Source organism: Callionymus lyra, chromosome 6 (genome assembly GCF_982586985.1).
Source record: "Callionymus lyra chromosome 6, fCalLyr1.hap1.1, whole genome shotgun sequence".
NCBI lineage: Eukaryota > Metazoa > Chordata > Actinopteri > Syngnathiformes > Callionymidae > Callionymus > Callionymus lyra.
In genome coordinates this window covers 10,467,593-10,539,681 of record NC_141823.1, presented here as the reverse complement: position 1 = coordinate 10,539,681, position 72,089 = coordinate 10,467,593, and the positions used below count along the sequence as shown (strand labels likewise).

The 72,089-nt window shown below is 39.1% G+C and overlaps 3 protein-coding genes across 4 annotated transcripts in view; all 3 read left to right on the top strand.

Annotated features, from left to right (window-relative positions):
* The window catches only part of nkd1 (NKD inhibitor of WNT signaling pathway 1), a 44,783-nt gene extending 40,083 nt beyond the window's left edge, over positions 1-4,700 (top strand). Inside the window, exons 8-10 of the mRNA XM_087793894.1 lie at positions 328-409; positions 1,390-1,517; positions 3,396-4,700. Coding sequence (XP_087650020.1) covers positions 328-409; positions 1,390-1,517; positions 3,396-3,943 — 758 coding nt within the window. The 3' untranslated portion in view covers positions 3,944-4,700. The remainder of the gene's footprint in view (positions 1-327; positions 410-1,389; positions 1,518-3,395) is intronic.
* Positions 4,701-20,647: 15,947 nt separating this feature from the next.
* On the top strand, positions 20,648-32,066 carry nod2 (nucleotide-binding oligomerization domain containing 2). The gene is made up of 11 exons (XM_087793532.1): positions 20,648-20,834; positions 20,905-21,434; positions 22,488-22,608; positions 23,429-25,187; positions 26,123-26,206; positions 26,274-26,357; positions 29,095-29,178; positions 29,251-29,334; positions 30,323-30,406; positions 31,462-31,545; positions 31,709-32,066. Exons 1-11 carry the CDS (start codon positions 20,795-20,797, stop codon positions 31,779-31,781), a joined length of 3,027 nt encoding a protein of 1,008 aa, XP_087649658.1. The 5' UTR covers positions 20,648-20,794; the 3' UTR covers positions 31,782-32,066.
* Positions 32,067-33,947: 1,881 nt separating this feature from the next.
* Positions 33,948-54,647, top strand: cyld (cylindromatosis (turban tumor syndrome)). Of its 2 annotated transcripts, XM_087793533.1 has the most exons (17): positions 33,948-34,252; positions 36,703-37,238; positions 39,012-39,320; positions 40,873-40,978; positions 42,371-42,469; positions 43,076-43,192; positions 46,126-46,514; positions 46,583-46,748; positions 46,830-46,971; positions 48,444-48,566; positions 48,636-48,727; positions 49,036-49,102; positions 50,681-50,813; positions 51,402-51,510; positions 52,033-52,151; positions 52,447-52,663; positions 54,104-54,647. In XM_087793533.1, the coding sequence occupies exons 2-17, from the start codon at positions 36,747-36,749 to the stop codon at positions 54,286-54,288; spliced, it is 2,865 nt and encodes a 954-aa protein (XP_087649659.1). In that variant the 5' UTR covers positions 33,948-34,252; positions 36,703-36,746; the 3' UTR covers positions 54,289-54,647. The 2 variants fall into 2 exon arrangements, with proteins under 2 accessions (XP_087649659.1, XP_087649661.1); XM_087793535.1 differs by lacking the exon at positions 43,076-43,192.
* The last annotated feature ends 17,442 nt before the right edge of the window (positions 54,648-72,089 follow it).

Here is a 72,089-nt window from a genome sequence, read left to right as displayed (position 1 = left end):
ACGCAGCCGGCCTTGGAAGCGTGGCTGCTTCTGCCTTCATGCTAATTTCAAACCGCATCAGATCTCGCGTCCCTAATAAACCGTTTCTGAAGTCTTCATGTTTTTTTTTCCTTCCCCATTTCATGTCTTTTACGAGTCTCTGAGTTGAAAATAGAATAAATGAAGCATTGTTGTTGTTTTTTTGTTTTTTTTCTTCCCCTCTGTAGATCTTCAAAGTGTAACTCCAAAACAAAGGTTGCTTTCTTCTTAGGCTTGTGTGAATATTGTGTGTGTGTGTGCGGATGCTTTGTGTAGCTCTCTTTGATAATGGCCTCCTGTCTCTTCCAGACGTGTCTCATCCCAGAGAGAGACACGACAAGAGCTTGGACGACACCAAGATGATGGACAAGAAAAGTCGAGCACTCATAAGGTAAATTCACTGGGTTTTTTTTGGTTCAGTCTCATCCTGTACTTGTACTGTACAGAGTATTTGTACGTTTCTTAACGGATATCCAACAATCTGGCAATTGTAATCAAGCAATTTTAATTTGTAATTTAACTGTTTTCAACTGAAAATCACACAATTTTCAACTATAAATCAAACGATTTTCAACTGTGATGAAAGAATTTTCAACTGAAATCAAAGAATTTTCAACTGAAATCAAACAATTTTCAACTGTAATCAAACAATTTTCAACTATAATCAAATAATTTTTAACTGAAATCAAACAATTTTCAACTGAAATCAAACAATTTTTAACTGTTATCAAACAATTTTGACAATAATAAAACAATTTTCCACTATAATCCAACTACTTTCAACTGAAATCAAACAATTTTCAACTGAAATCAAACAATTTTTAACTGTAATCAACAATTTTGACAATAATAAAACAATTTTCCACTATAATCCAACTACTTTCAACTGAAATCAAACAATTTTCAACTGTAATCAAACAATTTTCAACTGAAATCAAACAATTTTCAACTATAATCAAACAATTTTCAACTGAAATCAAACAATTTTCAACTATAATCAAACAATTTTCAACTGAAATCAAACAATTTTCAGCTATAATCAAACAATTTCAACCGTAAATAAAATATGTCTTGACTGTAATCTAACAGTTTTTAACTGTAATCAAACAGTTTTTAACTGTTATCCACTGTATCCTCTCATCCTCAGCCTTCTTGCAAGATTCTATTGTTCCTTGAGTGCAGAAGATGTATAGACTGCTAGCATCTACTATTTAATTCACTTTAAACACACTTTAAAAAGAGGCTCCGAGGGCGAGTCTTGTGTAAAGGCTAACAAAGCCGTCGGTCGGACTGTCACAAATGTTGACGGCGCAGCATGTTATATTTCATAAATCACTCTGGCACTAATGACAGGTGCCGTCGTGTCCGCAGGCGCCACCACAGCGACCACCACGCCCAGCCGGGCTGCCAGCGCCACTGTGTGGATGAGAACCTGGAACGCAGGAACCACTACTTGGACCTGGCAGGCATCGAGAACTACACGTCTCGCTTCGGCACTGGTGAGTGGACGCCGGCCAGCGGTTGTCGAGCACAGTGGCCCTTTGAAGCCGCATCCAGGGCCCCTCATTAGGCCGGCACCTGCTCCGAGACTTTTTTCCGGCCCTAAAAAGAGCGGGACGGGGGCCGGGTCCAAATATCTGGGCGAGCACAATACGTGAAGTGTTCCGAAGCCCGGAGCTGATCAGCTGCTGCAGAGAGAAATATTGGGTTGTTGTGCAGCGAAGCCTTGATCTGATGCCGGGCGATGACACGCCGTCATGTTCGTGCTCAGCAGCCGAGTTCAGAACCGTCAGGAGTCTTTCAAGTTTATCAGATCTCATGGTGACGTGACGAACTGTCGTCCAGATATGAAAGTATCCAAGAATCAAACGCATGGAAGTGTCAATACGGACGTATATGATCCTTATTATTGTCATTGTTTTCTGATTTAATGTCTTTATTTTGAGTATCAATTGTTTGTTGGATTAACCAATAACATGTCAAAATAGGTATTTGACCATTTTTACAATTTAGAAGTGGGATCATCACTTTTTGTTTCTAAATTCATTTAAAAAATGTTGAGATACTTTTGGAAGAGTTAAATAATGACCAGTAATGACTTGGATTTTTTCATTGTTAACTTCTTACTTAACAATATTTTTCTTGTTTCTTGTTGAATTAAAGAAAAATGACAAAGATCGAAAGAAAACATCTTAGTAAGAACATAAGAAAGTGTTATCCTGCCATGATGTTATGAAAATAATAATAATAATTTCAATTTACACTATTAAATTCGTTTTATATATCGTATTTAGATACAAATAAGCACAAATTAGTCAAAATAAATAAATCCATTTTTTTCTGGGACGTAATTGTTAATGGATTTCTAATACCAATCTGAAAAATGTGGCCCCTGACTTGATATAATGGGCCCCTTCAATTACTGACTAGGTTTATACAAGTGCAGTAAAAGACTCAATGGTTAAGGAATAAAGATCATCTCAACAAATATTTTTATTTATAACACTTTCATTATATTGTTGTTAGTTAAAGAGATTAAGAAAATACAATCAGAAAATAATGGCCTTATTTCAAGTTTAAACCAAAACCCGCAAAAACATTAAGAACTAAATATCAGTCAAATTTGTCATTTAGGAAAAAAACTGCTGAAAGACCCCCCCCCCCCCCCAGTCTGTGAGCCAGTTTAAAATAAGGAACTTAAAATTCAATATGTAGAATTGAAGTAATAAACAATAAAAACTCAAATTAATCAATGAGTCCCATGATTAACCTTTATTAGTCAAAATAGGACAAAATAAGTGTTCATTTGAACAAAAACACATTTTGACACATTTAAATCTCTTACAATGTCACGTGTCTCCATTGTTTGAATACTTTTATGAGCAGTTCATCATTAGTTTAATATCCCAGGTCTGTCAAATTCAATCAGGAGCCCAAAATGTTTTAGCACTCTTGGTCGTTTTCAAAAGGTTATCTTAGAGTTCAAGGAAGACGTTTCACCTCTTATCGGAGGAGCTTCTTCAGTTCCAGGTGAGCTGGGGCAGGAGCCAGTATATCATTTTGGAACTGAAGAAACTCCTCCAATGATAGATGGAACTAGAACTCTACACAGTCCAGTTGATTTGCAATCAAAATTGATCTACTCTGATTTTGAGAAAACCATTTAGCGGGCCACATAAAAGGACTCGGCAGGACCAGATTTGGCCCCCGAACCATGTGCACATGTACACACGTGGTCTAATGGATCCGATATAAGTTGTCGCTAAAGTCCTCTGTTCATAACGATGGTGTCTTTAAGTAAAAAAGACAAAGTTCTGTTTTGATATTCTTGCTTTTTCGTTCCCCGTTGTAATGCCTCGCCTTCTTGCTCCTCGCAGCTCCCGCCACGGAACCGACGAAGGCGGAGACTCAGACCCGGGCCTCCAACCAGACCCGCTCTCGCTCCCATGAACCCGAGAACGGCCACTCCCACCCTCACCACCACCACCACCAACACCACCGGCGCCTGCAGGCGGTCCTGGACTCCGCGGAGATCCCGCAGCCGGCCCGGCCGCGCGGCCAGGACTCGGGCAAACACGGTCTGCGTTCCCCCAAGAACCACAGCCGCACGCCCCCGGCCCAGATCGGCAGCCGGGTCATGAGGAGCCGAGGTGCCCCGCCGCCCCCGGCGCTGCCCAGCCAGACCCCTCCTCACCAGTCCACGGCACCCTACCGCAAGCACAAGCAGAGGTCCAAGGACGGTCAGGGCTACAGGGCTCTGGGGTCGCTGACGGTTCCTCCGGGGACCCTGGTGGAGAAGGAGCACGTGAGGGACCTGCCCGGGGTGCTGTTGTACGAGGGGGGTCTGGCGCAGATGGTGCAGCGGCACGAGCATCACCACCACCACGAACACCATCACCACTACCACCACTTCTACCAGTCGTGAAGACCTCATCCCCTGAACCCCATAGACTGCAACCATGACCCCCCGACCCACACCAGGAGCCAGATTGAATCAGTGTTCAGGCAGGTGGACCCACTAGACCGGACGTTGGAACAGAGAGAGACTGTGATGTAAAGACGTAAAACTCATGAAGGAAAACGTAGACGTTAGAAAAGCATGTGTGTGTGTGTGTGTGCGTGTGCGAGTGTAAGTATCACTGGTGTCTGTTGAAAACCACTTGAAGTGCACCCTCGGGTGCTCCAGTATTTAAAGCCTGTGGTTGGCAGGTTTTCTGAAGATGAAAAATGAAGATGAAACCCCTTTTTTTTTTTTTTTTTTTTACAGGACAGATCCTAAATCCGCTGCTACCTCTAATCGTATCCTCTCTGTTGTAATTGTGACTGAGGCATATTTTCGAATGACTTTCTGAAACGACACGATCTTGTAGTGCTAAGGTGTCGACAAGCTTACTTTTACTAACGTACTCCCTGTAAATAAGGTATATATTGTTATAAATTTTATATGCTTTATTGATAATGTGACATCTTTGTATTCACTATTTGAAGCCGTTTTTTTGTTTGTATGTTCTTTACAACTGCGTTTTTATATGACCGTGCTTAATTTTATAATATACAGCAAGTCAAAGTGTACCAACTCGACACTCCCGTCTCCTGTCCGTGCTACTCTCAAGAGTTTGTGTCTTTATTTATAAAGTTTTAACCAAGAAAAAAACACTTTCTAACCTGTGACCATTGACAGTGGTGTTGCCTTGATTTTTCTAGGTCAAGGCGCATTTTGAGCTGAAGTTTTTGGGGATTGTTTAGTCCCTATACTTGACAAGGTGAAAGGTCAGATTTTTCAAAATGGCTGCCATACATTTTTTTTTTTTTTTCAAGGATGGAATCTTTAATTCTACTTCATGCATGCACTGCCCTTTACTGGTCACACCAACATCCCAAAGAAACCGTATCGGAACCAGTGTAGGTATGTAAAGTGTCCGACATGCGCAAGTATCCGACGTACTGAAAGTTCCCGACATGCACAAGTATCCGACGTACGGAAAGTTTCCGAGATGCGCAAGTATCCAAAGTACGGAAAGTGTCCGACATGCGCAAGTGTCCGACGTAGGGAAATGGTCCGACATGCGCAAGTATCGGACGTACGGAAAGTTCCCGACATGCACAAGTATCCGACGTACGGAAAGTTTCCGACATGCGCAAGTATCCGACGTACAGAAAGTGTCCGACATGTGCAAATGTCCGACGAAGGGAAATGGTCCGACATGCGCAGGTGTCCGATGTAGGGAAATGGTCCGACTTGCGCAAGTATCTGACGTACGGAAAGTGTCCGACATGCACAAGTGTCCGACGTAAGGAAATGGTCCGACGTGCGGAAAGTGTCTGACATGCGCAAGTGTCCGACGTACGGAAATTGTCCGACATGCGCAAGTGTCCTACGTAGGGAAATGGTCCGACGTGCGGAAAGTGTCCGACATGAGCAAGCGTCCGACGTGCGGAAAGTGTCCGACATGAGCAAGTGTCCGACGTACGGAAAGTGTCCGACATGCGCAAGTGTCCGACATAGGGAAATGGTCCGACATGCGCAAGTATCAGACGTACGGATAGTTCCCGACATGCGCAAGTATCCAAAGTACGGAAAGTGTCCAACATACGCAAATGTCCGACGTAGGGAAATGGTCCGACATGCGCAAGTATCCGACGTACAGAAAGTGTCCAACATGTGCAAATGTCCGACGAAGGGAAATGGTCCGACATGCGCAGGTGTCCGATGTAGGGAAATGGTCAGACGTGCGGAAAGTGTCCAACATGCGCAAGTGTCCTACGTAGGGAAAGTTCCCAACATGCACAAGTGTCCGACGTAGGGAAATGGTCCGACATGCGCAAGTATCCGACGTACAGAAAGTGTCCGACATGTGCAAATGTCCGACGAAGGGAAATGGTCCGACATGTGCAGGTGTCCGATGTAGGGAAATGGTCCGACTTGCGCAAGTATCTGACGTACGGAAAGTGTCCGACATGCACAAGTGTCCGACGTAAGGAAATGGTCCGACGTGCGGAAAGTGTCTGACATGCGCAAGTGTCCGACGTACGGAAATTGTCCGACATGCGCAAGTGTCCGACGTAGGGAAATGGTCCGACGTGCGGAAAGTGTCCGACATGAGCAAGCGTCCGACGTGCGGAAAGTGTCCGACATGAGCAAGAGTCCGACGTACGGAAAGTGTCCGACATGCGCAAGTGTCCGACGTAGGGAAATGGTCCGACATGCGCAAGTATCAGACGTACGGAAAGTTCCCGACATGCGCAAGTATCCAAAGTACGAAAAGTGTCCAAGATACGCAAATGTCCGACGTAGGGAAATGGTCCGACATGCGCAAGTATCAGACGTACGGAAAGTTCCCGACATGCGCAAGTATCCAAAGTACGAAAAGTGTCCAAGATACGCAAATGTCCGACGTAGGGAAATGGTCCGACATGCGCAAGTATCCGACGTACAGAAAGAGTCCGACATGTGCAAATGTCCGACGAAGGGAAATGGTCCGACATGCGCAGGTGTCCGATGTAGGGAAATGGTCAGACGTGCGGAAAGTGTCCGACATGCGCAAGTGTCCTACGTAGGGAAAGTTCCCGACATGCACAAGTGTCCGACGTAGGGAAATGGTCCGACATGCGCAAGTATCCGACGTACAGAAAGTGTCCGACATGTGCAAATGTCCGACGAAGGGAAATGGTCCGACATGCGCAGGTGTCCGATGTAGGGAAATGGTCCGACTTGCGCAAGTATCTGAAAGTGTCCGACGTAGGGAAATGGTCCGACGTGCGGAAAGTGTCCGAAGTACGGAAAGTGTCCGACATGCGCAAGTGTCCGACGTAGGGAAATGGTCCGACTTGCAATAGTATCTGACGTACGGAAAGTGTCCGACATGCGGAAAGTGTCCGGGCTTCCAGACATTTCCTACATTATGATGTCACATCCTGTGGAACAGATTTTCCAAAGCTTTTTAATTAGTGAAAAAAACTTTTAATGAATGATTTAAGGTGAACTTTGAACCACACATGAAACATTTATATCGACAAAAAGATGATCTTTGTGGATCCATTTTCCACGATTCTGTCCGTTTTGTCACTTCCTGTTCTGACTACGCTTCATGATGCATATAGACGTGTACACAACAGAAGATATTGTATTAACGTCGTCTCTGAAGGATGTGAGGTCATCACATCACTCGAGACACTTTCGATAAGTTGGACACTTCGTGTGTGTGCCCTCGGAGCACAGAGCAAGCATTTGTAGAACTGTGGTTACAATAGTAACTGTGGGTTGATCACAATTACTATTGTAACCACAAGGTTAATCCAAACTTTAAAACTCATTTAAATGAATATCAAGGCAGTAATTCTGCTTTCTTAAAGGTAAATAAATGTACCCTGAAAAGCTACACAAGGGAAAGCAAAAAGTAAATAATTAAAAATGTTGGTATTTTGTGCTATTGAGTATTTTTGCGCAACCTAAGTAAGGGTCTTTTTTAGGTTCTGCAAAAAACACAAAAAGGGTCAATATAAAACGTGTTGCCAATGAAATGTAAATCTTGTAATGGATAGGATTCGGGTGTACAAGTAGCTACCAGACGTCAACCTAAACAATGTTGGGTAAAAGACGAACCAGTACTTTACAATATACCGAAAACTAAATGAAGTGTGGATCCCACTTGTGACGCCGTGAGCAGCGCCAAAACCACACGTTAGCATGTAGCTACCTCATTAGCCATTAGCTCACCACTTATCTTTTCCTTTCTAATGTTTACTGATTCACGTCACATAACCAGAACACAAAACGTATCTGGTGGACTAAATAAAGGAAGTAGAAAATCGACCTTATTTTTCCGACATCATGTCCTTTTCAGCAGAAAAAAAAGACATTGACATCCCTTGAGAAAACATTTTGAGAGCGTTCGAGTGCAGCTATCTTTACGATTTCACCCACCGTTCCGAAATTGCAGCGTTCACGACTGAAGCAGAATGTTTTCCCGTCTGTCCCTCAGATGTCATCCGAAGCTGACGCTTTTTTCATTTTTTGTGCCGTGTTAGCTTTTTTTCCCCTGCGTTAGTCAAACAGCAATTAACCTTCAACACGTATTGGGTGTCGCGCACCCGTCGCTCCCACCTGACAGCCGTGGCGCCGAACATGGCTTCTGCATAAATTTTCAACTCCAAATCCCAGATGTGCTCAATGCGTTCATTAATCAGCCGCAAAACACTTTTATTGCGGAAAGTGCTGAGCGTGCATGTCATTTTTCACTTCCCCTCGCGCTCACCTGGGAGTTGCTCGACGCCTCCCTTTTTCTTTTTTTTTTTTTTAGAGCCGCTACATCCAGCGTTCGTCTTCCCGCCGCAGCATCTTCCTGTCCCCCAGCTGTCTGCAGGCCTTTCAGCGCGCCGCCATCTGGCTCCGTCGCTGCCAAACAAGGGTTTGTTTGTGGCGATGGCGTGCTGAGGGTTCGCTCAGCTGTCTCGCTCCTCGGGTGCCGGATGACATGAAGGCCCGGCCCATGGGGGGCTTCCACTGGACTCCGAGGATTCATCATCTTTTTAACGCGTCGAGGTACGAACAGGTGTTTTCCATCCTGACTCCTCCGTGACCAATCGAGCGCCGGAGCCAGATGGTTTTTGTGGGTTTGATCCCATGGAGGGTTTGATTTGAGAACTGTTGTTTGAGCTCCTGTCAGAAAGAAGGAAGTCAAGTGCCTGATTTAATCAGGTCTAAACATCTCTCTGGCTTGTCCTTGGTGTGTCCCGGGTCTTCCCCCTTCCCTCAGTTGACTTCGATAGGTACCATTAGGGGAGTTATCGTCTTGATATTGGTGCAAATTATTCCTGAGATGAATATTAGAGTTAAAAAAAAGGTCCAATATTTTTGCCAGACTCAGAATTCAGAAGTTATCTTGGAAGCCTGGTGTCCAGACAATATAATCCAGAAGACTTTTCTTTAAATTCTATCATCAATTCATACAGATTTTACTTTGGCCCAGACATCAACAATCAAAACTTCAATGGGGCTAGAGATTTACTGCCCTTTAAAAATTTTCAAAAATATGTTGATGCTGAAATAATGGTAATCATTCTATTGAATTTGTATAAAATATAGTAGAACTTCATGTTGGTCTTCTGCCCCCTTTACGCCCCCATGAAATATCTAAACAAAAAGGGTTGTGAAATTCTGGAAAACCTCTCTTACTTAGGTATTAAATATGATTTAAATTGAATCAAAATCAAATATTGGACGTATTTGAAATGTCATGGGGGTCTTCTATATCCTATAGCCCCATTTCCCTTGAAAGACATTGAGATCCAACACACACACACACACACAAACTATTTTATATAATTTCTTATATATATTATGTTTATATAAAGATAATGATAAAGAAAGAAATCATGCAGTTAAACATAAATTTCAAGCAAAAGTCATCTTTGTGTGACAAGATGCATTAAAAGTGATCTAGTTTTTAGTCTCCATTTTGGATTTAACTGTTTGTGTTTGAAGCTCCTGCAGGTAATATGAAGGGACTTAGCGATTAACATCAGAAAAACACTCAATTTTACTGAAATATACTTAAGAAAGTGGCCACTAAAACTGTCATGCCAAAGGCAGTTCTTGTCTATTTTTTAGGATGGACTGAACCCCACTCTGGTCAGGGAATCTCTCTCAAGAGTAGTAGATCCAGAGTATTATCTAATAGTATCTTACTGTAATAAAAGAGTCCACGTGGAATTGAACCTTGCTCACGATATGGACCATTTTATACCAGGATAACAATATAGTTTTTCAATAACTAACTTGAAAACATACTTTCCAACATACCATGGAAATTGATAACTTATTCCCAAGGGATCAATCAAGTTTTATATATTTATTTTGGAAGTTTGTCATAATGATATACATATTTAATAGTATTTTTTTTGTCACATTGATAACTTTTATATACCATGATAACAAAAACAACCATCTATTTATGAAAACTAAAAACTTTATAAAGTAACAACATCATTAACAGAAATAATTCAATAGATATTTTTCTATTGTCCCTACGATATATCGTCCATTACTAAATGACTCAGTTTAGTACTAGTCGACTCATCAGCTAAACTTTCGCCTCCAAGTACCGACCATAGCTTTATTTTTCCTCAGATAAACTTCATTTCTTTTACATCTTGTCTTCGTCAGGTGTTCATAATCTTCCATGAGAGTCCAAAACAAACAGCTAAACGTGTTGAGCCGCTCATAATGTTACTATTGTATTTCTGGGGTCGTGGGAGGGTGATTCACGCGGGTGTCGTTGGGCGTGTGAAGTTATTATCCTCTTCACTTCATCTTGACCGCGGTGTCACAGCGAGCTCCCAAATCTGTCCGACCGCAGCTGCCGGCCGCGCCGCGCTCGCGACACGCACGCTTTCATCGGCGGCTTAGCGGCTTATCTCCGGCCGCGGCTCCCGCGGGGCGTCCGGCCTCTTCGGCAACGCGATACGCCGCCGCCTCGCCAGCGCGGCTATTTGTGTGAGCGTGGCCGTCTAACCGCGACATTTGGAGCGTCGCTACAAACGGTTTCCGTTTTAACACGGGGGCATTACCGGTGTTCGGTCGCCCTTCGTGTATTTGGCACTTTTTCACCTCGACTATCAAGTTCAGGTGAATTTCCAAGACAAACATCATGATATAAATACTTTTTCACCTCGACTATCAAGTTCAGGTGAATTTCCAAGACGAACATGATGATATAAATACTTTTTCACCTCGACTATCAAGTTCAGGTGAATTTCCAAGACAAACATGATGATATAAATACTTTTTCACCTCGACTATCAAGTTCAGGTGAACTTCCAAGACAAACATGATGATATAAATACTTTTTCACCTCGACTATCAAGTTCAGGTGAATTTCCAAGACAAACATGATGATATAAATACTTTTTCACCTCGACTATCAAGTTCAGGTGAATTTCCAAGACAAACATGATGATATAAATACTTTTTCACCTCGACTATCAAGTTCAGGTGAATTTCCAAGACAAACATGATGATATAAATACTTTTTCACCTCGACTATCAAGTTCAGGTGAATTTCCAAGACAAACATGATGATATAAATACTTCTTCACCTCGACTATCAAGTTCAGGTGAATTTCCAAGACAAACATGATGATATAAATACTTTTTCACCTCGACTATCAAGTTCAGGTGAATTTCCAAGACAAACATGATGATATAAATACTTTTTCACCTCGACTATCAAGTTCAGGTGAATTTCCAAGACAAACATGATGATATAAATACTTGTTCACCTCGACTATCAAGTTCAGGTGAATTTCCAAGACAAACATGATGATATAAATACTTTTTCACCTCGACTATCAAGTTCAGGTGACTTTCCAAGACAAACATGATGATATAAATACTTTTTCACCTCGACTATCAAGTTCAGGTGAATTTCCAAGACAAACATGATGATATAAATACTTTTTCACCTCGACTATCAAGTTCAGGTGAATTTCCAAGACAAACATGATGATATAAATACTTTTTCACCGCGACTATCAAGTTCAGGTGAATTTCCAAGACAAACATGATGATATAAATACTTTTTCACCTCGACTATCAAGTTCAGGTGAATTTCCAAGACAAACATCATGATATAAATACTTTTTCACCTCGACTATCAAGTTCAGGTGAATTTCCAAGACAAACATCATGATATAAATACTTTTTCACGACCTTGTTTCATCCAGTTTATGGCTCGCAAACCTTCGAGGGTGGAAACCATTTAGTCCGGACATAGGCAGAGTGTGGCCCTTTCAATCTATTTTAAGGGTATTTTAAGAGTAGAGCTGACTAACTGCTTACATATTTAATTTTGATTTACTATTGTATTATCTTTAAATACTTATGTACCACATAGTGTGGCCAGTAAAGGGCAGAGCATGCATGAAGTAGAATTAAATCTTCTATCCTCCTCCTGGTCAAGTATAGGGACTAAACAATTCCTAAAAACTCTTTCTCTTGTTTCTCTTTGTCCTTTTGGGCAATATTTATTGTGCCTCAAAGTAATTTGAGTAAATATTGACATCATAATTAGAATGAAAAGTTATATAATATCTGTTTATTGCAGTGTTATAAATACTTAATTTGCCTACTACGGGTATGTTGTTTTTTAAGGCTTTTTGGAATTGTATTTAAGTCTTTGCATCGTATTTTGGCTCTGAGCTCCTGTCTTCCGGCTTGATGGCCCCTCACAACAGTATATCATTTGGCCCCTGAGGAAATGCAAAAGCCCTGCCTTGCTTTATTCCAATACTGCAGAGAACAGTCCGCTGTCATTTTAATCCATCCACATCACCCATTCATGCTGCTCTAGTAGAAGAACTCACATTTCCCCGATCCTTAAAACTCTTCACTGGCTGCCAGTTTCTTTCAGGATCAACAAAATTCTGGTTCTTACTTTCAGATCTATTCATGGTCAGACTTACATCAGTGATCTGATCCAGCCTTACACCCCAGCTCGGGCTCTGACTCGCTGAGGCTTTGTGACCCTGGTCTAGAACGGCGCTATACAAATAACCCTTACTTACTTACTTACTTACTTACTTCTTTAAGTTCATCTTAATTATTTTTGTGTTTGCTCTCCTTCAACAAACCAATTCCGGTTTTACTTGTGAACATTCATCTACTTTGATTTTGAGCCAACCATTAGGCAGGCCAAATTAAATGACTTGGTAAACTGGATTTGGGCCATTGGTTTAATATGTCATCTAGAACGTTCTTACTTCCTTGGTTCTTCCTCTCAAAGTAAGCAGAAACATTCCCATTGTGACTTTGTCAGGACGCGGCTTTGTCGAGATGCCCTGATGAACTTATAGGTACTGTAGGTTCCTACTGGCACAGATGAACTGGTGATATGAACCATCAAGAGAAGTCATTAAATGGATGGATTAGAGCAGTAGCCATTGACTGAAGGACCTACCTTTGAACACAGCACACAGTGTTTAGACACCCAGGTTACCCACATCACCCTGGTTTTCTCTGCCCCAGGGTCGGAACATGGTGTTTGTATCATATAGTTTTATATCATTATAAAATGGTGTCATCAGAATATTGAATGGTTGAATTCAACATTTCCATTTTTATTAAAATGATTTCCTTCTTTAGTCATTGGATTATTTTCTTTTACTAATTAATTAAATATTTTTGATATTAAATGATTGAATTTGTTTATATTGAATTATTGGATTCAGTAGTTTCTGTATTGAAATGTTAACTTTTTCTTTTTTAATAATTGAATTTAAAACAGAATATTTCCAAAGTGAATTATTTTTCTTACAAATAGAGTTTGATATTCTGATTCAAATAATAAATTAAAAAATAAATGTTCTAAATCCAATATTTTATCATTCATAGCCTTTTTATTTCAATACAAAAACTTCAAACTCCTACTTTCAAATGTATTCATGTGGAAAATATGCCATTTCTTTAGTCAATCAATAAAAAGAAAAATCTTCCTCAAAAATCAATCAAATTAAGTAAGACTTTATGAAATAAATTATTTAAAAATAAATAATTCAATGATTAAAAATACTTGACTGATAAAGAGCCAAAAGCTAAATCTCTGAAGTGAAGTTGGCCCCAAACCCAGGATTTTCAACAGCTAAAGTCCACATTCTCCTCAAGGTAGTCCTCAACCATCTTTCATATATAGGTGGACCAGGATGATGCGGACCAGGTCATGGGACCCGACTCAAGGTGACCTCTAACAGGATCACAGTGAGCATCATCCAATCTTTAACCCTCAAATATTTCCCCTCAGAGTCGCAGCAACTTGACCCAAATGTGGGCAACAAGGGTAAACGCGAGGCCGCCATTAGATGTTCTGTCCTTTGTTTGCCTGCAGATCCTCCGAGAGCTTTGAAGTATGGATCCACGCAGCGGGACGCCAGCTTCAGTAACGGCGAGATGCAAAACTGAGGAGGACACGAGCGGGTCTTCTACCAACACGGGAGCGCCGAGACAAAAAAAAAAAAAAAAAAAAAAAAGGCAACCGATAATGTACATCTGTTCCAGTGCGTTTATGAGCTTTGAACTGTTTTTCATGTGGGATAAGTGGATCCTTTTTTTCTTACAGAATCTCAGCTTCAAAGGAGATCGGCTTTGGATAATGCAAATGATGGAAATATGCTGGTTGGTGCTTACTCAAGTGCATGAAACGAGCGCGGAGAAGAGGGGTGACGGGGGGGTTGAATTAATGCTAATTGGCATGACGGTCTTTTATGTGTCGGGGAGCGAAAATAAAACTCTTCAATTATTGTCAACTTGATTCAATTAGGAAACAAGGAGTCGCATGTTAAAGCTCCTGTTTGCTCTTTGCCCCGACTCTTCTATGTAATTACATAATTGTTTTGTTTTTACATTTTTGATTTAATGTCGTTAATGGATTCAAATGGATCCATTTCATCTCCAGGTTGAATCAGCGGAACCTATAGCACGGTTTTTCAGCAGCATAACATAAAAGCTGCAAAATTCGTGCAGGCTTTTCCCAGACTTTCTGGGACACCTGTGTTTTCCTCAGTGTTATCTTGATCTTTTTAGTATATATTTTGAGTTTTTTTTAAATTTTTTTTATTGTTTAAGCGCTTTGTGACCCTGGTCTAAAAAAGCACTCTATAAATATAAATGACTTACTTACTTACTTACTTACTTACCGTAGTCCGTGAGTAACAAGGGAAAGAGTTCAGGGGGCGGCGAGTGTGGCTGCAAGTCGCGAGACCCACTGGGGAAGATGTTCACCAAAGAGAACAAAAGACTCTGATGAAAAACTGGTCAGGAATACTATCAAAATGAGTTTGAGGCAGGAGCGGGACTTCGGGATATCAAGGGCAAAGTGCTTCAGACCGAGTCAGAGAGAAATCTCGGCTTTAAACCCGGCTGTTAGATTGCTCATCGTCTGCAGCTGTGGTTCTCGCGGAGCATCGCACTCGCCGACCGTCAAGAGATCGAGAGAGAGAGCAGGGCAGGAGCAGGAAGCAACCATACAAAATAAAAGCCCCTGGAAAAGAGATGTGAAAACCCTTCAACAACAAAACATAAATAAAGCATCAAATTATAAGTGAAGGCAATGTCTCTATTAACCCACCCATCCCTTCAACTCATAGGTAAGAATAAACCTCCAGAAAGTAGGGGGAGCCACTTAGGGTACCAGATAAGAATGGACTCGCCCGGTATATGTAAGAGTCATTTATCAACTGGGAAAAAAAGGATGATGTTACCTATGAGCCAATGGATGTATTCCCCAGTTAATTAAAACATCCCGGGATAGTTAGCACGCTTAAAGGGACAAAAAACCCAGTATGTGTTTGATCCCTTTTCTACTTGTCAAAGGTGCCCAAACTTATCACGGAATGTCGACATTTAACGACAGGAAGTCCTTCAGTGACTTCCTGACAGAACAGTCAGCTCTACTCCTGATGAAAGAATAACTTGTATTTCGTGACAACAGGCAGCAGAACGCCTGCACGGAGCACTTGACACTCGGAATGACACCAAAAGTGTGTCGGCCCCAAGGACCTCGCTACCAGACCCACCCTGGTCAGCTCACTGGGATTAAAACACTTTATAACTTTTTACTCCTAAGTAATTATTGCCATTTAACTGAGTTAACCACCTTCTTGGGAACCCTTATTTCAACCCTAGCGAACAGGGTAACAAATCTCAGACCTGTTGTAACACTTGGACCCAGAACCAAGTCATAAAAAAGTAATGCCTCCAATGGGCCTTTTCCACTGGCCCTGGACTGGACTCTCCCCTTTTTTTTGTTGCATTTCCACCAGAATGTTACGCCAAAGCAGATACTAGTTTTAGTACCTGCTCCTCTGTGGTTTTAAGCATGCCGAGCTGGTACTCAAAAGGGGACGTCCATGGACTACCGGCCAATCGTTGGTCAGAGAGTGAAGTCACCAGAGAGTCTTCAGTGCTAATTCCAACTCAAGAAAAAGAAGGCCTTGTTTTAACTCTTATGATATCTTAGAAGTTCGAAAACAAATGTATTGGTGGCTGAGGCTGGCTTCCATAAATACATGCAGTGGTGGAGATCTTTCACCTTAACCCAGACAAAACACAAGGGATACCCTACACACATTTGTTTTCAGGCCTTCGAGTTACCTTGACCCAGAGATAGCACAAGGGGTTATGTGTAAAGTAGTATGGTTGTTCTTGTAGTCCATGGACGAGGTCCAGACCTCCGTTGTGTCCGGTAAGTTCACCACGGCCTCAAAGTATGGCAACGGTATGTCATGATGTCAAAATGAGTAGGGAGTAGTATCGGTGAAAACATAAGAGTAAACTCGTGTCAAGACGAGCAGGGGGTGGAACTGTGTAGTGAGGGGCTATTTTTTGGGTTCATCAGTGTGTTGTGTAGTTGCTGAGATGACCCTAGAGTGTGTGTTCAGAAAAGACAGATGGTGTTGTGTCTGGAGAAAGAGAGTTAAGTACATATTGTGAAGCACAGACCCAGCGTTGTGTCTAATGTTCCAGAGGTTTTTGTTTCCTCTCGCTCTCTTCTCAGATCACATCCGTATCCGCCGTCTATTAAGTATCTCAGACACTGGTGTCTATTCTGGAAGACGCTCATTAAAATGATTCATGACTTGAGCAGCACCGGAACCGACGAGGTGTTCGCCGAACAGACGCGTTCATTGATCAAACTGCGGGTTTTCCTCTCGCTGCCGCCCTTTTACTATCTTTAGATGACAAAGTGTTTTTGTTTCTCCACCTGCCTGGTGACTGATGATGTCCTGCAGTCGCGTGAAGTATTATTTCAATGTTCTACTATAAGTGATACGCCAGCCGTCAATCCCGGGAACCCCAATGAAATAGATGGATTAATATTTAGTTATCTCGCAGAGTTATTTTACTCTCCTTGGTGATGAGCTGCAGTGCATTAGCGCAAGCAACTCTTCCTCGCCTATTGTCACCTACATTGCCACTGCCACCTGAAGTCCAATTGGACTCTTTGTTAAGTGTTAAAAAATGGGTTTAATTCAATAGATAAAATAAAAGTAGAGCAATAATATTGGTTGAGAAAAAGGTTGGCACTCTCTGAGCATCTTCATAGTTTCTTTTTTTTTAACGTGAATTTATTGTTATTTTTACTGCACCTAGTTAGTTACATGGTAAAGGCTACAAAAAATGACATATCCAAACCAGCCACTCTCATATATTCACCTTCACTTGTAAACATATTTGTTTAGACATGGGAAGCGTTGTCATGGGACCTATATATATTGTCAAAAGTGATCTAGTATCTAGTATGTATTTATATTAAAAAAAAGTCACTAAAACAGATCTTTAAAAGTGTATAAATATCAACCCTCTCAGTAGCTACTGGCTCCTCACGTATAGTCAGAGTCATAGATGTGGGCCGTAATAACCAAAAGCAGTTTCTCAGTATGTTTTGAATAATTGAGAATAGTTAAGAGATCAAGTCACCTTGAGGACAAAGTGTCTGTCCTACATCTTACTATGTATTATTGGTTGGTTGGTTCTGGTCAAGAGTGAAGTTAAAACCCTTCTTTGACTATTCTTTAAGAAAATCCATAGTTTTTCTTAAAAAATTACTTTTAAAAATCCAATACTTTCAAAATGTATTATTTTTTACATATTGAGTTTCCTATTCTAATTCCAACAATTTGAAAATGAATGACCTAAATACAATTTATTTTTTTTAATAGCCTTTTAACTTTTACTTTTTTTTTAGGTTTTAACTGGCGGATCTGTTTTGTGGAGTCCCTCAAGGTCCTGTCCTGGGTCCTTTATTGTTTTTTGCTGTACTTGATTCCCCTGGGTAAAAATCATTCAGAGATTTCCTGATGTTTTTACCACATCTTTGCCGATGACATCCAGCTCTTTTAAGCATGTATTTTATTGGGTATTGCTTTGTTTCTTGCGACCATGGTCTAGAAAAGCAGTCTACAAATATTACTTACTTACTTACTTACTTAAATTCTATATAAAAATGTTGTAATAATAGGACCACCATGATTGACTGAAGGATTTTATAAATCAGATCAGTACTCTTTTGGTCTTGTCTTGTGGCACAATTTTTCACATTGAATTTAGAAACTATTTAATTTAGAAAACGTTTTTTTTATTTTTTATTGTTGGAGTTAGAATATCAAACTCCATGTGTAACAAAATACAGTCATTTTGTAAATATTTGAATTTATGAAAACAGTTTTTCAATAAAAACAAATTCAACCTTTCAATATACAAATAATTTGAATTCAATTTATAAAAAAACAAACACAAATTAAATACTTTAACATATAAGTTATTGAATCCAATTATTATTAAAAAAACAAAAAAACAATTCAATGTGTATTAAACAACAACATTTCAATAAACAATTCTAACTTTCATCGTCTTAAATGTTAAACAGTCAATATTCTGATTGGACTGATTGACTTCCATAGTTACGCTGCTACCCTCTGGTCAGCTGTTGCAAGTGCAAATTAAAAAAAAAAAGAAAAGCAAGATGGCCGACTGAAGTGATGAGGTGCAGCAAACAAAAAGAGGAAGAGAAAATTCTTCACATTCCTTCCGTTTTGTACAAAAAAATGATGTCAGTTAAACTGTAGAGTTTTGTCTCATGTGTTCCCCTGACCTCACAGTGCACGTGTCAACAACTACTTGACCTTTTATTCACACCATGAAGGGTCAACATGCAGGTCAGACCGGATCAATCTGTCGTTGGTTTTAAACCACTCGCCGCTGGTTTAAACCAGCCTCCAACTTTTTTTTCTGTCCACGTGTTACCATCTGGACCTGGTGCACGACTCCATGAATAAAACAGGTCGGTGTAAAGTTGCGTCGGTTGCGAGCGGATCGTCTCGAGCTCTTCTCTCTGCAGCATGAAAGGCGGCGGCGGCGCTTTGAAGTGGCAGCATGCTGTTTAAGGTACAGAGTGAACGGCGAGATGTCGAGCTGCACGCCGCCTCTGTAGTTTACGCTGAGTGCTGCACGGCGCCGCACATGAAAGGAGCAAACAGAGTTTGATAATGAATGTCCAACAAGTAGCAGCCATCGAAGACGGCGTGGGCGCAGCGGGGTGTGTGAGGGGGGCGAGGCTAACCTTCAGCTCAGCACCCCCGAAAACCACTTGCTTCAACTTCACCTGATGAAGAGATGTGAACTTTAATCTTGGCGGGTGATTGACAGGCGGCACCCACACACACCAGCCCGAGGTCCTGAAGAGAAGGTTCTTCTCCCGGGTCTTGTTTACGAGACACAACGTTTCAGGGACGTTAGCATCGAAGGTCACCTTCTCACGGTGAGGAGGTCACACCTGCCACCAGGGGTTTGTATCGGCAAGAACCAGACGATACGATATATCGTGATACTGTAGTAACGAGTATATATTTGTAGTATTGTCCAGTACTTGACTCTGGTGTTGTAGAATTTAAGGTAAGGTAAGGTAAGGTACAGACCACATGACTCTTGACGAAGTCGTAACTGCTTTCATTTGTTTTGAAAACAAAATATGTCCAAACATCAGCTTTAAAGGCTGCTGGAGTCACTGTATCCTCTCATCCTCAGTCTAATCCATGATTTTACAGGATTTTATTGTTCTAATAGCTTCGTAGGACGTAATGAATGCTGCCATCTAGCGGCCGGTTGGTTAATTGCAAATAAAGAATGGACATTTATTTTATATACAGTTTATTGTATTATAAATCAAAAGAAAACTGTGACAGAAAATAAATGTAATGGCCTGTATTTGAAGTTAAAAAAATAAATCAGTGACATTTAATAGCTATATTGTGAAAAACATTCCCATAATGTTTAAATAAATATAAATATTCTAAATCCAATATTAACTAGGACAAATAGTTCCATTCAATTACTTAGATGCCAAAGGTCAAAATGACACTTATTGGAAAACATGAAATGATGCTAATATACTGTTTAACCTATTTAATTGTTTTGATTATTATTTGATTATTAAAATATATTTCATATATTTTCAAAATTCTAAATTGGACATGAAATAATACCAAACTATAGTGTTTTTTTCCTCAATCTTCTTAAAAAACAGGACATTTTTAATCTATAAAATAATCTTGTTTTAATTATTTACTTTCACTGTGCCTTTATTGTTATTATACATGACAAACTGACTTGTACTGTATATGTTTCGTATTTAACTATACTGTAAGAAAGAAAAGTTTTTATGTCTAAATTAAAAAATGATATAATTTTAAAAATAATAGTAAAAAAACAAACTTAAAAGATACAAAAGTCGCCACAATTGCCTTGCACGTCTTGAAATAATATCAACAATTAAATAATTCAAATCTGTTTAACTTAAAAGTCCAAATATCTTCCCGGTAGATCTTCAAGGGAAGATCTCGACCACAAGTTAAAGCCTGACTTGAAGATATTTGTTGTTTCCTTCAATAAGATGAAACAAATCAAGACGCTGCTGAAAGTATGTTTTCAGCCTGTGTGGCGACAGCTCCCTCTAGCGGCGGACACATCAAACTGCGAGGCCACTCCTCGTCTTTCGTCACTTCTTGTCACTAATCTAACTTCTGCTTTTGCTTCATATCAAACTGGAAACACACTCTTGCGACATCTCCCGACAACTGTGTTCCATATCGAGAAGTAAAACTTGATTCTGTCATCACTTCCATGTTTTTTTGTTGCCTCTGAGATAAACAACACAATAATCCTGATGGGAATTGAACCCGCAACTGTTTTGTTGGCTGGAGGAACGACTTTCATTTGTTGGCTGGAATGAGGAAGAGGAAGGCAGCAGAGTCTCACCCAGTGACGGGTAAGAGAGGGTGTGTTCTCCTGGACTCCCATTACACGTGAAGTGATCGTGGTGCGTTTGGGGGTCTCAGGCGCGCGGTTCTCCACGGATGTCTCGGACTATGGTGCCATGTGCGTCGAGGACCTCCTGCTGAGACACCGGACCCAGATCCTGGACGCGCTGTGCAGCAGCGGCTCCGCCGAGTCCCTGGAGCGGATCCTGGACCTCCTGCTGGCCCGCGGCGGGGGCCTCCTGCTGAGGGAGGAGTACCAGGACATCCACGCTCCGGGCAGGACCCTGTACGGGAAGGGCAGGAAGCTGCTGGACCTGGTCCACGTCAAGGGCGCGGGCGCCTGCGAGCTCTTCCTGTGCGCCCTCAAACAGGTTCTTCCTGAAGCCCTGGGAGCGGGCGCGGGGTTCGACGGGGCCGGGTCGGATCCGGGAGACTCGGGGGCCGCCCAGGGGTCAGCGGGTCAGAGCCTGCTGACCCTGAGGCCGAGCCTGGTGAGCAGCCTGCAGACCGGCGTCGATGGGGCGCTGGAGTCGCTGGTCAGCGCGGGTCACTTCACCCCCGTGGACTGTAGTCAGGTTCAGCTGTCGATACACACACCTTCACAGCAGGTATGAACACACTTGACCCTCAATGACCTTATTTTATTCATTCTTTTTAAATACCATATTGAATTACACAACTTTTTCAACCCCTTATTTACAAGATACAACCTATATTTTACCTTTTCTTTCATCAGTGCCATCAGATTATTGACTGGTATAATTTAAAATAGTTTTTATTAATGAAACTTTGTTTTTTAAGCTTCTTTTGTTAAGATAAGGTAAGGTAAGGTAAGGTAGAACTTTATTGATCCCTCAGGAGGTCTCCTTTGGGAAATTGTTTTTTTTCCAATAGCCACAGCAATTTTTCACAAAAAATAAATCAAAATAAAATAAGAACAAGAACAGAGAGACATTTTATTTGATAATTGATTGAATAAAAGAGAAAGATAATTGAGTTCCATAATGTACGTATTAAAAGGTTGGATTTGTGTTTATTTAACAAAAAGAATAAATATTTTCTTAAATTCTAATAGATAAAATAAATGTTCTAAATTCAATGTTTTTTAAGTGTATCCTTTTAAATTCGTGATTTAAATGTTAATATATTAGAACCACCGTGATTGGCCGAAAGGTTGATGAAGTAAGCTGGTACTATTTTACTAATAAAGTATAAATTTAAATATATTCAATATAGAACATTTATTATTGAATTATTGAAATTAGAATATTTAACTCTATGTGTACAAATAAATAATACATTTTTCAAAATATTTACATTTTTTTGAACCCTTTTGTTGCCTGGGTCAAGGTGACCCGAAGGCCGGAAAACAAATATGTTTGTGGTATCCCTTGTGTTGTCCCAGAGTCAAGGTGAACGATGGCTTCATATGCACTGGTGGAGGTCTAATCAGTTATTAAAAAAAATACATATATATTTTTTAACCTTTTTTTATAAAAGTTAAAACTTTGAAAATGTTAAATCCAATACTTCCATTTTCTGATGGCACTGATATACTTGCATTGGCCTCTCAAACATGTCACTGTAGAAAAAGTAATTTCAGACCTCCGTGCTAATGGCTACATAAATAAATGTGATAATATGGTGTCGTATGATTTCAGGCGAGGCGTCTGCTGGACCTGGTGGGCAGTAAAGGAGAAGCGGCCGCACAGGTCGTCCTGAAGTACGTGGAGGAACAACAAGACTCATCGTCGAGCAAGAACTCGATCAAACCTTCAGCAGGTATTAGATTAATCCTGGTGTGAACACGGGTGGGGTGAGGTTCGGCCTGCGAGTCATGACTTGATACATGATGGTGATTATAGTAGTTTATCAGCGCTAAAAAAATATGAAATGGTTTCATTTATGAAAATTTGTAAGCATTTAAAAGGACTAAAATTGAATTCAATCATTTGTACTTTTTAAGTTTGAATTCGTTTTTATTAAAAAAAACAACAACAAAAAAAACAACATTTTCAAAAATGAACGCAAATTTTTTTTTTCACATAGAGTTTGATATTCTTATTTCAATATTTAAAAAATAAACAGTCTAAGCCTAGTTTCTTTGAATTCATAGCCTTTTAAATTCAATATAAAATGTCGCTGTAATAGGGCCACCCTGATTGGCTGAATGTTCGATGATATTAAACATGTTTATATTGAATTTTAAAATCTACAAATAATAATCGTAAAAATATATAACATTTATTTTTGAATAATACAAATTATTTTTCAAATTATATGTGTAAAAAAAAATTAATATTGAAAATATTTCAAGTCATTTCGTATATTATTTATATAGTTTTTAATTCACCAAAAAACTTTATATTTAAAGATATTAAAATAAATTGTTGAATTTAGTTATAAAAAAAATAACATTAAATGCTTAAAAACAACATTTCAATAAAGAAAATTAAAATTCAACATTTAAAATGTTAAATTCAACCTTTCCATATTCCGAGGGTTCTGATATACTTCTATGTTAGTATTATGTTAATATTAGTATTATCTGAATATCATCCTTATTTGAAGTGATGTTCCATGACTGTGTTTTGTGAGACAGAGTTCCTGAGGTACCGCTCAAAGCTGTGCAGCTCGGTGTCGGCTCAGTCCTGCTGCCTCAGCACCTACGGGGGAACCGACCATATGTCGCTGGACGACATCTACACCGAGGGCCAGATGGAGCTCGCCCAGGACAACCCAGACGTGCGTAAATCTTTGGCCCTGGAGGACGTCGTCGGCGCCATCGGCACCGTGAACGAGGAGGCGGACGCTGTGCTGGTTTCCGGAGACGCCGGTTCCGGGAAGAGCACCTTACTCCAGCGCCTTCACATGCTCTGGGCCAGACATGAGGCCCTGAACGAGTACCTCCTTCTGTTCCCCTTCAGCTGCCGCAGGTTGAACGCAGTGGACGAGAACATGTCCGTTAAGCAACTGCTGTTTCAGCAATGCTGCTGGCCCGACCGGGAGCAGGAGGAGATCTTCCAGTACATCGTGGACTACCCGCAACTGGTCCTCTTCACGTTCGATGGCCTCGACGAACTGAAGCAGAGCGTCACGGACGAGCACCGGGTGTGCTGTCCAACCCAGTCCGCCCCTGTCCACGTGCTGCTCTTCAACCTCATCCAAGGGTCGCTCATGAAGGGGGTGCGGAAGGTGGTGACGAGTCGCCCGGAAGCCGTGGGACCCATGTTGAAGAAGCACCTTCGCAAGGAGGTCCTCTTGAAAGGGTTCTCCCCGAGTGGCATCGATTGCTTCGTGCGGAAGCAACACAGCGACCCGTTGGTGGCGGCCAAAGTTCTGGGTTCTCTAAATGCAAACACCGTGTTGCTCGGTCTTTGCCACAGTCCGGTTCTTTGCTGGATCGTCTCCAAGTGCTACAGAGAGCTGCTGGGCTGTGGGGACGGAAGTCCTCAAACCATCACCGACGTTTACCTGATGATCCTGCAGCATTTCCTACAACACAAGAGCTCGCAGGGAAGCAGGTCGAGGTGGTTACAAGAACACAAGAACGCAATCGTGCACCTCGGACATCTCGCCTTTCAGGGGGTTAAGAATTCCTGTTTCGTCTTCACGGCCCGGGAGCTGGACACGTGCAGTGTCTCGGAAAACGACATACGATTGGGTTTCCTTATACAGAGTAGCGGCATGTCCTGCAGTCGGAGTAAACGGTACGAGTTCCCTCATCTGACCCTGCAGTGTTTCTTCGCCGCTCTCTATGCCGTCATAGCCAACAACAGCGACCGCTCCACCATCCCGATGCTCTTCGACATGAAGGAGACGGGAGGCGCATGCTTCAGCGCTTGCCTTCTGGCCCGGGACCAGCACAACCGCCTGTGTGAGACGGAAGTGGTGGCGTCGGAAACATCCAACCTTCAGATCACGGCCACTTTTGTCTCGGGACTGCTCTCGCAGCGACATCAGGGTCTTTGGCTCCAGTTCTGCTCCAGTCAAGTGGTAGAAAGGAAGGTCAAGCAAGTGTCCAAGTCGCTCTCCAAAGGAATGCAGAATCACTTCAAGTCCATCCCGCAACCCGTGGAGGGGGAGAAGAAGAGCATGCACGCCATGCCGGGGTTCGTCTGGTTGATCAAGTGCATCTATGAGATGCAGGAAAGCAAGATAGCCAAAGACGCCATCTGTAGGCTGGAGGTGGACCATTTGAAACTGGTCTACTGCAACATCGGCCCCATGGAATGCACAGCCCTGGCCTATGTGCTGCAGCACCTGAAGAACCCTGTGGGAATCCAGCTGGACAACAACTCTGTGGGTGATGTTGGTGTGGAGCAGCTTCTGCCCTGTATGCACATTTGCACCTCGCTCTAGTAAGTGTCTTCATCCATCCATCCATACATCTATTCGTCCATCTAACCATACATCCATCACATCCATCCATCCCTCCATCCGTCCGTCCGTCCATCCATCCATCCATCCATCCATCCATCCATCCATCCATCCATCCATCCATCCATCCATCCATCCATACATCCATCCATCCATACATCCATCCATCCATCCATCCATCCATCCATCCATCCATCCATCATCCATCCATCCATCCATCCATCCATCCATCCATCCATCCATCCATCCATCCATCCATCCATCCATCCATCCATCCATACATCTATTCGTCCATCTAACCATCCATCCATCCATCCATCACATCATCCATCATTCATCATCCACCATTCAATTAATCTATTCATCCATCCAACCATCTGTCCATCCAATAATCATATAACCATCTATCCATCCATCCATCCGTCCGTCCGTCCGTCCGTCCGTCCGTCCATCCATCCATCCATCCATCCATCCATCCATCCATCCATCCATCCATCCATCCATCCATCCATCCATCCGTCCATCCACCCATCCGTCCATCCATCGAAACCACAGTTATTTCTATCTTACCCAGGATTAGGTTTCAGTAATAATAAGGCACCACAACAGTTTTTTTAATTAAATTATTGAATGTGTGTATCACATAAAATGGCATAGTAAAATTAAAATTTTACATTTAATCAAGCATTTAAGATATTAAGGCATGACTTGAAGTGAGTGAGGAAGAAGAGTGACAGATTCTTTAAGTGATTCGTGGATCCAGATGGTAATCCAGAGCAACCCAAATGTACCCATCCTTTATTTGTTGAATTCAGAAGGTGACTCTAAGATGTTGAGTTATTTCGCCAACACGACGTACGATGATCACATGATCACAGCAGCAGGAGTCTGTGAGTGACTTCCTGTTTGTCTCCAGCCTCAGAAACAACAACATCACAGACGATGGGATCAGAAAACTCATCGCCAAGGTAGTGCAGTGTGAGAGCTTCAAGAAGATTGCGTAAGTGTTTGGAAGTGACGGTGTTGAGATGATGCAGGACTGAAGATGATGATCTTGTTCCTGACAGACTCTTCAACAACAATCTAACTGACGCCTGCATGTCAGACTTCGTTTATCTCCTGAAGACCAAACTGGACTTTGTCTCTATCAGGTCAGTTTGTTGATGTTTAACTCTTTCTTCGTCCTCACCATCATCTTCTTCATCCTCTTCCTATTCGTATTGTTCTTCTTCATCTATTTCTCTTCATCCTCATCCTCATCCTCATCCTCATCATCTTCTTCGTCATTGTTATTAGCAACTCATTTCTCTTCGTTCTCATTGTCACCATCATCTTCTTCATCCTCTTCCTATTCGTATGGTTCTTCTTCATCTATTTCTCTTTATCCTCATCCTCATCCTCATCCTCATACTCATCATCTTCTTCGTCATTGTTATTAGCAACTCTTTTCTCTTCGTTCTCATTGTCACCATCATCTTCTTCATCCTCCTATTCTCATTGTTCTTCTTCATCTATTTCTCTTCTTCTTTCTCATGATCAACTTCATCATTTTCTTCCTTATCTTTATCATCATCATCATCATCATCATCATCATCATCATCATCATCATCATCATCATCATCATCATCATCATCATCATCATCATCATCATCATCATCTTCCTTATCATCATCATAATCTTCCTTATCTTTATCATCATTATGTCCATCATCATCATCATCATCATCTTCCTTATCTTTATCATTATGTCCATCATCATCTTTATCATCTTCCTAATCTTTATCATTATGTCCGCCATCGTCATCGTCATCCTCATCATCGTCGTCTTCTTCCTTATTTTTATCATTATGTCCATCATCATCATCATCATCATCATCATCATCATCATCATCTTCATCATCATCATCATCATATTCTTCTTCATCATCATCTTCTTCTTCCTTATCTTCCTCTTCCTTATCTTCATTATTGTTATTATTCTTCATCATTATCTTCATCTTCATCATCTACTTCATCATCATGTTCTCCATCATCTTCTTCCTTCTCTTAATCATTACGTTCTTCTTCTTCATCATCATCTACATCTTCATCTAAATCATGATCACCATCTTTTTCTACCTTATCTTCACCAACATATTCAAATTTTTCATCATCATTTTTCATCATCATCATCATCATCATCATTATTTTCCTCTTTTTTATCATTATCAACTTCATCATTTTCTTCCTTATCTTTATCATCATCATCATCATCATCATCATCATCATCTTCCTTATCATCATCATAATCTTTCTTATCTTTATCATCATTATGTCCATCATCATCATCATCATCATCTTCCTTATCTTTATCATTATGTCCATCATCATCTTTATCATCTTCCTAATCTTTATCATTATGTCCGCCATCGTCATCGTCATCCTCATCATCGTCGTCTTCTTCCTTATTTTTATCATTATGTCCATCATCATCATCATCATCATCATCATCATCATCATCATCATATTCTTCTTCATCATCATCTTCTTCTTCCTTATCTTCCTCTTCCTTATCTTCATTATTGTTATTATTCTTCATCATTATCTTCATCTTCATCATCTACTTCATCATCATGTTCTCCATCATCTTCTTCCTTCTCTTAATCATTACGTTCTTCTTCTTCATCATCATCTACATCTTCATCTAAATCATGATCACCATCTTTTTCTACCTTATCTTAACCAAAATATTCAAATTTTTCATCATCATGATCGTCCTCTTTATCATCATCATCATCATCATTACGTCTTTCTTCCTCTTTATCATCATCATCATCATCATTACGTCTTTCTTCCTTATCATCATCATCATCATCATCATCATTACGTCTTTCTTCCTTATCATCATCATCATCATCATCATCATCATCATCATCATCATCATCATCATCATCATCATCATCATTACGTCTTTCTTCCTTATCATCATCATCATCATCAACATCATCGTCATCATCATCATCATCATTATCATTACGTCTTTCTTCCTTATCGTCATCATCATCATCATCATTACGTCTTTCTTCCTTATCATCATCATCATCATCATTACGTCTTTCTTCCTTATCATCATCATCATCATCATCATCATCATCATCATCATCATTACGTCTTTCTTCCTTATCATCATCATCATCATCAACATCATCGTCATCATCATCATCATCATTATCATTACGTCTTTCTTCCTTATCGTCATCATCATCATTACGTCTTTCTTCCTTATCATCATCATCATCATCATTACGTCTTTCTTCCTTATCATCATCATCATCATCATCATCATCATCATCATCATTACGTCTTTCTTCCTTATCATCATCATCATCATCAACATCATCGTCATCATCATCATCATCACTACGTCTTTCTTCCTTATCGTCATCATCATCATCATCATTACGTCTTTCTTCCTTATCATCATCATCTATTCATCCTTCTTTATATTCATCATTAACATCACAATATATATATATATCTCTTTCATCTTCTACACCATCATAGGAATGATCATCTTCTGCTTGATCTTACTTTTCATTCTCAACATCATCATCATCCTCTGTTTCTTCTTCATTCTTCTCATCATCCACTAAGTATTTGTAAAGACTGAGAGATAACATGTGATTCTGTGATCACTGTAAAGTCGAGACAGGATTTGAATCCTAATGAACTTGACGATGAACTTTACTCCACATGCAATTTCTACATACGCATCACTTCTGTAAACGATTATGTCATAGTGAAGAAGAACAACTCACATGAAACCGATCCGTCACTTGAGCTTGAAACAAGTTCAAAGATGTTATCAAATATTTTCCGAACAACTCACTCTTTGTGTTTCACTTTCAGAATAGGAAACAATCACATCACGGGGGTCGGGGCCAGGAAGTTGGCCGAGGGACTGAGTTGTAACCCCTCGCTGAAGTATTTGGGGTGAGAAAATCTATTGGTCTCTGACCCAGTGTGGTTCATTGACAGCACACACACACACTCATGTGTTCGCAGATTCTGGGGCAACAAAGTGGGCGACGACGGCGCTCAGGCTTTCGCTGAGGCCCTGGAGAACAGCAAGACTCTGGTGTGGCTCAGGCAAGTCTTGAAGGATACAGAGCAGACGTGGGGAGAAAGTTTATACATATAGCTATTTTATTTTGTGTTTATTAATATCTAACATAAAATATAACTTTCTTCAGTTCTTTTTCTTTGTCTTTTTTGTATAAAAAAAAAAGTTGCCCCTTGAGATAATTTAAGTTATTTTTTAAATTTAATGTTTATAGATATTTTATTTAGGTTTATTTTATGTTGAATTTTCTTTTCTTTTTTTTTTTACTTGTGAAAGTAACTTTTCCATCACAACTCTTAGCGTGACAAATGTTTTTTTTAATTTTTCTTTTACGGTTTATATTTCAATAAAATGTTTGAAATACATTAATTTATTTTTAATTAACTATTGGTTTGTTCATATTTGTGTTGCAATTAAACTTCAGACCGCTAGGTGGCAGTAGTCATTACATCCTCTGCAGCTAAAACAACAATAAAATCCTCTAAGATCCCGTCGATGACTGAGGACGTGAGGATACATTCGACTACAGCAGCTTTTAAAGCTGATGTTTGGACATGTAGTTAAAAGTGAATTGTGCTATACTATAAATAATACATATATATATTTTTTACTACTGTTTTTTTCAAGTTTATAAATATGTGTTTTTAAAAGTGTTTTGTTATGTTGTTTATGTGCCTTCTGACCCTTGTCCATGACCGGCACTTTACAAATAAAACTTACTTACTTATTCGTATCATAATGTTTCCCCTGTATCGTGATACTTCTTCGTGAAGCTTCATGAAGCCTCATCAGATCCATAACTTGATGCCCATCTTCGAATAAGAGGGGATTAACTAGCAACACAAAATATTAAACACACAAGACAAACACAATAATGTTAATAGTTCCAAGTTGTTGTAGTAACAAGTGTAAAAGGGTAACTTGCTTATGCTAATTGTATTGTTTGTATGGGCCAATCAGAAGGCTGCATTTAAAGCAGAAGAATGTCGTTGAACGCTGTGGTTTCTCGTGCAGTTTGGTTGGAAACGACATCGGCAGCTCAGGAGCTTGTTCTCTCGCCAAAGTCATCAAGAACTGCTCGTCACTGGAGGAGCTCTGGTGAGTACGACTCCACCTGTCGTCCTCTGAGCAGGTCTTTAACGTAGAGTTACCTCTGGGTCAAGGTGACCCGGTGGCCCCGGAAACAAACCTCACATACATTTGTTTTGTTTGCAAAACTGGTTTAAACTTAATCAACTGAGACCTTTGATCTTGAAAAAGAAAGATAAAATATTGGTTTAAAAAAAAAAAAAGGTTTTAATTACTTAGAAAATGTAGCAGGCAAAAAAGTTATATCCAACTTTTTATTTTCAATTGGAAATTTTTCATTTCCAATACTTTTTTCTGACACCAATTCAAGCTGGCACCATTCTAAGATAATAGGATTTCCATCAAGGATCCTCATCTTTCGTTCATTCTTATTTCTTCTTTCGCTGAACACCTTATTCTAAATGTGGGAATCTTGAGTCTATCCCAGCTGCTTAGGGCGAGAGGCAAGGGACAGCCTTCTTGCTTCATGCTTACCATGTGATTTGGTTAAAATCTTAAATATATTTTTTTAATAATAAGGCCCGGAAACAAATGTGTTTGTGGTATCCCTTGTGTTGCCTCTAGGTCAAGGTAAACAACCTCCCTGGCTTTCATAAATACATACATCAGTGGTGGAGGTCGTTCACCTTGACCCTGAGACAACACAAGGGATACCATAATACATTTGTTCTCGAACCTCCGGGTCACCTTGACCCTGAGACAACACAAGGGATACCACAACACATTTGTTCTCGGGCCTCCGGGTCACCTTGACCCCGAGACAACAAAAGGGATACCACAAACACATTTGTTTTCAGGCCTCTGGGTCACCTTGACACCGAGACAACACAAGGGATACCACAAACACATTTGTTCTCGAATCTCTGGATCACCTTGACACCAAGACAACACAAGGGATACCACAAACACATTTGTTCTCGAACCTCTGGATCACCTTGACACCGAGACAACACAAGGGATACCACAATACATTTGTTCTCGAACCTCTGGGTCACCTTGACCCTGATATAACACAAGGGGTTGAGCAAATAAATTAAATATGATCTCCGATATTCCCTCTCAAGGTTGACGGAAAACCACATCACCAGATCAGGAGTTGAATGTCTGATAGAAGCTTTACAAGAAAACACTAAAGTCAAGTCAGTATGGTAGGTATGGCACACACACACACACACACACACACACACACACACGCACGCACGCACGCACGCACGCACGCACGCACGCACGCAGGCACGCACGCACGCACACACACACACACACACACACACACACACACAGAGTGGATAATCTTCATTCTTCTTGCTGCAGGTTGAGGAACAACGAGCTCAGCTCCGAAGAGAGGCAGGAGATGGCGGCGCGGGAATCAAGACTCATCTTCTGATCAACGACTTGAGTTGTTTTTTCGAGGCTCGGCTTAAGAAGTGTTAACCTGAAAGGTGTTTTTTTTAAGCTAGTGGTACTCGAAGGAAGGCACGCGTCGCTCCGAGTCTCTGGCGGTCGACTAGCACAGAGTTGACCGAGTTAAACACTCTATAAACTTATTTCCTACTATTTATTTTCATCGTAACATGCTCAATTTTTTGTGCGGTAGAGATGTGTTCTAATAAAAGCAGCACCGCTGTGCCAACATTCAACCTCATTTTTTTGTCAGAAACTTGACAAACCTGTTCAGGAATTGAAAGTGAAAATTTCACGATGACACTGAGAATGGTTGGAGTTTTTCCCTGCATTCGTGACTCGTGTTACTTTGATATGAGCTTTTCTAGATCCTGCTTGATTATGTCATCAAATGTTTATGTCTATAAGGAGTCGTGTGTCAGCCATCGTCATGTTTCCTTCACTGATTTGAATCTTGACTCACTAGGTTCACAGGGTTTTGCTTTTGCTTTCTTATCACTATTATAGCAGAGCGTTGGAGCCTGGCCCAGCTACCCTGGGTAAGAGGCGAGGGAAACCTGTCGCTCAAACGGACACACAACTTCACACATACTCTGCAAACACACTAGTGATAATTAAGAGTCACCTTTTAATCCTAATGCAGGTTAGGTCTTCCCCCCCCCACACACATTTTGTTTATGCCTGAATATTGAACTCCATAAATGTTATGATTAATTTATATTAAATTAAAAAAAATCCATCATATGTATTGTATGTATGTATTATCATGGAAAAGAACAACAGCAGTTGTTATTATTGCTATTATTATTATTATTTCATCATTTTAAGGTGCAAACTTAAATGTATTTAAATATTTGAATATGTTTAAGTAATGTTTTTATTGTAGTTTATAATATAATATAATATAATATATTATAATATAACATAACATAATATAATTTAATATAATAATAAAGGCATTCGTTTGCATATTTATATCATAATAAAATATATTATATTAATGTAAAATATAATAAGTTATAACATAATTTGATATATAATCGTATATGATAATACAGGTGTTCGCATTCAGTGGCCCTAAGTATAGCATATAGTATCGCACAAAGCAATACAATATAATTTAATATAATAATAAATATCTTAACATTTTTCTTTGGTAATATAATATAATATGCAACAACAACTATAAACGTTTTCTGATAATATAATATAATATAATATAATATAATATAATATAATATAATATAATAGCGTTCGTATGCATATTTATAGCAGAATAAAATGTATTATATTAATGTAAAATCTTTAAATTATTTGATATATATAAACTATTATGATAATACAGGTGTTTGCATTTAGAATACATTTACATTTTAAATTTAATTAAATAATATATAATATACGTTTAAAACAATACAATACGACTTTCATCTACTAGTAAAAAATATGTTTTTTTTAATGTGGCCGTAAGACTCCTTTGTATAGTATAGTATAGTATAAAACAATATTGCCACAACACTGGAAATAAACGTTTTCTGATAAAATAATATAATATAATATAATATAATATAATATCGTTCGTATGCATATTTATAGCGTTATAAAATATATTATATTAATGTAAAATATGATAAATTATAACATTATTTGATTAATAATCTAATATGATAATACAGGTGTTTGCATTCAAAAATAATAATAATATAATAAAATTATCATTTAAAATTTAATTAAATAATACATTAAAACAATTAAAAAATACTTTTATCTAGTAGTAAATGCAATACAGTATAATTTTATATAACAATAACGATCTTAAAATAAATTTTTGGTAATATATAATATGCAACAACAACAAACTGGCAATAAACGTTTTCTGATAATATAATATAATATAATATAATATAATATAATATAATATAATATAATATAATATAATATAATATAATATAATATAATACAAGTTTCATCGCTATTAACGTCCTCACTGGCAGCTGCACCTCAACCAAACTATACTCAGTGTCATTCACGGGGAAACCCCCCCGGGGCGGGCTCTAAAGCAGCGACAATCCCTGTCCGCCAATCCGCGCTTGCGAATCTAACCTTCATCCAATAGGGGCTCTTCTCCTTTGGTGACGTAACCATGAAGTTTCCAGAGGTCGTCTTCTGTAAATAATATATATCTTTAGCTGTAGCGTTTGCATCGCTTCACCTCCGTATGTAACAATGAACGTTTTTTATCATATAGTTGCTGACATTCCGAGGATAATGTCAACACTTTAACGTCGGTATCACTGTCGGTGTGGCTGTACTTACCCCTACGTTAGCGTGTACTAGCATCTCAAGCTAATTACAGGCTAACGAGCGGATATCGCCGTTTTATTTCTCGAGTTATGGTCGACATTTGACATGACAGTCCCTCGAAACATCCTCCATCACTGAAGCCACTGGAAGGTGAGTCTCTGTTCGTGAAGGAATGAAAGGGTTTACACGCTGTGGTGCGTTTACATGAGCTACTGTCAGCGGGCCTGTGACTGACAGGACAACACGCCGGCTCTTCATCGTAACAAAAACACTATGTTTTGTTAAAAGATCACAACTCGTCTCCAGCAACACAACAACACAACCAAAACATGACAATTTGTTGAACGAAAGTAACAATTACACGTTCAAATGTTTCCATATTGAGCAGGTACGTGTGTTCAATTTCAAAGGTTTATATATATTATTATATGAGTGTGATCAGGCAGGTCTTTGTAAAGATAACTCCAATGATATAAATATAATTTTCCTTTGATAAATATTGAGAACGTTAAGTATTATTATTAAAACCTTAAACCCTTAGTTCCTGGTTAACCTCTTTAATACCAAGTCAATAGGGTTCAATATTTTAGGTGTGACCTTTTTGTTTAAAAAAAAGAGAAGACAATTTGTTTTTCATAAAAAGCAAATAAGTAGCATGGATCGAAAGAAGCAAGCCTGATGTTTTTTAAATCTACAGAAAGTGGAAACTTTTACACGGTTACAAAGTTTTGATTGATTTAAATCATAACATTAGCGTTGAAAAGTGATGGAAATTGTCAGTAAACATGGCTGGTTGGACTCGAACAGGCAATCAAAAGATCCCAAAAAATCTGTGTGTGAGTCGATCAATTCAAAATATATTTGTCAGACTCATGGATAAATGTATCATTATAATATAACAGGGATTCCATTGAAAATTTTACTCACCTGAGATGTTTTGTCGTGTGAAAACTTGGTTGAAAATGTTGTCAGAGATTTGTATAGGTACTTGGTTAAGCCGAAAATGTCGATATTCTTCATGAGCTAGGACGTTCCATGTCGTCAGTATTGTTGTATAGTGGTTACGTTCATTTCTGAATTTGCAGAACTAAACAATACAATTACTATTGTCCGATCACGGTGATCAACACAGCTCACACATTTCCAAATCTTTTAACAAATCTACAACACTTACACGAGTTTTGAAAACCAGATCAAACCTTCATTCAGTCAAATAACACCTTCCTAAATTTAATAATTAAGTTGGTTTTACAGGACCTGCTGTATGTTTCGGGTATTTTATATTTCCTTGTACATTTTTGAATTGTTGTTTCTTTTGAACCTCTTATCGGTATATCATGGCTTTTGTTTAGCACAGTTGGTCTAGATTCGTCTTTATCTGTGTAGGAAATCATGCAAGAAAACAAATTATTGACATTCACAAGAATTGTAAAGAAGCTAAAATATATATCTTTAAGTTTAAAAAAAATAAAATAATAATATTAAGCTTTTATTTCTTTAACCTGATATAAAAACCCATATATATGTTCTCCAAATATTTTTAGGGGTGTGTATTAGCAAGAATCTGGCGATACGATACAAGCACAACCATACAATGAATTGCGTTACTGCAAGAACAAGAATACAGTTGTAGTATTGTCGAGTACTTGACTCTGGTGTTGCAGAATTTACAGACCACATGACTCTTGACGAAGTCTTTACTGCTCTCATTTGTTTTGAAACTGAAATATGCCCAAACATCAGCTTTAAAAGCTGCTGGAGTTGACTGTATCCTCTTGTCCTCAGTCATCACTGGGATCTTGTTGTTCCTTTAGCTGCGGAGTACGTAACAAGTGCGGACAGAAGTTTAATTGCAAAACAGAAATTAATAAATGCTGTGATCGTTTGCGTGTTAATTGTAAATAAAACAATCTCAGTATTTTATTTTGTACAAACTTTATTGAAATGTAAACCATAACATACCTATGATCAAAATAAAAGATGATTTTAAAGCAACACAAATTAACATGATAATCAACACAGAGCTATTGAATATCCATACTGTATATACATTTTTTATTTATATTAACAGGAAATAAATATTCACAAAATGGCAAAAGTCCTAAAACAAAACCCCCCTCGAAAAAATAAGTTTGTTTTTAGATTGTTGACCTCCTAAGGTCAAAGGGCCGCATGTGGCCCCTGAGATGCACTTTGCCCAGGTCTGTATATGATCAGAAAACAGCCTGTCAAAGAGGCAGAGGTCAAACAAGCAGAGCAGGTCAAGCAGAGGTCAAACACTTAAATCTTGAGATTTAGATAAAAAACATGTTCTTGCTCAATGCTGCAGTCCTAGTATCCAATTCCGTCACCTGGGTTTTATTTCTTCCAACCTGAATCCTTAAATTCTGACTCACCACGTAGATATCCGGAAAAGATCTGGTGCACCTGTTGGATCATTGATTATTTTTAAAAGGTTTTTCCAGTAAATATGAGTCATCTCAGACAAGAACTTGGAGCATAATGTTACAACATGAGAAAATGATAGTTGAAGCCCATTGCAATTCTTTTACATCTGTTTGGGGTAAAATATATATTGTTTTCCTTTCTCTACATCCCAGGTCATGCTTGCCTTGATGCTGCACCTCCAGCCTAACATGCAGCCATGAGCTCAGCCCTGTGGAGCCAGGAGAAGCCCACAGGCGGCTTCAGGGAGGACTGGCGCTTCTACATGGTTGTGAAGGACTGTTCGGTGGAGAAACCTACTCAGAAGACGCTGAGAATCCCTCGTGGCAGTCTGGGCCAGGCATGTCAGGAACGCAACAGCTTGGGACGCACGCTTCCCACGTGCAAGGGCAAGAAGAGCCTCCGCATCCTGGACCAGACCAACGTGGTCCTGAGCCTGGACGAGAGGGACATCAAGGAGATGGACGAGAAGCTGGCGGAGCTGCTGTTCCCCATCACCAACTGCGAGGAGCGCTACGCTCTGCTCTGCAACAAGTGCAGACTGGATCGCATCCGGGACATCGACTGTGGATCCAAGGTGCGTGTTCAGCTCCGCTCCGGGGATGAACCGCTACCTGGCGTGGTCCGCTTCAAAGGGTCTCTGCTCCCTGACAGAGCCCTCTCTGGAATCTGGTTTGGAGTAGAGCTTTTGGTAAGTTTAAATATTGTCTTTTTTTTATAAAAATAGTTGTAAAGTTTGAATTGGGCAGAATCTGGCAGTATGATGCATTTTATTGCGATACCGTAAGAAAAAGGATATGTTGGAGTCAACTGTATCCTCTCATCCTAAGCCATCGTCCGGATCTAGCAACATTCCATTTTTCCTTTTGCTGTGGGGGATGTAATGGGTGCTGCCATCAAGGGGCTGAAATTTGAATTTCAACACAAAAACAAACAAACGCCGTGAATATTTGATCCTAGATGTTTTAACTTTTAACCATTTTAAACCAAGATAGCAAAGCTGTGTGTGGTATCGCAATGGGAAAAAAAACGGAATCTTGCACAAAAAGTTTAATAATACAGTGGCAACGATAAGTTACATTACATTATTGTAGGGACAACAAAAAATATTTGTAGTATTGCTCGAGTTCTTCACTCTGGCAAATTTACAGACCACATGACTCTTGATGAAGTCGCTTTTATTTGTTTTGAAACCAAAATATGTGGGCTTTAAATGGTGCTGGAGTCGACTGTATCCTCTCGTCCTTAGTCATCGCTATTCCTTTCGCTGTGGAGAGTGTAATGACAGTAGGCATCAAGTGGCATAGAGCTGTGATCGTGACTATGTTTTCTTAATAATTGAAAATAAAACGATCAAATAATTTTATTTTATTCACAGTTAATTAAATTATAAACCATAAAAGGGAGAGGGAACCAACTTGTGACCTTTCTGTGTGGAGTTTGTATGTTCTCCCTGTGTTGCGCGGGTTTACTCCGGGCACTCCGGTTTCCTCCCACATTTCAAAAACATACAGATGTTGATTTGGAACTTGGGAACATTTCACAATGGTATGAGTGTGTCTGTGTGTGAAAGTTTTTTTGTCTTTGTGTGCCCTGCGAAAGACTGGCGTCCTGTCCAGGGTGTCCCCTGCCTTTCGCCCAATGACACTTGGATAGACTCCAGCCTCCGTGCAAGAGATTAACCGACAGAAAACCTGAATGAATGAATGGATGAAAGTATTTATGACTTCCTTTTGTCTTGAAACGGGTTCAGCTGAGGCTGTAAGGGTGCGACTTGTTTCTCATACATATGGATTTTTAGGTCAAACATAAAACTAGGTGGTGATTAAAAACAAGTTTTATTTTAAATTAATTTAGAATTACATTAAGTAATATACTGCATAAGTGAGTATTGATAAATGCATTGTTATTTTATACATTTTTTAATATTCAGTTCAAAGAACCCGATTGGCTAAGGGAGTGTTTTAGGGAAACTTTTAGCCGACGTTCTTGGAACGCTGCTGTTCACTCAAGGTGTCTAATGTTAATGTCCGATGCAGAAAACTTGGCACTTATGAGCTCTGATTTATCGCCTTGTCACCCTTCTATGGTCTACATGTGCTCGGATTTAATTACACAATCAATTCAAATCAAGCTGTGTAATCACTTTCAAGATCCCCCCCCCCCCCTCGGCACAGATCAAGCCATCGGCGAGATGATACTTTTTTGTCTCTTGTAAAAAAGGAACCTCTGTATATTAATGTCTTGAGAGCGTCTATTAATTTCTCCGAAGAATATTCCCAGTCGGACACGTGACGCTCCTGCTGCAGTAATTGATCATAGGCTCCTTCGGCGCTGTCAGCGAATCCTCCCTAAAGAATGCTGAGCAAACCTGCCCTCCTTGTTATCATAATAACCTGCTCATCTCGCCCGCTACCGTTTCCTCCTCCCTCGTCATTGTTTGCTCCGTTGTGGTTTCCCCCAGGAGGAGGGCCGGGGCCAGGGCTTCACGGAGGGTTCCTACCAGGGCCGGCAGCTTTTCCGCTGCGAGGACGAGTGCGGCGTGTTCGTGGCTCTGGACAAACTGGAACTCTGGGAGGACGATGACGACGACTTGGCCGAGCTGGAGGTGGACCACGTGAATATAGTGGACGACGACCAGGACTCCCCCCGTCTGGAGATCAACTCCAGGGTCTTGGTTCAGACCAGAGAAGGACCTGAGAGAGGAACCATTATTTTTTGCGACCTCCTTCCAGGAAACGAGAGCCTAGGATACTATGTTGGAGTCGACATGGTAAGAAACTCCTCCTGTTTGGTCTTTATTATATATTTCTTTATATATTTGGGGTTTTTGTTTAATTTTTCATCATTTTTTTTCAATTTAATTTATATTGTTTTAACATTTCTGCTTGTTTTAGACAAATCAGGGTTGTTATTATTTAGTATGTCCAAGTTTCAGCAGTTTTTGAAGGCTCATGTATTGATAGTACTAAAACTGAGCTTTTTAACCATACTGGCAAAACTGAATTGGGGAAAAGAAAAAAAATTATATTTACAAAATACATATACATGTGTTAAATACTGGTGTTTATTTGCAAGAATCTGGCAGTAGGATACATTTAAGGATACAGTGGCAACAATACAACACATTGTGATACTGTAGGAATAACAATATATTTGTAATGTCACTTGAGTACCTGCCGCATGTCTCTTGACAAAGTCGTGCTTTCATTTTTTTTAAAAACACACAAAATATGTCCATCACCTTTAAAAACTGCTGACTCCTCTCACCCTCATCACTGGATTTCATTGTTCCTTTAGCTGCGGAGGATGTAAAAATTGCTGCCATCTAGTGGGCGGTATTTTAAGTGCAAAACGAAAATGAACAAATACCCTGAATATTTGCTTGTTAGTTTTATACATTGAAATAATATATTTTTTATTTAGAATTCTGTAGAGAAATAAGATGTCAGACGTTGTCACCCACTTAAACTTGGGAGGAGAAATTGATTTATATCAGGGTTCATGGCTCGTACAAAGTAGTTTTCAGAACAGAAACAATGCTTCCTGTGATACACTCTATATCTCAAATTTGAGGCATTTTAAAAACCGCCCAAAAGGATTTTAAATGCTGTTCTGAAAAGAGTAATTGGTTAATTTAAATAAAGTTCCTCTAAATGTTGTCGTTCGGAGCCACGCAGTCTTGCATCCGTGGGAAGAAAAGACCTTTTGTTATCTAGTCAGTGGCTGGACATTCGAGCCCATTCCAGTGAACCGCAAATGTTGTAAAGATCAGGAATACTTCTGAACGACCACCATCGGCCGGTCTCCTTGACGACCACGGGTTCGGACGCCGGCCCGACCGGAGGCTCGGCACAAAAAAAACCCAGGGCCATTTGCCGGCCGAGTGTGTGCAGCATCGCCACTATCAACACCAGCAGCTGCCCACTCTTAGCATCTGAGCCGCCCACGCCAGGCAAGGCAGTCACGCGGGGAGTGAGGTAAAGACTTAGTGCTGTATGACCCAACAGCGTGGCGTGGTGCCAGCAGGCAGCTGAGACGAGCCCACTGCTCTGCCTCACTCTGCGTCTCAACGCCCGTTTGGTAGCACATCCTTGTCTAGAAAGGAGGATTTGGTGGATTTAAACCCAAAAGAACAGTGTGTGTCCGGTGACGAATCGCGGCTGCACGGTGATGGATGTGATGAGGGACGAACGCATTTTTCTCAATTAGCCATTAGACTCGGGGCGGGGGGGGGACAGTGGAAGAGGATGCTGTGGCACCGGCGTTTGCAGAGATGAACGCCTCAGAGTTTTATGTACGCCTCACGTCTGCGACACTTTCAGGACAATCCCATCGGGGAGTGGGACGGCCTTTTTGACGGGAAGCTGCTGTGCGACTTTGCCAGTTTGGAGCACACCAAACTCGTCCCCATCTGTGACGTTATGCCAGGTAAGCAACATTCAGCTCCAGCTTTGTGTGTCTCTAGTCAAACTGTGGTTGTCGGGGAGGTGGGGGGTGAGGAGAGGGGAACAATCAGCATTCCCTCGGAGCGCCGTCCCAGCATTCCGAGTTTGTGTTGTGCTCGCGGCGGGAACAGAGAGGCTTTTGTGAGGATGGCTCGCTTGTTTTGAAAGTCAAGTGAGATTCTTGGAGGTCTTTGTTTTCTGCACTTTGACATTGGTTTGTGTATGTTTGCTCCTGTTATTCTTGAACATTTTGATAACTTTAGTTCACGGTAACCACTTCACTACACCAACATTCATTCACATGTACATGCAGTTTAATTTATCCAGCAGCAACACATGTGATGAACAAATAAATGTTTGTTGTCTTGTCTCAAAGTGTCGCTGAACAGATGATTAAATTAAATAAAAGCACTTTTATACTCGACAAAATACAAATAGTTTAAATGAATGAAAACGTTTCTAATCAGATTTAACTTTCTTGCATCACTTAAGCACAAAAGATATTAATAGTATTTAAGGTTTTATTAACCACCTCATATGATTTTTTTTTTCCACTGGATTAACAAACTTTGAGTTTGATGATGATTAGTTTGAAAGCTGCTTTTCAAAGGAATAGAAAAAGACATCTTTAGCTTTAGGGAAATTACCGAATAAAAACCCAACGGATTTATCTTTGTTAAGTTGTGCGTTTCATTTCCTTCCTCATATCACTACTGTAACCCCGCCGGAAACTTTAAAACAAACACTTCCCCCACCAACGATCATTACTGAAAGTACATTTAAATGTTATTTTTTTTCCATTTATTTTGAAAGACAGAAAGGATTTAATCAAAGGGGCCCGAGTGTTCTCCATCTTCTTCTAAATATATTTTAAAATCGCTGACTTTTCATTTCTTATTTTAACTTGATTCATTAATGGGTTTTAACTCATTTTAACTTGTTTACTTTATTGTCTTTTATTTTATTCTACTGTTTGGTGATGTCATCATGTAACGAGTCATTAAACGGAATCATCTTTGTTGTTAATTCTGCTCTTATGTGAAGGACTTTGTGTCTCTCGTCAGTTTTTATAAAAATAAATAATATTTATTATTATTAAATATGGTTATTGTCACAAAAATGCCTTTATATCAGCAGTTATTTCCGAATGAACCATGACTCTAGATATGTTGCGCAAAGTAAAATAAGTTTTGCCCAAACAAAGTTTAAAAGACGAAGTTTTCTCTTGTCAAGAACATGGGCAAGAACATTCTGACCCATAAAGGAAAGAAACTCTCGGAGCAAAAAGGTTCATCAACGTCAGAAAACTTGTGCAGAGTAGTTTGTCATGCGCCGAACCCCAGTGTGACTTACCATGAATGTTTTTTCTCTGCAGAATATTCCATGCAGGACCAGAGGCTGCAAAAGCACAGTTTTGGCCCCAGAGGCAGCAGCAGCGACAAATTCTCTGGCCCAGGCAAACCAAAGACCAAAGGTACGACCAGGTGTAATTGATGGATGTCTGATCCAATGAAATCTTTTGGTGCTCCCACTAAAAGGGGCGGAGCTTTTGACAAACAAATGCATCCCATTGGTTTATTTTCTAACTTGTAATCGGCTGGACCTTCACAAACGTGTTTTTTCTTTGGCCGTCCAGTGTCAATAACTGTGCAGTCACAGCTGGTGATATGAGGTCAATGAGTTCGTCCCTATTGTTCTACAGCTTTTCCTGATCGTGCGTAACTTTTAAAGTGACTTTAGGTCTGTGTTATTTGGCCACAGAGGTGTCGCTGAGCATGAACTACACATATTGTTTTTGCTTCCCTGCTTCTGTCTTGAACAAGTTTTTGGACATCGAAAAGAAAGCCGTCGTTACATAACCAGAATTTTGGTCGCACTATGGCAACAGCGGCGATGCTTCTTTGGAAGAAGAAGCTGATGTAATCACAACAAAATATCTCTGGAAACGCTCTCCGGACCGATTGTAATTTAAGCTCTGCTGGGGGTTTGTGTTGTGTCACGGTCGTATCAATCCTCAAACATGAACTGACGTTCGCACACTTACTGTTGTTTCTGTTCTATGCACTTGTGTTGTTCGCAGGATTAAGTCATCAGTGCAGCAGTAGGAGCAAATCAGAATTTTACTATACTTTAAATGGCAGCTCTGTTGACCCCCCCGTCCAGCCTAAATCCAAAAGCACATGGTACATTGATGAAGGTAAAATCTGGGTGCATTGAGGGGCGATCTATCATCTCCCTGGCAGGCTGCTGTTGACAACATTTGATGGCCGATCATTTTCACAAGTCGAACGTTCGAGTGTTGAAATTACAATCTCATAAAGCTATTCCAGTCGGGTTGTTGCAGTAGCCTTCCAAGAAAACCTCTCCACCATATCCGTCCGTCATCACCATTGTACCGTGGAAGTCCCACTTGCATGGTGTAATTGTTGTGGGTTAAAGCTTTTAATGATGCTGAGGAGCATTTACACACTGCGGTGAACTAAACTGGGTGTTCAGTCGTAGCATTGCTAAAAGCTTTAATGTGGCATCAATCATTGTTACAGTCGGTGATGTTTCACTTTGTCTTTGGGTGGAAGAACACGTGGTGTCATCTTTACTCTCACAGGTTGGGATCAATTGAGTACATCCTTCATCCATCCGTCTGCTTGTCCAACCATGCGTCCATCAATTTATCTGTCCATCTATCCATCCGTCTGCTTGTCCAACCTTTTATCCATCCATTTATATGTCCATCCATCCATCTGTCTGCTTGTCCAACCATTCGTCCATCCATTTATCTGTCCATCTATGCATCTTTGTCCTTGTCCATCCATGTATCTGTCCATCTATCCCTCTTTCTCCTTGTCCATCCATTTATCGTCCATCTATCCATCTTTCTCCTTGTCCATCCATTTATCTGTCCATCTATCCCTCTTTCTCCTTGTCCATCCATTTATCCGTCCATCTATCCCTCTTTCTCCTTGTCCATCCATTTATCTGTGCATCTATCCCTCTTTCTCCTTGTCCATCCATTTATCTGTGCATCTATCCCTCTTTCTCCTTGTCCATCCATTTATCGTCCATCTATCCATCTTTCTCCTTGTCCATCCATTTATCTGTCCATCTATCCCTCTTTCTCCTTGTCCATCCATTTATCCGTCCATCTATCCCTCTTTCTCCTTGTCCATCCATTTATCTGTGCATCTATCCCTCTTTCTCCTTGTCCATCCATTTATCTGTCCATCTATCCCTCTTTCTCCTTGTCCATCCATTTATCTGTCCATCTATCCCTCTTTCTCCTTGTCCATCCATTTATCGTCCATCTATCCCTCTTTCTCCTTGTCCATCCATTTATCTGTGCATCTATCCCTCTTTCTCCTTGTCCATCCATTTATCTGTGCATCTATCCCTCTTTCTCCTTGTCCATCCATTTATCTGTCCATATATCCCTCTTTCTCCTTGTCCATCCATTTATCTGTCCATCTATCCCTCTTTCTCCTTGTCCATCCATTTATCTGTCCATCTATCCCTCTTTCTCCTTGTCCATCCATTTATCTGTCCATCTATCCCTCTTTCTCCTTGTCCATCCATTTATCTGTCCATCTATCCCTCTTTCTCCTTGTCCATCCATTTATCTGTCCATCTATCCCTCTTTCTCCTTGTCCATGCATTTATCTGTCCATCTGTCCGTTTGTCCATCCATTCATCCATCCATTTATCTGTACATCTGTCCACTTGTCCATCCATCCATTTATCTATCCATCTGTTCCCTTGTCCATCCATTCATCCATCCCTTTATCTGTCCATCTATCCATCTCTCCGTTTGTCCATCCATTCATCCATCTATTTATCTATCCATGTGTCTGTCCACTTTTATCGACCTATCTATTTATCCTTCATATCAACTGTTGATCCATTCACTTATTCATTTTATTCATTAGTTGCTCAATTTATCAGTCATCCATTCATCTGTCCATCCACTTATCCATCAATCCATTAATTCATCCACCATCCAACCATCCATCCATCCTTCCACTTATTCATCAATCCATAGTTTATCCAACATTGATCTGTCCATCCATCTATTTATCAACCCATCGCTTGATCCACCATCCATCCCTCTGTGTACTTATTTATTAATCAATCCAGCCATCCTTTCACTTATTTATTTATCAATCCATTATTTTATACACTATCCATTCATCTGTCCATCTATTTATCTTTAAATCCATAATTGTATCCACCATCCATCCATCCCTCTTTCCACCTTTTTATCTGTCCATCTGTCTATCCATCCTTCCATCCATTTATTTAAAAACCTATTTATTTATTCTCCATCCATCCATCCATCCATTGTTACAAAGGAATCTTCAAATATTAAATGTGGTGATGAAAATATAAAGAAAACATGTTTTTAAATATGTCACTCATATTGTCATCTCTATTAAGTTCACAAACCCATTTAATTGTGTAACTATTACTAACCCGGGCATAGAGGGAGGTGTTCAAATGAGGGAGGTCATGCGTTGAGATGAGGTATTTCAGGTAAGTGAAGAGTGTTTAAATATTTCATTCTCAATGTCGAGTCATGAAAATCCACCTCATCACACTGTCTCTGTGAAATCTGTGCAAGTAACCCTCACCTGTCCAGACAAGGGAACTGCCATCTAATCCAAGAATAACAATAACTTGTTCAGCAAACATCACAGGAATCAATTCATAACAGAATCAACTCTTTCCACTTAAGAATCCAACTCCTTGAATTTGGTGGCACATTCCCTGGTGGTTCGTCTTGGGTTTTATTGATGGGTTCGTGGGTGTAATTGTTCACTTGGTGAAGTAGAACTGTACAACTGTGTTGTTTATTAAACTTGTCTAGTGTAGTATTTATTGTCTCACTTGGAAAAAAGGACATCTTTACTATAAGGATAGATTATGGAAGTTCATTCCTTAAGAAAGTTTTTAAAAAAATAGTTTGACTAGCATCTTGATAAAGTGTTTCTCTTTTCAAGCCTATTCTTCTTAAATATTATAAAATATATATATTTTAAAGTTTCTAATGCTTCCTAAATACAATACAATATATGTTCTGTAACCAGATAACACTCACTTTTACAGTATAATCTGACTTTTGTCTGGTTTCTTTCACAGTCGGGGAAGACCCTGCGAAGTCACTCACTGATACTCCCCCGGACTTCAACCAGTCCTCGCCCCCCTCCCGGGCGCCACCAGCTGCTTCGTTGTCCAGTGACAACAAGTTCCACTCTCTGCCCTTCAGCCTGAACCGGAAGAGCGGGCCCATTGACAGCATGAATCACGGGCCTCTCTCCCTGTCTGTCCAGTCGGTGATGGGGGAGCAGGCCGAGCCCACGTCACCCGCCGCTCCGCCCTCGCCACAGCCCCCCAGCATCGCCCGAGGACAGCCCGGTCTGGAGGTGGGCTCGCTGGTGGAGGTGAAGGAGAATCCTCCTCTTTGTGGCGTCATTCGGTGGGTCGGCCTGCCGCCGGGTCTGCTGGAGCCTTTGGCCGGACTTGAGCTGGTGAGCCGTACATCCGCACACAAAAAAAGTAACACCGGACTGACGTCTTTTTTTACTCCACCATTCAGGAGGAAGAGTGCCCCGGCTGCACTGATGGCACCTTCAAAGGTACGCGGTACTTCACCTGCCCACCCAAAAAAGCCTTGTTTGTGCGGCTCAAGTGTTGCCGGCCCGACTCCCGCTTCCCATCCCTGCACCATTCCTCCAACCCTATAGAGCGTTGTAACTCCATCGGTGAGTCGCCGAGGGCGGTCCGGGCGTCCGGCCTCTACACGACGACACGTCGTACAGCGTCTCACTCTGGTCTCTCTCAAGCCTTCGGCGGGTACCTGAGCGAGGTCGTGCACGAGAACACGCCGCCGCGCTCCGAGACGGACGGCCTGGACGTCATGGTGGGGAAGAAGAAGGGCATCCAGGGTCACTACAACTCCTGTTACTTGGACTCCACCCTCTTCTGGTCAGTACTTTTCCCCGTGATTCCGTTCACGCTTCAGCGGCCGTCGCAAACAACGTTCGCCCCGAGGCGGATCCTAGTTAGTAAACTCTTCTGGCTCGGGTCAGGTTTTTATAGCAGCTGTGCTCCAGCTGTTTTCACCGCGACTGCCAGGATCGCCACGGGGCCTTTGGGCAGAACAATCGACCCGAACCGCAGGAGATCTGTTGCATTAAAGACATTTCCAGAGAATTGATTTTGGTTTTGCATGAGGTTTCCTCACAGAAATCCCACAAGAGACTCTCCAAATTATCTTGAAGGTTGTTTCTACCTTGAGTCGTTTATTTCTACAATTATATTCTTTCACGCCAATGGATTATCCTACTTAAGGATGTAAGGAATTTTAAAGCAAAGTTTCCAGACCTAGAAGAGTCAGTAGTTGTGTATGAAGTCTTAATTTGGTTTGGTAAAAGTTGTTTGTTGTTGAATTTTAAGACTTTGCTCGAGAGCATTTGATGCAAAACAGTAAAGATGGATTTACTTTTAACATTTACATTTACATCTTTTACCCCAAGACTCACCAAAAGCGTTCGTAGTGACTTTGTATTTATTTAGAAAATAGAATAAATGCAAAAACACCAGAGTGGGGTCACCAGATATTCTATATTTTACAAACTTGCTGTGAATGATTCCTTAATTTATGATATATTGTTTTCCTTTTTTAAATAATACATCAGACCAAGGTCTTGGTAGAAAGTTTTCACTTTGGAAAAAGTCAGGACAAAGACTTGTGTAAAGAGAAAGTACAATGTGAGGGGCAACGTTCTAGCAACCTGGGAAGAAAAAAAATAATTCAATAGCCACTTAATTGTTTTAGAAACACAGTTTAGACTCAACAAAATGTTCCAAAATTTTAGGGAAGCGATTAACTGATCCCTTTTGTTGATAAAAGCTTTAAGTTTACTCCTAAAATTAATTAAACATAACACTGTAGAAATTATATTTAAACTTTTTTTTTTTAAAGGAAATTACAAAATGTAACACTGAGAAACTTGCATAGAAAAAAAAAATCTTTTGGAATTTGTGCGTAAGTGCATGTTTGTTCTGGATTTATGTTTTTTTTACAGCAGCTTTTACTTTGTTGTGTATCTGATCCTTATGAGTTTGTGTGTCTGCAGCGGCTGAGGCTTGATTGACGCCTGTCAGTGGCAACAAGCTTTTTTTTGATTAGACCGAGGAAAGTGTTTTAAGTTTTCAAAAAGTATCTGAAGAAAGGATATAATTGAAACTACACCTTAAAGCCAAACACATGTAAAAGTAATTATATATAAAACACTAAAACATGCTGAACTTGTTTGTTATCGTGCGTTTGTTATACGGTGAGTTCATTTCTCAAATGTGAGCGAACAGGTTTAACGCCTGGAGACTAACCTGGGAAAAGATGAAATTCTTCCACCGATACCCTTATTAACATGCATCTTTGAATCTTCCTGCAGTCTCTTCTCCTTCAGCTCAGTACTGGACACGGTTCTGTTGAGGCCTCGCTCCAAAACGGACGTGGAGTACTACCGGGAGACGCAGGAGCTTCTCCGCACGGAGATCGTCAACCCGCTGCGGATGTGAGTCGCAGAAAGTTCTTTCTTCTGCCGCCGAATCGTGGCGTCACTTCTCAACCTTGTTCCTCGCAGACACGGCTACGTGTGCGCCACGAAAGTCATGAAGCTGAGGAGGATTTTGGAGAAGGTCGAGGCCGCCTCTGGTTTCACCTCCGAAGAAAAAGGTAGTACGAAGCCAACCATAAATGTTTATTAATTATTTCCTCTTAAACATAAGCAACAGATACTTCTGTATTTTCTACCTAGAGCCAATTTACAAAACATTAGGGAAGTAAATTATACATGCGACTAATGTTATTATTATTTTCTTATTTCAAAACATATTTATTTTTTTCATCTTGGTTTATTCCAAATAATTTTAGTTAATGTTTTTCCCCTTTTGTTTTTCTATCATTTAAGTAATATAAAAATACATGTTTTGGATCAGAGTGTTTTAATTCTAACTTATTTTTTAATCCTTTTCCATTTGTAGATCCAGAAGAGTTCCTCAACATACTGTTTCATCACATTCTAAGAGTGGACCCTTTGCTCAAGCTCAGGTAAGAGAAAATCTTTGAGCGATCACGTGTTTGGCTCCATCTAGTGGCCAATATCAATCATGGCCTTTTGAAAAACTATCTAGTCTCTCAATGATTCAATTGTTCTCATGTAACAGAAACAAACTGCTATTGAAAACATATTTATTACATCGGTCTGTGAGACTATAAATAAGATATTTAAGTTTTGTTCTAAGTATTAACATAAACTGTACGCTCAGAAACTGCAACCAAAAGTGATGATGGAAACTTTATTTGAACTTACACTTCCTCCATGTTGGTTTCATTGTCAACCAACACTTTTTCCATTTTCCTCCTGTAGTGACTGTGATCCTACGACTTAAAGTAAATATATAATCACAAATATTCATCACAATAATTCTTTATATTTAGCCATTTCAGCTGCCTTTGTGTTAAAATTATTATTATTACTCAACAAATGTATCTTAAAATAAGTAAGTCTTACAATAAAGACCCGCGTCCTGTAAATGACTGACAACAAACATACAAATATACTAAATACTAACAAGGTTCTCTGAATCCATCCTACTTGTATCTTTTCTCGTGCATGCTCTTGTGTTCCCACATCCCAAAATAATCGTTATAAAGCAGATCAAACCCAGTTGTGATGATGTGTAGAGAGTAAGAATAGATCTCGGGGAAATGTGTGTTGACGGTCTCGGGCTGAAAAAAAAAAGTGTTGTGTGTGTCCACCGATATTGCGATTGTAAATCCAGTTTGCAATTTACATTTGTGTCTCACTATTAAAGTCACACAACATTTAATAGAATCAACATTTGAGACATGCATTATTTGAATGAAATATCTTTATTTTACTTTTGAACTAATTAAACGATACATCTTAGATTACACAGCACTTTGTTACACACCTAGAATAGTCCAAATAACATTTATAAATACCACACAAATTATATTAAAAAAATACAAAATTAAATAAACTGAAATCTGAAATCTAAACTCCAGTAATTTATATCTCACAAGAAATAAAGTACAAATTGATTCTTTAAGCATATTTTTGGCTTTTTTGAAAACAGTGATAAGTGCTTCTTCTTTGTTTGTTCTACCATGAGATGAGGATGTTGTTTTGGAATGATTTTAAATCATGTTTATCGCTGCATCATTTCAAAATTGCATTCTATTAAATAGCAATGACAATTTTAATCGAAAGAAATCGGCTAAAAAGTTGGCTAAAAGATTTTTTTTTGTCCTCTAAATACTTTTTTAACACAGTTGTGAAGTGAATGTCGTTGGGAGCTCGTGATCGGCTCGGTATTCAACCATGACTCACTTTTACTCGTGTTGTTTTGGTCGTAGTTTTACGATGTTTTGAGGAAGAGCAAAATAGATAAGCTTTCACTTTGATGGCAAACAGATGATGTGTCAGTTAGTTGGAAAATCAAGGTTGTTCTCCTTCATTGTCTTCGTCCACAGTTTGACGAACACGTGTGCTTCCTGTTGTTTCAAAATGAAGGAGAGATAAAAATAGTTTCTTCAAGACGAGCAGTTATCACGAGATGTGTCGTACAGACATTAATGACGAGCCATGATGTTGTTCTGCAGGTCGGCAGGACAGAAGGTCCAGGACTGTTACTTTTATCAGATCTTCATGGACAAGAAGGACAAAGTTGGCGTCCCCACCATCCAACAGCTGCTCGAGTGGTCGTTCATCAACAGCGATCTCAAGTTTGCCGAGGTGCTTTCATCGTTCTCCACAGTGAAGCCACCGCTGCTCTTTAGTTCCGACACGTTCACAAAGATCTGCGGTTAAACAGGAACACACACTGACTTTGATCATAATGCAGAGTCAAGTAAATGTTTAATAAGACATATAAGGCTAAGAAAAAAACCTGCTCAAACAAACATATAAATTATGTTTTAGTCCATTAAACAAAATATAAAGGATTATTTTGTTAACTAGAATTGATTTGTTTTATTATTTGATTTATTATACATGAAAGAAATGAAAATGTGTATTTTTAAATTAGACTAATATATATATATATATATATATATATATATATATATATAACAATGTAATAATATGTATATATATATATGTATAAAATGAAAAAATTTAAAACAAGACTTGATTATATTGAAATATATTAAAAACACATTATTATAGAATTATTTATGATTAAATACAGACAAAGATATTAATATTTTAAAATCCGATTTTTAGTGTTTCTTCAGTATCTAAGCTTCACACGTCTGCTCTTGTTTTTTGTTCCCACGACAACATATGTTTTTTCTTCTTCTTCTTCCTCTTCCCGACCGCCAGGCCCCCTCCTGCCTTATCATCCAGATGCCGCGCTTTGGCAAGGACTTCAAAATGTTCAACAAAATCTTCCCCTCCCTGGAGCTGGACATCACAGACCTCCTGGAAGACAGTGAGTCGTAACTTCTGCTTCCCTCGCTCCCGGCACGACAGTCGGATCCCCCACTGTAGAGAGTTTGTTCTTTACTTCCATGGATTTTTTTCACTTTTATTAGAACCGTTTTCTCATCTTTCATGCCCTCTTAAAGGTTGACATCCATGTGTGTAAGCAGTTGATGTTGAAATAGAGATTTTAAATTAAGAGAGCCTCAGGAAGCAGATTCTTGGTTCTTTTTGTGTCTAAATATTTGGTTTTCCTCTAAAGATAGTCAAAGTGCTGCTGTTTTCTCCTGTAAAAATAAAAGGTTTCTGAAGTGTTTATAAGGTTAGAAGCATTTCTAATTAATAGACGGAGTTAGGACGAGGCGGAGGGATTATTTCTAGTCTAACTTAATCGTTGTTTGTGCCACTTGAGCTCTTAACAGTCCAATAACAGCCCCGGAGTGACTAGTTTCACCGTAAAAACGTCGATGATGGTCTTTAAAGCCACCGTTAACGCCTGTTGCTCTCTGGCCTCGCGTCTCTCTCTCCGCAGCACCCAGGGAGTGTCGAATCTGCGGAGGCCTGGCTCTCTACGAGTGCAGAGACTGCTACGACGACTCCGACATCACCGCTGGGAAGATCAAGCAGTTCTGTGAAAAGTGCAATACCCAGGTAACCGACAGAGGGCGGCATTGTCGCGCGTCACCGTGGAGCGTGGCGGTGGCGAATTGACCACGTGGGGGCGCCAGATACAAAGAAATGAGACGCAGTTACTTCTCGAGAAACTTTTATTGCCACTGTTGTAAACTCGATGAACGATAAATAAGGAACCCTTGACATAAATTAAATAGTGAGGATAATTCTAAAACATTGATAAACTTAAAAATATATATATTTTGACAAATTACAATTTTCCATCCCAACCATACACCCCATGTGACTACCCTCTTATCCGTCGCCCCTCCAGGTCCACCTGCACCCGAGGAGAAAGTCCCACCGGCACGGGAAACTGTCCGTCCCCAAGGAGCTGCAGGACGGGATCGGGCGCCAGGGCAGCTTTCCTCGCCAGACGATGGAGCTGTTCGCCGTCCTCTGCATAGAAACCAGTCACTACGTGGCCTTCGTCAAGTACGGCAGCGCAGACTCCGCCTGGCTCTTCTTCGACAGCATGGCCGACCGCGACGGTGAGTGTCGGCACCGGAGTCTACCTCCAGATGACGATGTTTTTTTTGGAAAGATTTTAAAACAAGTTCTTTATTTTTACATTTAATTTGATATTGTACATTAATTATAGCATTAAAAAGTTAAATACTGTAATTTAAAATTGGTGTGAGAAGAAACCACAGGTCAAAACTAAGCCGTGGCCCAAATCTGTTTAATTTAAGTTGATTTAAAATGATTGTTTCACCATTTAATTTACATGAATAACCTTTCATTGTGTCCCGTGAACGATTTTTACGTCGAATTAAAAATGTCCTCAAAGGTTAATAAGAATTCAACGTCCTGCTAATGAAAGAGGTTTCTAAAATAAAGTTTGATCCTCTACAAGCCAATGATATAGTTGGTCTTCACACCAGATCGTTTTTATTTTGGCACCTTGTTGTTCATTGTTTCTCATGTCATGAGATTCATTTTTGTTCTTAAACAATACACTGATGGTTAAATCATGGTTTGTGTGATTATTAGAGTTTGTCATATTTCAGCTAAAACACAATTTGACGTGTAATAAATTGGTGTTGATGGTTAAGGCAGGAAATAATTGATAAAGTGCGTTTGATGAATTTACAAAATAAAACAACATTTGCAGATGATAAAATCACTTTTAATTCATAAAATTATTATAACCAACACATCCCTCCGTAATGACTGACTGACTGACAACATTTTACGTGTTAAATCCAGCCACCAAATCGGCTGTTTTGAGTGACAGCTGGCTGATCCGAAGAAATATTTTACTGATCAATGGGTGGAGCTTAAGTGAAAGTGGATCATTGGTTTATATTCTGGTCCAATCAGCTGGACCTTCACAACATCTTCGTATATTAAATGTGACTAATTGAAGTGATGACTAGTAAGTAAGTAATAGTTATTTGTGTCTCATCACTCTCTGGACACAACAATTATAGGTTTGAATCCAGGGTTAGTTTCACTGTTGTTTCAAGTTGACTCGAGAGATTTAACTGAAGGAAAATCACACAGTTGGTGATCCTATGCGTATCACGATACAGGGGCAACCATACGATATATCGTAATACCGTAGAAACAAGGATATATTTGTAGTATTGTCCAGTACTTGACTCTGGTGTTGCAGAATTTACAGACCACATGACTCTTGACGAAGTCGTAACTGCTTTCATTTTTTTCAAACCGAAATATGTCCAAACATCAGCTTTAAAAGCTGCTGGAGTCACTGTATCCTCTCGTCCTCAGTCATTAGCCACGGGGGACGTAATGACTGGATGGTGGCTTGAAGTTTAATTGCAACACAAAACAAACGCTGTGATTATTCGCATGTTAAGTATAGATAATAAATATTTTATACACACTTGATCAAAATATTACCATAAAAAAAACCCCCCATGTATAAGTTGAAAGTCACATGTTGTGTGCGTGTCTCTCCACAGGAGGGCAGAACGGTTTCAACATCCCGCAGGTGTCGCCCTGTCCGGAGGTGGAGGCGTACCTGAAGATGACCCCCGAGGAGCTGCACAGTCTGGACCCCAAGAGCATCCAGGGTCAGGCGCGGCGCCTGCTGTGCGACGCCTACATGTGCATGTACCAGAGCCCGACCATGAGCCTGTACAAGTAGTCCAACCCCCCGCCCCACCACCACCACCACCACCCTGTGGTCGCCCCCCCCCCCTCCCCACCCCAAAAAAAAGGAAGGATAGGTCGAGAGAGATTTGTTGCAACAGGACGATGAAAAAATCTCAGCGAGAAGGACCTTCAAGCACCTCATCCACCTTAAGGAAAAGCGTCAAGTTACCCGTCGACCCTGAAGTAGCATAGTGTTCACCCGGAACTGTACGTGTGCAGCAGCTCCACTCTTCATCGTCGTCATCGAGTGTCTCGACAAGTGTAAAGACATGTAGCCGGTGTATAAAAAAAAAAGAAAAAAAAGTCTCGCTCCCAAAAATATGCTGCACTTCTGCCCCCCCCCCCCCCCCCAACACCCCCTCGACCTTCCAATTTGTTGGTGGGGAGACATGGTTTTGTGTTACAGAATACAAATTTGCTTCTCGTCCGGAGCTGTAAAGAACGCTCTGCATTGCTAATGCAGCGGAGATGCCAGATAAATGCATGAAAGGAGATTTGTACAATGGCTCCTGTTGTAAAGCCGGAGCTCTGTGTGTGCATTCACAGGATCAGGAGGGGAGGGTTAGGGGGGCCGGGCCGGGGGGTGCGAGAGGGGGGGGTCACTGGAAAATTCCGGATGTTTTTCTTTTAAAGGAGAAGTGTGGTGAGAAGATTGACGACTAAATCCAAATGATATTTAATGTTTACAGCGGGAGGTGTCGTGGAAATAACAGGAAACAAGCGATTATTTATTGAAATATTCTAAAACTTATTAAAACATGTTTTTTTTTTATATGAAGAAGTTTTTTTGGGGGGGGGTTTTTTCGGTCAAGTTTGAAGTGCTTTTTTTTTTTGTTGTGTGTTTTTACGCCGTCTCCTAGCAACTACTGAATGTTGTACAGAGAGAGAGAGAGAGAGAGAGAGAGAGAGAGAGAGAGAGAGAGAGAGAGAGAGAGGAAGGATATCAACCAGATCTTCACCTGCTTATTAATATCTAAAGTATCTTGTACTTTAGCCTCTGGAACTACCTACGCTTGATATTTATTTCCCGCCGCCCGAGGCGGGGGTTCCTGTGCGTAAAAAAAAAAGAAAAAGAAGGGACGTTGATTTCCGCCGACTGAAGCACATTCTCCGAGGATCGAGGTTCTCCGTCGCATCTGTGTTCTACGTGTAACAGGGTGGAAGTTGTTGTCAGTGATGTTCCTGTTAATGACATAATAAACCCCGTTTTGAAGGGTCGCGTGACTCCGTCTGGTGGAACCCGTGCAGTGCATACGCCCGGCCTGCGTGTGGCGCTCTAGAAGATGCTGTACGTGCACGCAAGCATGTGTCCTGTGTTCAATTTAAACTACGTTCACAGCTAAAGACGTTGCGTTAAAGCACCACTAAGTCGCTTTTTTCTTCTTGATATTGTTTTTATTTTACTCTATGATTTTGACCAACCAACGACTTCACCTTAGTGGGTCGGAGACGGTTGTTTAGTTCATTTCTTTTTCTGAAGAAAATACCACCAACGAGAGATTTTCTCTTTACTGTTGTAATTACACTGTCCTAACAGATGGGGGAGCCAGAAACAAACGTGTTCTAATTACCTAGTGTTGCTTTAATATTTTCATCAGCTGTTACACGATGAGCAGTCGTGACTTTTGCAGGAACAAGTTGCATTTTAAGTGACACTGATCAGGAGGTTCTGTTAGGTCTGACCCGAGGCCTCCTCCCCCGTTTAACTCTAAACTCTGGTTTGAAGTTCGAAGAGTTAAAAATCGGCCGCAATTTCCGATCAAATCGTTTCTGTAACTTAAAGCTGTTGATCTTCAGATCTTTACTTAAACTTTTCATTTGTAGAAAAGTCCATTTTTTTTCATTTTATTGAGCATTTACTTTTCAATCAATAATTTAATTCAATAACTTGCATATTTAAATGTTGCATTATTTTATTAAAAAAATATATAATTTAATAAAGAAAAAAAAACGTTTTTTTTTAAAGGAAATGTTTAGTTTTTTTTATGCCAGTTTCAATAATCCATAAAATGTATTAATTAATTTTAAATGCAACAAATGGAAAATATTAAAATTGTACATTTTATTTTAAGAGAATGATTGGAATTAAAATCTCAAACTATATTTTATAATAACAATAAATAATAGTGGCACTAATGTGGCAACATTTGATTTAAAAGTCTACAAATGAAAAAATCTTAACATTTAAAAAATTTAATAACTTTTTAATTATGAGAAATGAAAAAAAAACTCTCAGCGTATAAAAAAATGTGTAAAATAAATTAGAAAAAATTGGAATAATTACCGCTAGCCAGAAAAAAAATGAAATAAAAAAAATAAAAAAAGTTTCAACATTTTATATCCGACCATTCAATATTGTGACGCCACATATTTACTTCAGTACAAATTCGACTTTAAAGTAAACAAGACATGGAAAAATCAAAAAGAAAATACAGCAAATAATTAATAATTACTGTTATTATCAGTAAAAAATGTTTTTTAATCCATTAAAAAAGCCTTAAAAAAAATATCAAAAACTGAACCTCAGGTCCGACAAGATGTTTGTCGTGTATCTATTATCGTGTTTTCTCCACTCGAGAGGTTTTAAAAAAGGTTGCGTCCGTAAATCCTCAAGCAAAACAAACATGTTTCCCAAGTGACTGTGACAGGATTACTATGATCGTCCACAACATGCTGCGACAATATGATCCCAAGAAGATTAAGACGCATCTCGTCCTATAAGTTCCCATTAATTCTCTCAATGACCCGAATCCCCAGACGATGTGACAAAATGATACCCCCAGATAAATTAGCAACCACCCCCCCCCCCACCCCCAGACCCCTCACCACCGTCACCCCGGACCAGGAACCAGCTCGCCGACTTGAGAAGTGCCGGATAAGTATTTGTCAACACAACAGCTGGCACACAATGCCCTCTTGTAGCTTTTATGCCACAGCATATGCCAGCCGCTCGTAGCGCGCGGTAATTTAGCCGGAGCTGCTCGCGCGGGAACAGATGGGCCGGAGTATTGTTATTCTGGCGCTGGCTCGGGGCCCCGGTGGGGGGGGGGTGAGGTGGTGGTGGTGTCGGTGTGTGTGTGTGTGTGTGTGGGGGGGGTCACTAAATAAAATCAAAGCAGATGGAGGTCTCTGGGCGAGGCTGTATTTATGAAGAACGGCTCGGTGTCGTCGCACCTTCAGCCAGAAGTTACAGTAACTTGTTGAACGGAGTTCTGACTCCAAGTTCTCCACGAGCCGAGCTCTCGGGTTTTTTTTTTTTCTTTTTTTTTTGGCTCCTCGGCCCCGTTTTCACAGCCAGCAACGCTCGCTTGTGTTTCTTTTTTTAACGACCTCGCCGCCCGGAGCACGCCGTAAACACCGAGATGATACGGTGGCCATCTTGTTTTTTTGTTTTTTTTTGGTTTGTTTTGAAAAGACGCGTCGCTTTAAATCTGATCTCGTTCACGTGGGAATTAAAAAATGCTTTATTTTTTATATTGAATTAAAATGGCTACACATTTTTTTGAAATGTATTAATAATTTCATTTTTTAATAATTAGCAATAGAATATCAAACTCTATTAGTAAAATAAATTAAAATTGTATCTGAAAATAGTAAAATTATTTAATTAAAGTATTCAAAACAGCAAAATTAACCTTTAAATATAGATATTATTAATTAAATTTAAAAATAATAATTCAATGTTTAAAGAAAGGATACGTGGACAGGTCGCTTTAAATCTCCTCTCATTCCTATGAGAATTGAAAACAAAAAATTAAAATTAAAAAAGATTTTTATGTTGAATTAAAAAGGCTGCACATTTATGAAAAATGTATTTAGAAATTTCACTTTTGAATTATAAGCAATAAAATATCAAACTCTATCAGTAAAATACATTTAAAAAAAAATCTATAAAAATATACAAATTATTTCAGTAAAATAAAAACAGCAAAACTAACCTTTCAAAATAGTTTTTATTTAATTAAATTAATAAAAATAATAATTTGATGCTTAAAGAAATAGTTTGTGGACAGGTCGCTTTAAATCTGCTCTCATTCTTGTGAGAATTAAAAGGTTACAATTATTTTTATATTGAATTTAAAAGGCAACAAATTAAAAAATATATATATTTAGAAATTTCATTTTTGAATTATTAGCAATAGAATATCAAACTATGAGTAAAATAAATAAAAATAAAAAAAATCTAAAAATCTAAAAATTATTTCAGTCAAATATTCAAAACAGCAAAACTAACCTTTCAATATACAGTAGATATTATTTAATTAAATTAAAAAACAATTCAATACTTTGGTCGCTCACTTCCTATAGGCATTCAAAAATGCATTGCACCAAAATTTCCATATTGAATTTAAAAGACCACCTATATTTTTTAAATGTATTTAGAAATTTAATTTTTTAATTTTTAGCAATAGAATATCAAAATCTATGAGTAAAATAAATGAAAAAAATATTCCAATAATTAAGAAATTATTGAATTTAATAAAAAAATAAAAAACAATTCAATGCTTAAAGCAAATGTTCGCAGACACGTCTCTCTTAAATCTGTTCTCATTCCCGTGGGAAAGGACAGAAATAAAGTTCTCTGAAAATATTCAAATATTTTATTCAACTATTCCAAAAAAACAAAAATAACATTTCATTATGGATTTTTTCAAATTAAATTAGGAAAAACAATTCAATCCTAAAAGTAAAAGTTCACGGACAGGTTGCTCTAATTCTGCTCTTGTTCCCATGGAAATAAAAAAAAATGCATTACAAGATTTTATATTGACTTTAAAAGGCGACACATTTGTAAAAAATGTATTTAGAAATTTCATTTTTGAATTATTAGAAATAGAATATAAAACTCTATGAGTAAAATAAATGAAAAAATATTAAAATAATTTAGAAATGATTGAATTCAATTTTTTTTTAAAAACAATTCAATGCTTAAAGCAAAGTTCGCAGACACGTCCTTCTTAAATCTGCTCTCATTCCCGTGGGAAAGGACGGAAATAAACCGGAAGAATCCCGTCAGAGGTGAAAGGTTTGAGGAGACGACAGGAAAGACGCTGATGAGAAAGAATCTCAGCCAATCAGCTCTAACTCAATCGACCACTTAGGTGTCGTTTTAACGTCGGCCATTAAATCCGCTTCGTTTCGACGTCTTCAAAGGTCGGTTTGCGACGTGATCGCTCGGAAAAAGTTTCATTATTTTCCACGTCACACGGATCAGGACAGTGAACTAAAGGTCAAGTGCTGAGTTTTAAAGTTTAAAAAAAGGTTTTAATCGGATATAAAAGTAGGTTAAGACACGCTACTTTTTATAAAAAATCTCAAAACACATCTGCTAATAACAATTTCTGACTAATATTTAATATAATGATATAAAGTCCACTATATACCATCACACTATCCATATTTTTAAATTCACTATTTGACAAAATGGGTCAAATATCTATATTTTTTAACTTAATTATATATCAATCTTTTCCATTTTGCTGATCTCAGCATTTTCCACACAGTTATTTATACTTATATTTCAATTATTGTTCAAATAATATACATTTAAATAATAACAACTGTCTTAATATAACATTAGCTTGTTTTTTGTCATAATTTTCCTCTTTGTGTTCATTGTTTACTTCATAAAGAACATGAAATAAATAACTTGATCATTCCGAACTAATTATATTTAGATGTATTACTTTTCTTAAAAAATGATCTTTAGTTATTTATTATTTATCGCTAATTATTTATTTCTTTAAATATTAATCGATTTCCTTTGACAATTCACCTCAAAATAAAGAAATAAATACACTTTTTAAAAATCTCCTCAGTGAGTACCAGCTCTTGAACACACTATTTATTTTAATTAATGATCACAAACACTAGTTTAAGCGTTAGCTTCACTGGGCGGACACACCCCCAGCGTCCTCGGGAAAGTCATACTTTCATCTTGAAAATAACTCGTTGTTGCTCAAAGATCAAAAGCGTGAATCAAGTTCCCAACATCTTAATTGTGATGAAATAATGAATTAAAAAACAAACGTTCGCAGATCAGAGAACGCTGCAAATCGGATTTGAATTGATCACATTTTCTGCGTCTAGACACGGAACCTTAAAGTTTTCTCACGACTTTTTGATTTTTCTTCCCACAGATGCTTTTTTCAATCACCTAATGAACTTATTTATCTTCTTACCTGAGAACGACTCGCTCACACAGAAACAATTTTATTTATAAAAGAAGATTCTCAGTGTTGGTCAATTATCCTGTTAGCATGTAGCAGCTAACGGCTACGCTAACAAATCCGACTTTTAAAATTCTTAGAGAAAAGCTTTGTATTAAATGAAGCAATATTTGTATTTGTTTAGTAAAATCACTTGTTTTGAAGCAAATACATTCATCATTTATTCGTCATTGAGTTATTTAATCCATGTAAGATTATTTCACTTATTATTCAATTGAGAAAACCCATAACAATATATCAATAATTGAGTTGTTTGTTTGATTAATGATAAATATTTGTTTTTTATTTGTCATTAGCTCTTCACTATCCAGTTTATCAATCCAGATGAAATAAAGGAAATAAAATATTACACTTTCTAATCATGTATATGAAAATAAAATTATAATATTCGAAATATATTTTGACATTTTGTGTTAAAATGAATACCAAAACGCTGATAAAACAATTTTATTAATATTATTATTTGACAGTGTAAAGCCTTGGACGTTATTTATGTTATGGTTACGTCATGGTTATGTTGGAGTTGAACTACAGGTGGCACTAGTGAGATTTAAATGACACCGATCACTGGTCAGGGCTACCAGGCTAAGCTAGCTCGCAGTGCAACGACACAAGGTAAGATTGTTTTAAACATCTTTAAATCAACAATAAATACTTGTCAAATATTTTGCTCAAACATTTCCAACAAAACATTTGTCAAAACCGGAATTAATTCGAACAATTTAAAAATGGAACACGCCCAACGTGATGTCATATGAAGCGGCCAATCACGGTCCAGCCCAGCAGCATGTGATTTTAACTACTTCCTCAGTTCAGCGGCCATTTTTAAAAATATTTCCACCTAAACATTTAGCTTGTTTGTCCATTCGGATATTCAAAAGAAAGAAAAGACGAACTGAAGGAATTCCCTCAGGTGTGTGAAGGCTTGTCACAGGTGAGTCACATGACCTTTTACTTCTCAATACTGGATGTGTTTTTGTGGTTAAATGTTTTGCTAGTTTGTACATTTGAAATGATACATAAAACCATCTTCTTTCGAACATGTTCCGCACGATAATAGCACGAGGAATGAATGAGTCCCTGAGTCCATTAGTGTTGCTGTTCTAGATGCTAACGTGTTAGCATGTCTTTGTTTGGAGTCGTTTGACTAGAACATGTTTGTTTCTCTGATCCTCTCACCTGGTGGAACTTCTTCAACTCATTTGTCACTAGAGAAACTACTACCAGGTGTGTGTACTGAAGGTGTGTATGTGTGTGTGTGAGATGCAAACTCTCACCAATTGGTGGCCTGTGGGCCAAATCTGACCCACCATAGGTCTTCTTTCAGCCCATCAGATTTTGATCTTTTTTTAAATAGTCCTAATGCTTTTGTTAAACATATCTACATTTTTTTTTTAATGTTACTCACATTTGTTACTGTACTAGTAATATTACTAGGGTTTTTTTTTATTTAAAAGGACTTCTTCACAAACTATCATCTATTTAATAGTTTTAACAAAATCTTCAATAATTCAAACATGTTATATAACATATTTATCACAGGAGAAACTTTTCATGTCTGAAAATGTCCTGAATTTTATTTCATACAAACTTGATTGTTATTTTTTATTTGATATTTACATAACTAAAATGCTGACATTGAAAATACACAAAATGTTACAGGGTGTTACAGAACAGTGCGCGCAGCTAGCGCTAGCTAAACTAGCAAGTAGTTTATAATTTGCTTCACATAACGTTGATCATTTTGTCTTTTTGTTGGGATTTACGCGGCGGTTTGTTTACATTTATGAACAAACTCTAACTAATGACCAAAGCAAATGAATCATATTCAGTTGACTTGAGACCTTGGCTCCTGCAGAGGTTTGAATGATGTCACCTGCTCTTCGTGATTGCAAGAAGATGTGGGCGTTATGTGGCGGTTTATTAAACTGAAGGTCTGGATTAAAATAATAATAATAATAATAAATAAAAACGGCAGCAAAAATTGAAAAGTTAATCATACTACTGTATATATAGTACTATATATACAACCCTTGAATTAATTTTAATAAAAAACATTAATAAATGTATGTTAAAATACATTTTAACAAACTTTTTTTCCGAAGAAAATTTAGTGGAATTTTGAAATAACTTTCATTTAGTACATCAGTTATTTTTTAAATTCAATAGAAACATACAACCTTTATCTTTGAATTATTTAAATTGAAATATCAACTAAATGCTTACATTTTCCTTCAAAATATGAAGTTAAATAACTCACAAAACGAATTATATTAATTGAACCTTCAATATAGTTTGTTCTTGTTCTTTTTTTATATTGATTTTTTTTTTTTTTTTAACCTTACCTTACCTTATAGAAACTTTTTTATTAAATTATTCAATAAAAATATATATGATTATTGTAATAAAAAACTGTACAATAAATACAGTAGTTTTTTTCTTTTACACTTGGTGTTATCTCCCATAATTAAAGAAATAATCCCTTAGTCTTTTTAATTAAATTTAAAAAAGTTGGCACTATTAAAACATTTTTTTTTAATTGAATTAAAAATGTTATCATTTAAAAAAAAAAGAAGGAATTTTTACAGTAAATCAAATATTAGAAATATTAGTAATTAGAATTTAAAAAAATCTATGTGTATAACCAAAAAACATTTAATTCTGAAAAATATTCAATTTCTTATATTTAATTATTACAATTAAAGCAATTTTACAAAATCAAAGTTTTAACATTTTCAAAGGTAAGTTAAAAAATTCAATATTCTGACGCCACAAACGCTCCAAAAGCATCTGTATCGTGTCTTCAATGGCCACCAGGGCGGAGACGCCGCCGGTCAAACCAAAGCCTTCGGCGGACGAAGCCATAAACGCTCGTCCTTCCACAAAAGCATCAAGCGGCCACAGTTCGTGGCTCCATTGTGAGGTTATGTCAGGGCCTCTGCTGCGAATGTATTTATTAGTTTGCGATACATGTCTTTTTTTCCCCTGTTGTTCCCGCGGCTCGGGGATAATGCCCGGTTTTGTCCTCGGCCCAGTGTGAGCGGCGCCTCGGCTGCCAGCTGTCGGGGCCGATACCGTCTCATTTGGATTCCCCGGCCCCGCTCCGCTGAATGGCTAATTAGATTTGCCATTTTCAATCCGCTGATTGCCATACATGGCGGGACAAAGGGGTCCGACAGCTCGCGGCATTCAAGTCCGACTGTAACAATTAATAAGTGCGGTAATTAACATGCGTGTCGAGGCGGGGGGGGATAGGGGGCGCCGTCGATGATGACATTACCTGCAGGACGGATGGCCCCTGCCACTCCGGCGCCCGGGTATAGATTGATATTAATAAAGTGCTCTCCGCGGCCCCGGGGACGGTTATTAATTACACAAATTAGCAGCAGCAAGAGTAATCAAGTTAAGGTGCTTTAGTTCACGATAATTGATCTAATTTTTACTGACCGGGCCCCGCAGGAGCGTGTCAGGGCCCCCCCCCCCCCTAACATGCCCACCCGCGTGAAGAGAAATCACCTCATTAACAAAAGTTTAATCCTCATCATAGTTCCGGGCTTTAAGGTCATATCTGAATGTCAGAAGTGGCTGCAATTGATCGCAGGTAAATTGAATCAATGTCATGTTGAGGGAAAACAATAACGGCTAATGGATGAGACGCCGGGTTCCGAAGGTTGGCGCGTGGATGGCGCTGGAGAAATGTCGGGGCGGGTGGTGGTGGTGGTGGAGGACTAGGAGGAGGGGTTCCAGCTGAAAACACCCTCTTGTGGAGGATCGTTGGAATCCGAGGGGGGGTCGTCCACAGCTAGTCGAGCAGGACTAGTGTTTATTTCTCCAAGAGACCTAAGTGGTGCCTTGTTTATTGTGAGGGTTGTGTTTAAAAACAGATTCCGGAAAATAATGACTTTTCACGACTCAAATAAATGCCTCCTTGCACTCTCCAGTAGACCCGGAGTACCCGGAGTACTTCCTGTCTGTGTAGCATGTTAGCTTTTAAGCTTCTGCTACGAACTATCTTAAAATATTGACTTGTTTAAGCGTCTCTGGAACAAATTCCTCTTGTCGAAGCTTCAATGCAAGATGGACGTTACAGACGAGCAGTTATGGACGTAATTGAATGTTTTTAAGTTTGTTTTTTTGGACGAAGAGGAACCTGAGCTCTAGTCGCTACATTAAAATGAACAAACATTTTTGTCTATAACTCTAAAAATTAACAGATTACTCTAAAAATAATCGCAACTCTTAGTGAGGGTGAGTAGAAACTGAGTGAAGTCACTTTAACATTTTACACATTCTTACACACTTCACTCTCAAAGATCAACATAACTTTAATAACATGGAACTCTTGACGATTAACAGTGCGGTTCACTGTTATCTTTGGTTTTGATTTCACAGGTCAGTGAAGGTGTCATGAGATCTTTGGTTGTTGAACATTGAGACGAGAACGACTTGTCTATGTTTCGTGCATTTATTACCAAATAAATGTATAATAAACTGAAGACTGTAGCCTTGTCAGTCTGGAACACTACTAAATACTACAGCTCCTCTGATCTGCTGCCTCCCCACCCTGGTCTGTAAAGTTGATTTACATGGATTTTTTTTTTTCTGTCCCTATAAAGACACAGCGCTTTGATTCGCTCTGATTCATACAGTAGTATTTAGACGTAAAATATAAACATGTAATACTGTATGAAAAATAATGCAATATGTTCTTATGTATGTTCTTAAACACTAGTATTTCTTTATGTCACCATATCAACATAATGGTTTATCTACTTAGACCTACTTATTGGTCAAACCCCCATTTTTATAGCTAATAATGAAAAATAATGCATTTCCACTTTTTGGACAAAAGAAACATACTATAGATCATTCAGGAACCATCCATCGATTCCCTTTTGTCTTTCCCATGTTCCCTCTCCAGCCTGATCCTGCTCCTCTGGAGCGTTACTAAAGCGTTCTCCTGCCAACTCTGAGATGTAATCCTTCCATTGCATTGGTTCCCAAACCTTTCTTTGCCACGTCACGCATATACATGGTTTTTCTGTCTGCGCAAAAGCGGCTTAGAATTCTCAGAAATTACATTTTTAGCGACACATTGGTAAGCGACAACACCTTTGGCAAATAAGGGAAGAAATCCTGTCATGTCCTGACATAATGTTCATTAAGAGTATAAGGGGATCCCTTCGACACCGGTGTAGGTACTTTGTAAAAGTCCTTGGCTGTCTCCCAAATCACGCACTTCTCAGAGTGCACTGGTTTATAGTACACATTAAGACGGTGCTCATTGCACACTAGCTTTTCGCACACTGCTAATTGGGACGCACTTGTGCACTCAAAGTGTAAGTGCAGAAGTGCGCGATTCGGGACACAACCCTGTGTTCTGTTGTGACGGCCGAAAATGGAGAATACTGACCTATCGGTGAAGGTTTTAGGGGTGAGGTCGAAGGTCAACTCCATCAGGTGAAGGGAAAGGAGGCAAAAGAAACCAATGAAAATCGAAACATGTCAGATTTTGATGAAGTAAAAACCATCTTTGATGCATATTAAGTAAGAGATTTCAAGGATTTCAGCTCAGGGGCAATTTTCCACCTGGACTTTCTTCTGTCTTCAGACTTTTTTTTGTTTATACCCACGCATCACCAAGTATATCTGCTAGATATAGAATCATTTTTTAAAAATGAATTTACAATGAAAACCACAATTGGAGTTGTGTAAATCGTAGGTAATTATTTGTGGTCAGAATTTAAGACAAAAAGAAAAAGAATCCTGGACTGAGACTGGCCGTATCGTACATGACGCCCTTTATTGATCTGTACGCCATCATTGTATTTAGTTTTGCTAAAGAAACATTAGCCTTTAAACATGTAAATGTGACTCAGAATCAAAGACATAAAATGAGATTCACCGGCAAATTAACTTATGAATGACTCTTATGACTGATCTCTGAGCAAGTCTTGCCTCAGTCCAAGTACACACAACCACCACAGTGACACCGCAAATGACTCTTCTTCGGGTGCCAACGTGAGAGCAGCTCCTCTTATTTCTACTACTTAATATCAAATATTATTTAACTATTTCCCCATTCATTTAATTTTACATTGAAAATATCCTGCAGTAGAAATGTATCAAATATAAAAATAGAACAAGATACACACTGCTTTTGTTTAAATGGATATTATTAGTAAATTGCAAACTAATTAAAATGAATAAAAAATGTAAGGCAATGGTTATTTATTATAATAATAATTTTACTTTGATTTTAAGAATTAATTCACTCAGAAAGACATGTAAAAATAATCCAATTTCTTTTTCCAGATTTACAGACGTACATTGTGTTAAATTGTTGAAACAATTATTTGGTAGTTGTTTTATTCCCAGACTGCCAGGGTCAAATGAAATGAATATTTATCCAAAACATGAATCATTACTTATCCTGTTTGTTTTTATTTCTTTTTTATTTCTTTTTTAGGGGACCTAGAGTGTCAAAGAGGACACAAACTCCGTTAGAGATAATTGAGCTTGAACTCAAACTTTTGCAGCATCACAAACCACTGCGTTCACAGTGCTGTCTGTCATTAATCAATAAAATAAAATAAAAATTATTTATAGTAAAACCAAATTCCAAAACGACGATGAAAACATAAAACAATCGAAGTGCAAGATTGAGCACAAACTGGTACAAAAAAGTCATTTTTGTCTTTGAGCGGAAACAACCCTTGACATGTAAGTGCTGCTCTCTTGCATCTGTTGGACGCACAACTTCTAATAAAGCCTCACACCTCCCTCCGTGTCACCTTCTTTACACAGATACACACAAGATTTCTATTTCCTCTCGCTCTTGCCATCATCCGGAGCGTGTGAAATTTCACACTCATTCTTCACGACACGCAAAAAAAAAAAAAAAAAAAAAAACCTCCGGCGGCTCTGCATATGAAATCCTTCCATTCTTGGCCCCGGAACCCAGAAGATGCAGCCAATCATCCGCCAGCGATGGCAGTTACAATTTTGTGCGAGCGATTTGCTGCCTTAAGAGGAAAATTGCTCGGGATGGCAGCTCGCCGTGAGGGACAACAACAATAAGAAGCACTGTAACTCGGGCCGTCAGCGCTCGGGACGTCAGGCTTGTAATATCAGCATCTGTGTGTGCGACAAATGAATCCCACTTTGAACATCACGGCTCGCTTTTTTGAAAATGACATCCATGAGCGGCACTTGTCCGACTCGCTCCCGCTATGGGATTGTGGCCCCCCACAATTGTCATTTATTACATGTTGTGCCGGCGTCTGTCGACCCGAGCCCATTGATTTGCCGGAGTGCGAGGAGCAGAGGTCACTTTGATCAACACGCCGCCACATCGGGGGAATCACCGCCGCTTGACATTCCATTACCTGAGACAAAAAGGGCCCAAAAAACAAAAGGGTTTGTTAAGGAAGGCCTGGCGACGATATCACTATCAAGATATAGGAAAATCAATGTGTTACGCCGTGAGAAGTGCGACGTTTCTGGACTACTTCCAAAGTCGGACTAGTTAGAATAAGGCTGGGAAATTATATTCTTATTTCGCTGGGGTCTTTTGGAATATTTCTAGGGGCCATCAACAATACAAGTTTTAGTAAAGGGGAAAAGGGGAAAAAAATAAGCAGAAAAAAAGGATTATTTATCATGTAATTCATAAAAATCCTCAAATAAATCAATCACATTTTCATGAGGGATAGACAGTTAGAACTTTATTGATCCATTGGGAAAATTATTTGAAGAACTCAGTCACCACACAGCAGCAGACCAAACACAAGATGGGAATATATATAATTATATATAATATATATTTTGGGTTCAATACAATTTTTGTGGGACGATGCTAATAGAATGGAAAACAGGCTAACTTTATCCCCTTGTTTTTTTGGTGGTAGATTTTTTTGTGTGTTTTAGACAAACTTTCTTGGCCAAAAACAAACGCGATCTCTCTCCAATAATTCAACAAATACTTACTCGTTCATTAAATACAATATACAATATTGACGTCACAGTTGAGCACTATGGAGGTATTCTGGTCTTTTGAAGAGTCTTTTTGGAAGAAGATGAAGATGAAGACAACTCAGCCCCTCATATTATATATTTATTAACCCATCACAACAACGTTCTGTGGGTTCTATTTTAGGTTTTTGATCTTATTAAAAACATTTTGATATGTTGTTACATTTATTTGGAGAGCTCATGAAATGGACCTTAAAATGAAAGCTATCAATTTCCTATAATGACCCAACTTGTGACCAATAACGTGATCAGTACAGATGGGAAGCTCGGTTTCTGAAACGATGCTAATAGAATGGTAGAAAAAGGTTAATTTAGTTTAGTAAAAGTGTTTATTTTTTTATGATTTTTAGGTGAAAATGTTCCGATACAATTGGGTTTCAAACGTGTCACCCTTGAAAAAACTTAATGGTTAATGGCTCTTACTTGTATAACGCTTTTATATGCTTTTTTTTTAGCACCATTCACACACTGGTGGGAGTAGGCTGCGACGCAGTGCACCAGCTCAAAAAAATAGATAGCTTTAATGAAAGGTTTTGGTTTTAAAAACATTTTGAAATGTTTATCATGTGCTGATAATGACCCTACATGTAACGGTAGAATGACTTGTCAATCAAACAGATTGATCCAAACAAGAACGAAAATCTGTCTCCAATTGTGTCAAACATTTAAAGCTGTTAGCAAGTGTTGCATTCACCTTTCCACATATGAACCTCATGCCTGGATTTTAATTTTATCAAACCATCGAGGCGCCATTTGGATCCGTCTTTATATCTGCTGCTGCTGCACTCTGGTGTTTAACGGATGAATATTTTATATTTGGTTTAAAACAAAAACAACCCCTGCATCAATAATGTAATTTGACTTCAAACAATATTGCAGAGGAATAAAGTGTGTTTTAAGAGCGGCACAAAATTGCATCGTTATTATTATTTAATGGTGTTTACCAGCCTGCTTAATTCCCATGATCCCCTCCTGTTCGGAATGCACGTGCGCTAATCGGAAATCGTAGAACCAGAATGAAGCACCGGTGCCTGCGACCTGACAGCAGCAATATGCTTTAATTTATTAACAGGCTGTTGGCCATAATTAAGGGCATGATGGCGAGCGTGGGTGTTTGCTTTGACTGCCGCTTCGCACATGAAATGTGTTTCCTGGATGTTGCGGTTTGGGAGGTTTGACTGGCGTTATTGCGTGGGCCCGGGCCCCCCTGCCGCCGCCGCTGTCTGTCAAAGTCATGAGAGGATCACTTTATCATCGTTTGTCCGCCACGTCTCTCTCTATTGAGTGCTGGCGGCTCCTTAGGGAAATGGAAGCCTGTGTTTTCGCTGCTCTCTCTGTTTTGACTTCATCAGGATTGTTGTTCCAGCTTCTCATATCGCACGGGTTTGTTACACGGCTCGTCAACCGCCGGGGCCCTCGTCGCCGCGGAATGACTCGCTGTGACAGCTTCGCCCGAAAAGGGCCTCGGCGGCGCCGTGAGGGCCGGACAATGGTGTTGGTTTACGTTGAAGATGCTGTTCGAGGACACACTGCTGCGCAGGTTGTTCACTTTACTGGGTGTTACTGTAGGCGTTATTGGAGTTATTGCTAATAATAAATGTGTGACATAAAACTAGTGATGTAAGAAAATATCGATATAACGCTATATTGCAATGTTTTTATTCCTGATACGATATTCAATAGCACTGTATCGATCATTATTTCAAAGGTTATATATATATATATATATATATATAAACTTTGAAATAATGATTGTAATTCAAAGTTATGTTATGATTTATATTTCAATAGTGTTTGTATAAAGGACAATCATTTGATGTTTGATTTCACGATTAACACTCAAATATTCACAGCGTTTATTCATTTGTGTGCTGCAATTAAACTTCAGGCCACTAGTCGGCGACATTCGTCATTTTCTTGATGCTAAAGTAACGACAAAACCGGTGAAATGGCAGCAATGAGTTAAAAAGATACAAGGATACACCAGAGTCCATCATCTTTTAAAGTTGATGTTTGGACTCATTTTGTTTAAAGATAAAAAATCAAAACACTGACTTTGTTGTTAATGTTAATGCACCTCATTGTTAATATAGGTTTACATTTGTGTTATTATTTTGAGAAACACTTTCCTACAAGTACTTTCACATTTGATTAGAGAAAGTATTTATTCTTTTTTTGGTTGTAAAAGAAGTAAAAATTTTTTGGAAGAATATTTTGTCTTTCCTACAGTATCACAATATAAAGTATCGTCACATGTATCGTATCGTCAGATTCTTGCTGATGCACAAACCTACTCAAAACAAACTTATCACAGAACCTGATTTTCTTATCACTTTTCAAATGAGATCAGTTCTTATTCATTTGTAGATGAGTCCTCCTAGAATGAAAATCCAACATATCCATTTTCCACTCTTTCACACTTGTTTGATTTCCGGGTCATGGTGACCCAGTGGCATGATCACCTTGACCCGGAGATAAAACAAGTGTGAAAATGCATAGCGAACTAATTCCAAATACTTTCCAATGTCTTTTTATTTATTCTCATGTGACTAGAACACAGTTTACGCTGCCGCCTGTTTGTTTATTTACATATAATTTTTCTCCTCAAGAATGTCAATTTGAATTCACTTAAATCTTTCTTTTTTTTCTGGTAATTTGTAGAACCCTAATTAAATTAATAAAATAAAAACGGTAACCACAACCATACATTGTAGATCTGAGACAGATTTTGTATCCGTTTTAGATATTAAAAAATAATAATAAAAGAAAAAAATGTAATGCAAGAATTATTTAATGAGATAAACGACAAGTTTAAACATTTATTCCTTTTTTTTATTCAATATTTATTAAGGTGTTTTTTTTTTTAGCATTTGTTTATTGCCATTTTAAATATTTTTGGGTGGTATTATCTGTTATAAATCAGTTAATCTTGGGGTAAAAAAAAGTATTTTTGCAATAAAATATTATGCTACACTTGTCAAGTTGTTGGAAAAGATCATTGTGTCCGTGTTTTAGTTCTCACGGCATAAATTAATTATTATTTATTATTATTATTATTATTATTATTAAGTCTTTTTTGTTGTTGTCAACAGACTTGTTCATCTCTGCAACAACATAATAAACATATAAATGCTAAAACTATTTTTTCATCTTGTGCGTTTTTGGCTTGATCTGCAAACACGAAACTGCACTGTTTGTATTTCACGACATTCACTCAAAGCTGAAACGTCTCTAAGGTCTGAGTTCTCATCCCTCCCTCCTCCTCTGGTGCCACGTCTGCCAGAAGATCATCAGAATTAAGAAAAGATTTTCCATCTAACGAGCGTCGATCGGGCTGGAAATGAAGTTGTGTCTGCGACTTTAGAAATGAGAAAATTATTGACAATAGTTGACAAAGCTGGCGCGGATCAATCCCTTGTATCGACACCATCTCCGACTGCAGCTCGCCAATTTCCTTACTGCTGCCGCGGCAGAAACATTATGATGCTGTTTCCTGTCCGAGTGAATCGTCCTGACGCGGCTCACGGCG

What these genes read in the sequence shown, in the direction of transcription:
- nod2 (XM_087793532.1), top strand. Translation starts at nt 20,795, where the DNA reads ATGAGGAAGAGGAAGGCAGCAGAGTCTCACCCAGTGACGG. An exon ending in GAGAGCTTCAAGAAGATTGC is followed by an intron (nt 26,207 to 26,273) that starts GTAAGTGTTTGG and finishes TGTTCCTGACAG; the next exon opens with ACTCTTCAACAACAATCTAA. An exon ending in AAGACTCTGGTGTGGCTCAG is followed by an intron (nt 29,335 to 30,322) that starts GCAAGTCTTGAA and finishes TTTCTCGTGCAG; the next exon opens with TTTGGTTGGAAACGACATCG.
- cyld (XM_087793533.1), top strand. Translation starts at nt 36,747, where the DNA reads ATGAGCTCAGCCCTGTGGAGCCAGGAGAAGCCCACAGGCGGCTTCAGG. An exon ending in TTGGACTCCACCCTCTTCTG is followed by an intron (nt 46,972 to 48,443) that starts GTCAGTACTTTT and finishes ATCTTCCTGCAG; the next exon opens with TCTCTTCTCCTTCAGCTCAG. An exon ending in GTGAAAAGTGCAATACCCAG is followed by an intron (nt 52,152 to 52,446) that starts GTAACCGACAGA and finishes TCGCCCCTCCAG; the next exon opens with GTCCACCTGCACCCGAGGAG.